Raw genomic sequence first — 71,626 nt, 5'->3', positions numbered from 1 at the left:
CGAATTGCTTTAGTTGGGCTTTCAGATTTCGTCAAGGCCTTTGACTGCATTAGTCATGATATTCTTTCTAGAAGCTCGAAATTTATGGCATTCGTGGTCAGGCACTGATACTTCTACAGACCTACCTACGTTACCGCCAACAATATGTACACCTGTGAGCGATATGAAGGTGAACAGCCCTCTTCTTGTTCTTAACGCTCCTGCAAGTTTTGGAACAAGCTCTGTTCCAGAAGAGGGCTAGAACGCAAAGTTTCGACCCCAAGCCACGTACCATTTGAGACGTTGAGAGTTAATAGGGAGTTTTCGTAGACCGCGCTGCCCTTTCCGCTAAGCGTTCCGCAACGAAGAAGTTGCTACTGCGCCTGCGCGCCGATAGCCTTGACTGTGGAGTTCCCGCTATCGTAGCGGGTTGCGGAGGGCCTTGCGGGACGGCGAAAACGATCTACGAAAACTCCCTAATATAGCTTTCGGGAGCCGTAAAACAGGCAAGAAACCAGGTAAGGTGTTCAACTTCATATTGCCGGCGGGTGTACACATTAATGGTTATTCCTCTACTACGAAACCGATCACCTCAGGTGTTGCACAAGGTAGTATATTAATACCATATCTTTTTAACTCGTAAATAAATGATATTGTAAACGTTAACGTCGACGCTAAATTCGTCATTTACGCTGACGATGCGACCGTATTTTTTTCTTCTGAAAACTGTGATGAAGTCATTGATATGGCCAACCAGACATTAAACATAATAAAATCAGGGAGCGCTAGTAACTCATTAAAAAGCGACTACAGTAAAACCAAAGCTATAAATTTTTCGTAAAAAAAAAAGCTAATTGTATGATCTAAAACGTTAAGTATATATATTCGTCTCCGATTGAAATAGTTAGTTCTTCTAAAACTCTTGGAGCGTCTTCTCTTTTTTTTTTTTTTCTTTTTTTTTTTTCGTGAGAACATGTTGTGGGATAATCATATAAACAATCTCATTCCGAAACTAGCTCGTGTGGTAGGGCTTATAAATCGATGCCGTTCTGTTTTGCCGCCGAATGTTCAATTGTTGATTTATGATGCTTTATTTTTGTCGCAATTAACGTATTGCCACTTTGTTTGGGGTACGTCAACATTAAAGAACACTAAAAAAACTATTCCTTTTACAAAAAAAAAAAAAATCTTCAGGGCTATTTTTGATATGACTTATGATTCCCACACTGAACTATTTAAAACCCTCGATGTCATTAGTGCTTACAAATTTTATGACTATATCCTGTGCACCAGTTTTAAGAAGAAGAAAAAGATCAGGGGTGCATGCTTTTTAGAATACTTAGCATTGTTGAGAAGACATTTGCCGTCTTATTTCGTTCGTCACATGGAGAAATGGAGGATGATCACTTCCACGTCCGTTAAATCATTTTTGTGTAAATAATATTAACTTTGACAGTGTAACTTCCGAAAATTTGCGTTCACATTTTTGTGCCTGATGTAGTTTCGTTCTTTTTTGTTTGACATAATGATCGTGCGTGACAAAGTGTGTGGTACGAATGTGGCATAGTGATTTTGGTCATTTTCAATTTGTGTTACTCTTTGTAGAGTGAGTTGCAACAGTTCATTAAGGCGTTTCTTTCTTTTCCCTTTTTATGTATGTGTTGATATTTTTTTATGTATTTTGTGCACGTCCGCACGCACCTGACCATTGGCGTGAGGGCTAGTCAAGCTGTGCAATGCAGCTTTTTTCCTCCCCCCCCCCCCTCCATCTAACTGGATAGAAATAAGGTTATTATATTATTTATGGGTCAGGTTGCGGGTGTGGGGAGGTCAGGGCTTCAAGAGAGGTCTGACGTCACGGACGTATGTGACGTCACGAGCAAAGCGTTGTTAGATTCATTTTGGTCACCTAACAGCTGCCATTTCAACCACTAAACATATATCTTTCTAAAAACCTGGCTGTATACCGTTTTCCTTCTTTTTTTTTCACCAAGAAGTTGTTTTTGATACGAGGGCAGGGGGGTGGGGGGGGGAGGGGGGAACAGTCCGCCTCTCCCCCCCCCCCCCCTCCTTTTCCCGGCCCCCTTTTTTTTGATATTTCACTTTGGCTTGGTGCTTGTCTTGAGTTGTGCAAAGAGTATTTTTAGCAGGCAAGCTCGAATGTCGATAAACTGAACACAGGTTCCTGCTTCTTGTTTATTGGTCCCCCAAGTCAGTCTGACTGTACCAACGTCTGGTGGAGAGGACTCGGTTCAGGTGCACCCCATCCCGATTACCAGGCCGACGGCGACAGTCTCTGCACCCTGGGGCAAGTTCAAAGGGCATTCTTCGGGACCGAGCGTTGACCGAACGCATCTGCCGCTGTAGAGGTATCATGCCGCTCGTTGCTGCATCGCTAGATATAAACCAAGAAAGAAAAAAAAAAGGGGGGGGGGGGGATGCGCAGGTTCTACGCTCAAGGTCACGTTCCCATCCAGTAGCCCAAACAACCATTTCATTGGACGAACAAGAACTCGCACGAGTGGCACTGAACGGGGCACGATCCCGATCGGCGACCGCCCGGATCCAAGCAATGATCCACGCATACTCGCTCTTTTAATCCGTGAGTCGCCCGCCGGAAACGAAATTTAAAAAAAACAGAACACACACACAAAAAAAGCTGAAAGTGGAGGAGGAAGGAGGGGTGAGCGAGAAGGAAGGGGGGCGGAGAGCAGCGGCTGAGCAGCGGAGATCAAAGAAACCGCCCTGTCAGCGCCGACACAGTGCGTTGTCTACGACTCAACCAGGCGGCCGCTGGTCTCCGGGCCTAATGGCCCGCCCCGGCCACCGGCTAATCAAAAGCCGCTCACGGCAAGGCGGGAGCCGCCCGCAGGTGCGCCCTGTAATCAGCGGCCGTCCCCGCCGCCGACGCGGGAACGCGCTTGGGGACGCCGGGACCGCGCTACTACCACGGCCGCAACATCTTCCCCGACGTGTCGTGCATCCGACCGGAGAGGACCGATACCACCTGGAACACTAGGCCTGCGCATGACGTCATCGCCGGTGGATCCCCGACCTGCCCCGAGCGACAAACACGCTGCAGCTGGACGAGGCTCCGCCGCAAAACGGCAAACGCGTCCGTCTTGGCGTCGCCACGTGCTAGCGTCACGATCCTTGCGAGACGCTGCAAGACGCGCTGTCTGTGATGCTGACGCAAGGTGGCTGGTGCTGCGAGGATCCACTGGTGATGACGTCTGAGCGGGGCAAGGCCTCGTCGTCTAGCTGGTATGGAGAAGACACCTCTCGGCCGCCGCCCCGTGGTACTCGGGCGCGAACCCCGCACGCTATCCTCTCATCGGCGTCTTGCACCTGCGTGGCCCGTGGACGGCGCTCGAAGAAATGGCCCTGGCGTCTGCACTTTCCCGCGAAGCACGCGGGGCTCCAATCACCGCGATCTACGGAGCGCGTCCTACGAGTGCCGGAGCCCCCGAAAAGACTCTCTGGAAGCGTGCGGGGACAAGGAGAGTGACCTTATTGCCTGCGACATTTTTCCTGCGCAGACGGCTCGTCATTGGTCGTCCGCAAGTGCGATCCTGTTGACCTGACCAACGCTTGCGCTGTAGGAGCGTGCGTTAACGCTATAGGCAGGCTCAAAGCGAGGAGTTCCCTCAAGCTGCAGCTCCGCTGCCAACGTGGTGGCCCTGCTGCTAAGGGCGTAGCTTGAGCACGATACATTTGGCGCCATAGAATTTGTTTTTCGCAACAAGAACAAGTAGAAATGACCATCAGCATGCCGGCACGGCGCAGACGCAAAGGCTTCCCGTCTGGCCGGTGTCTGAGCACGCCAAATGCCCACATGGGCGAAATCGGGCTTGTTTGTAAACAACGCATTGACGTATAGGGAGCGAAGCGGTCGTCTAATAATTTTGTTCCCCAGGCAGAATATATCACTCGCTGTATTTCCTTCGACGTAGTTGTGAGACAAAAACCGTCCCTGAGCGTAAAGGCAGAGGTGAAGTTCACTTTACAACCAATGCCAACGTCTGTGTGTCTAAAACAAGTTCATATAGGGTCTCTTATGCTATCACTAAGACGACTTGAAGGCGAAAAAGCCCAAGCGCCGATGCATTAGACAGACACATGACTTACTTTATTTCCCATTCTCTGCTTTCACACTTTCTTTTTTGAGATTCTCCTTATTTATTTCATGTTAATTCCGGATTTCACGCACACAATTCCTTACTCCACGCGGTCGACCTTCTTAAATTGCTTTGTCATCCATACCGATTAGCCACACTAATTAGCCAGCTTAATTCGCTGAGTCATCCCTCTTAATGTGCTGAGTCATCATCGTAATTCGTTAAATCACCCACTTAATTCGCTTAGTCATCGACTTAATTCGCTTTACTTCCTCTTAATTCACTTTAATTCCTCTTAATCAGCTTTGTAGTCCGACTTAATTGGCTTTGATTTCTTTTACTTCTCTTTAATTCCTCCCAATTAGCTTTAATTTCTCGTAATTAGCTTTGTCGTCCTTCTTAAATCCCATCGATTACACTTACTCCTCTTTAATTCCTCTTAATTCACTTTAATTCCTCTTAATTCACTTTGATTCCTCTTAATTCGCTTTGCCAACCTTCTTAATTTCGTTCCCTCTAATTCGCCCGAGTGGTCACGTAAGCGTTTTGGTACCTTTCGGGTCGCCGACGTGTTTTCGCTCAAGGACTTTGAAGGTCGACTGGACGATGAGACACATAGGGCTTTCGACTTGATAAAAGCGCCGCAGTTTTCTGTATCCTGCGTCCCCGCCCAGAACCTCAACGGCCCGCCTGTGGCCAGGACGAGAGGACAGGGTCACGCCATTGACTGGCGGTCGGAGATCGCAGGCGTCGTTCGTGAGTTGGCCTCCGATGAGGAGGCTGTTCGCGGAAAAAGTGTTCGTCACTCCTGGATCCCCGAAGGGCAGACGCTGGCTCTTTGATCCTTGCCGACGGCGCTCGCTCGCACATTACCTCGAAGGAAGAAGATAGCGAGTGTTGCTACATCTGCGACGATGCTGAACAAGAAGGTAAAGCGAAGCGGGATATCTGTGACCACCATCTGTTGTCACGAAAGCAGCTCTTTCTGGGTTAGATGGACCGAAGAGCTGAGCTGAGGTCAGAGGGGCCTCTATATGAGCGCTGAGTTGAGTTGAGAAAACGCATTCTTTAATGCCGTGCAGGACTGCTGTTGATCTAGTAGGACATCCGCAGTTATCACTTCTTTAAGAGACCGTGAACGTCGTTTTGTAATGGACATGGTGGAATTTTCACGTCGTTCCGCATTTTTGTCGTTCTCGAGTAATCGTGGTTATATTAAATAGGCGTTAAAGAACCTCAGCAGTTCTCGCCCTCCCTTTTTTCTGTGGTGTTTTTCTTTTTAGTTCCTTCACAAAATTTCAGATTCTTGCCCAGAGTCGTCGCACTCCAAAGCAAGATAAGCAGCGAACTGTTCCGCACTCCTTCCTCGATATTTCAATTTTTAATCGACTCACGTTTCCTGAACAATGTGACGTTTCAGGGGAAATTCGTTTTGCAAACTCTTGCCACGTTTCATCGACAAAACTATTTTTTTTTGTGTGTGTGTTTTTACTAGGTGGTCTAAAGATACCTTTGGCGGGTCATACGAACCGCCAAATGTAAGAACGAATGGCACGATGGAAGTGGGCTAGGCAATAAAAAAAAAATAACGAGAAGCAAGTAGGAGGTGCAGGGGTCAGGAGGGATGGGTGCATTGAGGTGAGCAGAGCACGCAAGGTCTTCAGGAAACGTAAGTAATGGGCAGAGGCCATCCACACACGTGAGAAACCGTTTATTGAGAGACTCCGAAGAGCCGCAGAACAGGAGCCCCGCACTGCCTTTGGGGGAGATAGCGGGCGAGACCAAAGCAATAGTCGATCTGCACTTCATTGAGTAACAAAAGGGTAAATGGTGGCAGCACAGTGCAGTCCATTTATTGAACAACCTTTTAAAAGCCTGCTTAGGTTCAAAGAGCCAGGATGGAGGAGGGAGGAGGGACCAGCGTGGAGGAGAGATGGAAAAGGTCCTGAAAGAAAAGCCAGCAAGGATCCAGCTGCGACTGACTTCCAAGCAAGATCGCTAGACAAAGAACGAACAAGAGCAGCGCGCAAGGTAGATTTAAAAACATTAGTTGTCTTTTAGGCATTTCCGAAATTTCGGAGCACCTTGGAGCACATAAAAATGGTTTTTAGATCCCTTTGGAGCACAAAAACCTAAAATTTTGAGCTTTTCTGAACACCAAAATATCGTTTTCCACAGTACTTTCGAACATGCAGTTATGAAATATTATGATCCCGTAAATTTAGTTAGGAAAGTTTTCGTATTTGCAAATCACCTTCTGTTGTCACATCTACCAGTTCGTGGCCCCTTGGCGCTCGGGCCGAACGGCGAAGGCAAAACAGGTAGGCCGACTATACCAGGGTAAGGACGCTTTAATCGGGCACGCGTTCGCGACTCCAGCGAACTATTGGGGGCGCGCTGGTCAGGCAAAATGGCGGACGAGAGGAAGTCGCTTTCGTCGTTCAGCACACGGACAACCATACATTTCTGGCACTGCAGCGTAAAATCGGTGTTACATATGAAAGCAAAGAGATGTTTCGACGGCAGGAACCTTCCTCTAGCCAGTGCGTAGGTATGACACGACGGAAGCACACAAATAATTACCGGGAACGATGTTTGTTTCTAGGCTGCCTACGAATACCAAGCAGCGATAGAAGACGACATAGTCGAGAAGACCTCCTCTCGTGAGCTTCTCAGCGTTGCCGCTACGCGGCGTCGATGTCGCTGGAGTCGCGAATAGCTACCACGGGCCAATGGATAACTTTCTTTTTTTTTCTTTTGGGGCGGGGGACAAGCTGGTGACAGGGGTCACAAGTAGTTTGTACCCTAATATAACTTGTAGCAACCTATTGAAGACTTCGCTGGTTCCTTCAAACGTGAACCCGATGGCGACGTTCGATGCGCACTGGACAAAGCCAAGGCGAACGGCTCCCTTTGACGACCCCCCGGAGGGCGATACGTTTTTTTACAGTAGCTTGTCCCCCTTCGAAGGGGCTCGGGATATTTTCAATATAGTCCAGGGGACAGCGGGAAGCAGGGCCAGGAGACTGGGTGTACGCATGCGCAGAAGCTTACTGCAAAGAGGTCCATTTCGCGTATACACTGCGGAGTGTAGACGTTTAAATTTAATATCGAAATGCTGCGCGTCACGCCGGCGCAACGCCGGCGCGACCGCTTAGTTATTTCACTTAGTGATCCCTTAAATGCCCAGGTGGGGCCTTACATAAGGGGCCAGGCGGCAGAACAGGCTACTCGCGTGTGAAATGTGAGCGGAAAGCGTCAATATTCATCATTCCAAAGGACAGAGCCGCTAAAGGAATCTAAAAAAAAAAAAAAATCTGCCGGGCAAGCGTTTTGAAGAAACGAGCGCAGTCTGAGAATTTCATTTTTGAGTCCCGCGAGATCCTTTGGGACTACGTTCATAAAGTTAACGAGAAAAAGAAATATGAGAAATCAAACAAGTCAGGAAAATTAACACTGTGTACCAGAGCGACACGAACATTTCGTACTCCCCGCCTATGGCAGCCCACGGGCCCTTCCGGTGCAGGCGCCGGTGACGCCATCTGGAAAGATCGATTCGATGCGTTTCACGGGGCCGCGCCGGTCCCAAAACAACCCCCTACTTCTAGTACACTGTAGTTGAATCGTAGTCCGGGACGTACGCGCGAAGAGCCGCGCTAATCCGAGATATCACTCCGCGGTGGCACCGGTCGGAGGCGCCAGGATCGCGTTTCGCCCTCCGCCTCCGCAACGAAGAAGCCGCTAATGCGCTTGAGCGCCGATGGCCTTGACTGTAGAGTTCGGGGTATCGTAGCGGGTTGCGGTGACAGTGGTCCTGGTTTCGGAACATGCTCCTCCCATCGCCGGAGGTGACCTCGGTGTGCTCGATTAAATCGGCCGCGTATCATCATGATGTAGGAATTTCTATGCTTATAGCCAGCAAAGTGAGTTAGTGCCATAATCAGGCGATCTCAGAAACCTCCTAGGCCACCTTCGAGAAGCGCACGGTGTGTCCTCAGGCATCCATTAGTCGATAAGAACACCGGCTGCAAGGAGCACGCAGTACACCAAGGAGCACTTTTGGGATATTAATTGGGGTTGTGTTGATATTTATACAGCGTGCAGTTGGTCAGCCATTTCAAAGTTGCGACGAGTCACTCGCTGTACATGAGCAATTAAGTCAGTGCAGTATGACCGCTAGCCTGGGGTCTTTAACGTGCACCACGCAGTTGTGATACACGACCGCATGGCGGTACGATGCTCATCCAGATCGAAACGGACAGGGGTATGGATTGAACCCAGGACCCCTGGGTTCTGCAGCGCGAGCTTTCGCTCCAGGTGCTCCGAGCTTGGTACACGTGAGTGCGCTTCCCCGCAGTTAAGATACGCACCCTGCACTGCCAAGAAGCGTAATAATGCCATGTGGGAAAGCGGACCACGTCAACTCTCTCTCTCTTGACAGCCACACCAATTAAGCAAACAAACAAACAAAAAAAAAACGTGCTTGAACAAAAAAGAAACACGTTTTCGGATGTGTTGGCACCTTGTCATAAGATGGGATCCGGTGCGATCCCGAAAGATGCGGAGAAGAAGCCTATCCAGGAGTCAAAACTAATGGCGTGCTCGTTTAAACAGCGGGAAGTTATACTCCGTTCCCCCCTAAGCTGACAACGCGGGGAAAGCAATGCGTGCTGGAAGCATCAGTCATCCGTCTGTCTTTCGCCACGTGATCACGCTATGCTGCAGGCACAGAGAGTGGGGTTGGCTGATGAAAGGAAGGCAGATGATTGTTCACCAAGAGGATTTTAACCCACAACTCAAGCAGACAAAATACTTTTTTCTTTACAGCGGAAGAGCATTTAGGTTTTATCGCACTGTCAGCTTAGGGGCGAACGGAGGATAGTCAGCCCCAATGAGTGGTGTCCTCGCTGTAGATGAGGAATTCAGCCAGCGCAGTAGTACTTCTAGACTGGGGTCTTTAACCTGCATCACGCAGAAGTGAAACACTATCGCACGCCAGTAGGATACTCGCCCGTTCCTCTCAAATAACCAGTCGATTGACCGTTCTATGTTCCTTAATTTTAACCAAGTTCTTCCGCTCCAAGGTTGCTACACGAGCCCTCATAATCCAAAAACGATCTGCCGCCTGAGGACTATCAAGGAATTTGCTCTGCCGGCAAACCGTCCCCCAGAAACTTAGCGTCCCCCAGAAACTTAGCCCCAGAAACTTAGGCACGTCCAGGAGATCCGCGCGGCCCCACGGCGGATATGTGTTGCTGACCACCTGCCCAATCTCCGCCTTTGTTCTCCGTCAAAGCGTGCGATCAATCCGCCGTCTGCGCGTCAGTCGGCAGCTGATTCCAAACAGTCCAGATCCGAACCAGCTTCACGTGGAAAGCCTGACGACAAAGATGGCGAGTCGTCGGAGGGCGTCGCCTGCCGAGTCGCAACCGCGAGAAAGTGTGCCGCCGCTGCGATGGGAACCATTGCGGCCAACTTGACAGACAAAACAACCGCGTCGCCGGCAGCGACAAAGGTCGGTCACTCCGGCAGCGTCGGCGTCCGTAAGCCCGTACAATCGGGAAGGATTGTCCCTCGCCGCGTTTTTCCCCCGCCGCTCCCCGACAATGCGCCTTTGTGACGCCCGAGTTGCGGGCAATCGCTGCGCCCGTGCACCTGAAGGCCGCTTCATCGCTTCCAGCTTAGGGCAGAACGTCTGAATGGAATCTGCTCTTTTGCCGCCCGGCTTCGGGGCTACGGGCAATCTTTTATTCCTTCCTTTACGACGCCGATCCGCGGCACGTGCGACGAACCAAACGACGAGGACAGTTCTGAGCGATTTAGAAGTTCTCTTGTGAGTTGCAAAGTGCCACTAAAACGACGGAAACGTCACCCGAGGCGCCGCCCGTTTCAGAACGCGGCACCTGGAACGAACGACCAAGTCGACCTCGCGGATAATTTGTCACCGAGCCGATGTGGTGCCGGAGCACCGGGCGAGCGAGGGTTGGATTAAAGTTCCTGCGCGGCCGATGATGGACTTCGTAGTCGAAACGTGAGTCGTCTCCCCCGAATGCCTCCTTCAACGTGGCAATATCCGTCGGAGTGCAAAGCGTTCAACCGGCGCGGTCCTGCAAGAAAGTTCACACCTGTTTACGGATATTAAATTATATTAGCGCTCGTGTCGTTGCAGGCGGAACGAACATGCGTACGTATCATTGCCGCGGCAGCCAAGTTAAAATATAAAATAAATAAGTTCATGGCACTTATTAGCAGTGAGTGTCCGAACTCTTACTGCGGGCAGTTAAAGCTCTTACTATATCTCACGGCCTAAGGGCGATTCTCTCGCTCCTGCATAGCGGGAGGCACACAAAGCTCACTACTCATATTTCCAATGGCACCTAATGACGTATGAATGATAAAATCAAAATAAACAAAACGGCGCAAAAAAAAAAAAAAACGACGCAACGACAAGTAGAGCTAGAAGGCACCCACAAACGCAGCGCTGGTACTTGTCACGTAACTCTCGCCAAGAACACATTGTAAGTTTGATGTGATAGCGAGCTTCGAGGGAAAACCATCACCAGGCATGTAGTGCTCGGCGTTGTCGAAAATACGTTTACCAAACACACCGTTCTTGGCCCTTTGTTTACAACCACGTACAAATCACACGTGCTCGCCCACGCGAACTTGGCAGGGGTCAGAAAGCTTCCTCGCTCGCAATTTCATGCAAATCATCGTATACTGCTAAAGGTCTTTTCACACTCAGAAAACACGTTGGCGTCATCAACACAACATCTTGACCAACTGTCGGGCAACATATGTAGCTAGGTGGCCAAGTTCCTGACCTGTCACATAGCGGAAACATCAGCACAACGTAGACAACATTCGGCAACATAAAAAAACATCAACCTGTCTTGGACAACGGGTGTTGCCCGGTTCGGTGGATGAGGGAATTTTGTACCGACAGCGCGACGTGTAGATGGCTTCGAGTGCGGAGCGCCCGATTTGTAGTGTGTTTCTTTCGAAAAAGTTATTCAGAGAGCTGCTGAGATAATTTGATAAATGAACATGCAATTACGAAAAGTGGATGTCAAAAATGCTACAGCTACTGTCTTACATTGAAAATGTCACTTGAAGTCAGAACTGACGGCAATAAACAGTTCACATATCGCTAAAATATTTAAAATCAAAATAGCGTGCCTCCTTCGCTGAAAATATGTTAAAATACGTCCACGAAAGGGAGCGATACGACATTTGGAGCTTGAAACGGCAGCTGGAGAGACACGTAAAATGGCTTTAAACCCGTGGAAGTATAGGCGAATGACGCGATGACAGAAAAGACAAGTAGTTCATCGTTGAAAAAATACTTCTCATACAGATTGTTCTGCCAATAATAAATATTTTAGGAAATAATTATTTAAAGTCCGACTGAGGCTTCATCAGTTGCACTTTTTAAATAATTACAGGTGAGCGCCAGGCTCCGCAAAATGATCTGAGGATGTAGTGTGGTCTCAAGCTTTATTAAGAATATGACGGTCTGTCCGGGGCTAAGAAGAGACCTGGTGGTGAAGTTGACAGTAACGTCCTCTATACAGTACAAATGGGAATTTCATGAAACACAGAACGACTTCATACAGTGAAAAAACGGTTAAAGTGCAGGCGAGCTGGTGGATATTTACCATGATGGAACTTAACCCGAGACTGGGGTCGAAACAGAAACTTAAAAGTAGAAGGGACAGAAACAAGTGAAGAAGAGAACGTCTCAAGTTGAGACGTTCTCTTGAGACGTTCTCTATTGAGACGTTCTCTTCTTCACTTGTCTCTGTCCCTTCTACTTTTAAGTTTCTGTTTCTACCCCAGTCTCGGGTTAAGTTCCATCATGGGACTTCATACGCTATAGAGTAAACCATGAAAATGGCAACGATCTCGTCTTCTCGGGTTAGGGCTAACTAGCTCGCTTTGCAAGCGAATGAGGAGCGTTTTGGGAAAATAAGGGGCGGAGAATACTTACCCTGTCTATTTATCCAATAGCTCTCGCTGCTGCATGTCGTTCCGTGGTACCTTTTGATCCTTCGAATGCACGCTGGCACTTTGTGGAGGTACATTTCCAACGACGCCGCAGCGCACACGGAAGAAGGTAAATAAACAAAACTGCGGAATGTTCCCCGTGCTGGCAGCGCCGTCAGCTCGCTGTGACAGGCTCCGACCGACGGAGAACGAATTGGCCAACATTGCTGCCGAGTGACCAAAACATGTTTCCCAACTGTTGATGTTGTCTCAATCCGACAGGGATGGTGAAAACAATTTTGCCTCGTGTTGACGGTCGAAGTAGTCCAACTGTTTCCTCAACGTGACAACGCCTATCCGAGAATCGCAGTTCGCTCGTGCGAAACCACACGTCGACGAGTGCTTGCCACCCTGAGGACAAAAAGCTAAGAAAGTGCACTCCAAACTCGCCAACATAGTAATGAACGCCCTGATAGAACGTCCTTCGGGAAATCGGGAAAGTGCACAAGCTCGAGCTACCACTACTATACCCGTTACACCTCGATGTACAGCAACGGACGTTACGAGCCGTGTTAACCAAACAGGGGTGATCAGATGGCGTGACGCGACACAGCATCGGCATATGCCGTGAAACTTGCTGTGCGCGATTCCGTCTTCAGTTTGGACATCAACCCCGCAAATAGCACTGCTTGTCTCTTCGCCTCCTCGCTGTCGTCTTTTCCCCTTTCTTGTTTTCGGGTGACTGGGCGACAGCCAGCATGCGGAACTGTGGTTGTCCGCACCCACGTGATGACCACACTCTATTCAACACTCTGAAAAATAGGGGGTGCACAGGGGTACTCCCCTTGTCCCATATCTAACTCCCCAAAACTACATTTCGTTGTTCTGTCCGCTGACGTCGAGCTGGCGATTTCTAATTTTACGAGCGGCTTAGCAGCTGTTCGATATAACCTAATAAATAGCTAATGTAAGTATCAAAGACTACAAAACAAAATTACTGAGGTTTTGCAGCAGGGCAAAAAACAACCTTGATTGTCTTAATGTAGCTTTTAATGAGTACATTAGCTATTTTAATAAGTTGTATCGGTCGACTATCAAGCCGCTCATAGAAGTTGGTATCGCCTGCAGCTCGACGTCAGTGGACAGAACGACGAAATGTAGTTTTAGGGAGTTAGGGATAGGACAAGGGGGAGTCCCCCTGTACACCCCCTATTTCTTAAAGTGAATGGCGCAGCAAAAGAAAGCTTTCCCAGAGAAAGGACGAAAGTGGACCGGAGTACGGCATATGCCGTAAATTTCGAGAACACGCCATCTGCTGTGAGGAAACACGCCATCTGCCGTGTCCTGCTTGGACACCTCTGTAGCCCATCCGCGCTTCACGCCTCCTCGCGACTTCAAACTCTGCGAGTCGCTCCTCTCAACCGCAGGTCACGGCCGCGAGCTATGAATTGGCTCTAATGGCTTGTAGCGTCCGTTGCGGTATATCGAAATGTGAAAAGTTACACTAGCGCTCTTAACTGTGCTTAAGCCCAGGACGGTTAACTCAATCGCGATCGGCCGGAGTTACATGGCGGCGCCAACTGTCATTGAGCCGCTAACGATCATTTAGATCAACTGAGCTGGGCAGTCAGGGTTCACCCCAATAGAGCTCAAGATGGCGGCGTCCGCCAGATCGGCGCCCATAGTCAGCGTCAGCGAAGTAGTAATTACTACTGCCGAAGATTGGGGGAGGTATTTAGAAAGTATCGTAGCAGCAAATATTGTCTGAAGAGGTATGATTCGGGGCCAGAGCTGCCGCTACAACAATCACGGCACGTCGCGGAGGCCAAAGTTCGGTGAGGGCGGTCATTGTGATGTTGGTGCGGATAAGACTTTCTATTTCTCTTGCTTGAATTCGTGTGAAACGTTCTGATTTTCGTTTCTTGACACCGAAAAAAAAAATGTTCATTGCTTTGTTGTTTTGTTTTTCAACGTTTATATCGAATGAAAAGTGCGCGTATAAATCATTTGCATCACTTTAAAAAAAAATGGTAATGTGCCACCAGTTTTGGCTTCGTTTCGGTTTCAACTGTGTGTCCCGTGACGCTCGTCTCAACGGGGTTTGTTAGGCCTATTTCGGAGAGCTCCTCCTCTCTCCAGCGTTCCGTCTGCTTCCTCTTCCCCAGCCTTACTTTCCCTCGAAAACTTTTCTTAACCTGTAACTGACTCTAGTGTAACTAGGGAGTTACTAGGGCACTTTCCGAAGAGCTCCCAGCAGGCTCAGCTGCAGCTCGCGGCGAAACCGAGAAAGGCTCCTTTGTGAAACACAAGCGACCGCAAAACCACGCCATATCAGGTCCTTTAACGTCAGTTTAAAAGCGAGCGGACGATGGCGATCAAGATTAACAATAAAAATAAAAAATACAATCAAAAACAAGCGATAAAAAAAGAAAATCGGATGAGACGGCATTCGCTATGTATTCTCCGATCTCGTCGTCGCACAAAGCTCCGAATAAGGTACAAACAGAAACATAAAAAGAATAACTTCCCGAACTCAACCGCGAGGAGTACATTTGAGTTTGGGCCTGGCAAAGGCAAGGCGCAGTGAGAGAGAGCGAGAGAAAGAGAGCGAGAGAGAGAGAGAGGAGGCAATGAGGGGCACGCGCCCTCCGTCGGCAGTGGACGGCTCTTCAAAGCGGCCATTTGTAAATAGCGCGGCATCCTTTGAAGTCGGATCCTCCCTTTTAACTGCCCCTTTGCCTCTTTCAGACCTGTTTATCTCTAAAAGGTATACAATCTCCTCCCCCGAGACCATCAAGACCAGCGGCCGCGGTGTCAGAGTACGCGGAGTCGGCGTGGGGGTCACATAAACCGGGGCACCAGGATGTCGGCTGGAACATCGGACAGACTGTGTTTGGGCGGCCTCGAAGGGAGATCGGATTCCGTTCGACAACAAACGCTCGAGCTCATTGGCAGTCCGTACAGGCGACGCGGGTTCGCTGCTGCTGGCTGCGTCCGACGCAGAGTTGTACGAGACGGACATTGCGTCAATGACTGAAACGCCCGAGGAGCAGTTTGGGAGCTTTTTACCCAGTAGAGAGTTTTAGCAGATCGTTTTTTCGCCCCGATAACGACATCCGATAACAATAAGATGCATGCCCAAGGCCACCGGAAGGGAGAGGAGGTATCGTTATCGTTAAAACTCTCTAATATTCCACTTACGCATTTGGATATGCATCGTATCGTTACGGGGTATCGTCATCGGAGCTATCGAAACGCCCTACTAAAATTCCTTAATATGCGAGAGGTACATCAAAACGTACTTTATATCACTTTATTTGCAGGCTGTTTCAATGTTGTAATCATGACGCAAGTTGAATACAGCGTCGTTGTCAAAGCACGCGGGAGCGGCCGTGAACTGTTTTTATTTGCAAGGGCGCTCGCGCGTGGAAAGCGCTCTGCATTAAAGTCAGGCGCGTTTGACCGAACGTGCACGATTTCTTTACCGATAGTTTGTGCTATGATTTCTATAAATATATAACTCGAACATTCTAGAAACAACTCCGGTGTTTTCTTCATAGTCACCGATTTGCCTGAAAATTTGGTAAACGCACCAACAAACATCGCTAAAATAGTAACCAAAATGATGGGCCGAGAAAACATTTTTTTTTTTGCGAAGTTATTGAATTTACAGTTTCGGTCCCCATCGTATTTTTCATAGTGAAAATCTCTACTGGCAACAATGAAAAAGTGACGTCCCCGGAAGGCAGGGGTTCACTCTTTGCACTGTGGACTTTGTTCCCAACTGATTAGAAGAAGTTTCATGGTGTCAAAGGAATGCTTTGGAAGCTCCTTCCAGCTGCCGCGCAGCATCACGAAACGAATGCTCGACACAGTCCGTTTTTAGACTGTCCGCTCGACCTGCAAGCCTGCCTTGAACTGACGTCACGGCACTATAAAAGTGGGAGTAGATTTGAATGCTGGTTTGCGGCATCATTTTCACTTGCCTATTTCACAATAGCTATTTCAAATTTCGCGATAGGAAATAGAATACCGGAAAGGGTAAAGGTCGGTGATTCCGAAAATACAGTTAGTTAGGGTAGCTAGAAAAATCGCCGGAGTAAGCTGCCTCCTGCGATTTCTAACACGCAGTGCCCTTATCCATTAGTTTTCTGTCTGAACGATTGAAGGCTGGTGATCTGTAATCCTAATTATGTCATTTTTATGTTTTATATAGTAGTTGCAGCTATCTTATTTTGATGGAGGCTTAAGCTGAATTCTATATTGTCCATTTTATATCATACACGATCGCTTTGCGGCGTGGTACACAGTAAACTTCAAAACACCTATAAAGGTGTAATCGGCAATTTATGCAATGTCTATAACTTCCACCTTTCGATAGGTGTTCTTACACCTGTCAAACACAGCCAAAGTTAGAGGGAAAACCGCTCACCTGGAAACAACGTTTGTGACACACAATTGCTTTACTAGTTCATGAACAAGACGGCAGTATACTTTAGCTTCGTTATATTAAGTCTGAAAAACAACCTTTCAAAGGCTCTATTGAGGCACCCTTTAGCATACTTGATATTTAATATCTAGAACGCTGTCATCCGAGTTGCCTTTGGTGATGTTAATCGCTCTAAAGAGTTTCGTCAACTCTGCATGGACAAACAGCTATAGGTGCTCGGAAAGTTACATCCGTCTCCCTGGAGCGCAAGGCAGGCCGTATGAAGTGCGTCTTCACTCTGTAGTACGGGCAGAAAGCAGTCATAAATCACAAGAAAAGGTGCTGGAACGTCAGAAATGCAATGCAGTTTTAAAATTTGCCTTGCAGAAAGCCAAACATAATTCATAAGCTGATGCATCGGTATACAATTCCCTTCAAAATGCATGAGTGGTTTTGAATCTCAACTGCCGAGAAGTTGTTCCACTATACACAACTTGCCTTCTTTCAGATACAATATTAACTCACTAAGTCATTAGAAAAAGGTCTCCTACTTATATGTGGGCGACCTAGTCTTTTACGTGTGTAGCAGCATTTAGAACTAAAACATTGGCACAAATGAACTACAAACAAATATGTACCGGGTGTCTACGAAAATTTGAGATTTTTCTTCAGCGCAAAAAAACAAACATTGTATCGCCAAACGTTCTGGTCATCGGCAATTTGGACCGAATGCCAAAGTGTCAGAGCTTGCCAGTACCTAATCCAAAAGTTTTAAGTGCTTTTCATAAATTTACAATGAGAAAATGGGGCGCGTGTCCTGCAGCCAACACCATTTATCTCAATGCATTCACATGCTAAGACTGAATAAGCCTTTACTGGAAATGTTCGCTCTCTTAGCATTTCTTCGTGACGCCCATTTTTGCTGCTGCTTTTATAACGTCACTTTTCCCCACATCCCTAGTAGGGAGTTCCTATCGTCTCTCCTTGACCAAAACGGCGTTCGGGGCACGCCCCTTCCCTCTCCCTCACACACTGCCACACGCATCACGCACACCGAGGGCCAGACGTCCTTGGTCGGTCACCGGCGCCGTCGAAGTCCGGATGGGGAAAACATATACTTACCCCCAGGTGCAAATTCTCGGTTTCCGCGTGCTAAGGAGATAACCCCTTCAGAGCTTTACGCCGGGATTAGGGCGCGAAGAACCCTTCTTTCAACATTGTAAAACCCGAGACGTAGGACAAAAGGAGAAGAAAAAAGGCGACAACACAGACTTTCTTCTCCTTTTGTCCTACGTCTCGGGTTTTACAATGTTGAAAGTTCACCAGCTCGCTTGCATCTTCTCTGTAATTTCCACACTTCTTTGTCATGGGGCGTTCCGAGACTGTCGATGGCGCCGTGCATCGAGACGAGACAGACGCACCCGAAGGAGGGGCCGGAAGTAAAGACGCGTCGGCCAACTCGAAGATCCTTCGAAGAAGGTCGCGTCGTCCCTCGCTTTGTCTCCGGGTGCAGCTGACCCTAACCACCCGGCGACGATGCTCCAGGGCGTTCCCCCGAGCCGGTCGGTTAGGAAGGGCGAAGTCGACTTCTGGGGCCTTTCGCAACACCACGCGGGAGGCAGTCCCCATTTTCCTCTGTCCCGCCTGTCCCCAGCTATGCTAGTTAGTTGTGCAACGCTCAATTTTCCGTACATAGTTTCCACCAATCTTCTAATGGCCTCTTTGTGACTGTAATTCTATTTGCTTCCGCCCTTCCCATCGTTGTTAGCAAAACCTATAAAGCACCGGCCAAATCTCTTACCCCTTGAGGGAGGGCAGGGCGAAGCCCCGTGCACTTCAAAACCAAGTGCTCTAGTGTCTCACTCTCATTATGGCAGGCAGCACATAATGTGTCTGTCTCCTGAAATTTAGCCCTATACGTCCTCGTCCTCACAACTCCCGTTATCGCCTCGAACAACAAATAACTTCGCAGTGAACTGTCGAACACATTTCCCTTTCTTATGTCCTGTTTCATCGGTTATCGACGGCGGAGTTTGGCGGGGTTTAGATTTTCAAACCGAAACTACGAAAAATTGTACTTTTGCACATATTCCTCTCCTGTTTTCTGATTGGATTAGCCGATTAGCACCCCCTCCCCCCCTCTCCTCCAACGTTCCCAAAAACGTGTCTCTTAGGCAGAGTCCAGTGTGACACCGGCCTGTTAGTTCAACAGTTTGTCCCGGCAAACGTAAAAAAGAAAAGGTGTTTTCAGGCGGAAACACCTTCTCCTCCGTAATAGGTGTCACTTCCTAAACACCTTTCGAAAGCCGCCAAAAGGTGTAACGACACGTCTCTCACGCTCAGTAGGTGAATCAAAAACATTACACCTCTTCTAAAAACATATATAGCGCTCTGAAAAAGTGCATTCGGTATGAAACACCCTCCAAACATAGGTGTTTTGAAGTTTACTGTGCGCCAACGTCTCTCCTCCCTTCCAAGCTGAGAACGCCAGGGCGTGGCTTTCAGACAACACGTGTTTGCCCACTTGCGTCGTGGATGCGCACGGCTCACAAGACGCCCAAGCGAAGGCACGAAGGCGTTCTCGGCCAGTGACGGGGACGCGCATTGCGGAAACGTAACCTTTCATCGAACGTCACGGACAGTCGATGTAGATCTTAGTTTGACCGCATCAACCTGATCACCGGCCACCGTAGGCCATTAGAGCTTTTGTCCACACACCTGCCTACCGGTAGACGTCGTGCAGGCGACGCGTGTGACAAAATATAGCAGGAGTGCTTCGGAGATCAGTGGTTGGCCGAGGCGCTCGCGTCGCGGACGTGTTCCGACAGAACTTCAGTGACGCCTTCTTTCCGCGTCTGCCCGCAAGCAGGCATTCGCTCGGTGACATGTCAGAAATTAGCGCACAGGGATGGGAACTTTGTCCGCTATGTATTCGTAAATTGTCACGCTCAACAAGACAGACGTACACGAGGAACACGAAGAGTCAACACACGGCCAACAAGAGTCCCGTGCGAACGCCGACGCGCTCCCGTATCCATTCGCATATCTTCTCCGTTCACCGCTAAGAGGGCGCTGGCAGCTGATTGGCCCGTTGGACCAATCAATGACCTGCATGCCTGTCATCACCTGATCCCGCTTTCTGCCTGACAGTGTGCCAAGAAAGCGCTATCGCGTGGACAGGAGGCTGACTGGTTCAACGGGCACCTATATATATCTACCATTGTCACACTAGCGCCGAACAGAGTGTAGCTGATGGTTCGAACAGACGTGTTTTTAGGGAGTTTTGGTCGATCGTTTCGATAACGATACCCCGTACTCTGCTGCCGATCCCTTCGCGCACGCGTCGTGTCGTCATTGAGCAACGGTATCGGTTATTTCAAAACGATCATCTACTAAAACTCCCTTTTATTTGCTTATTCGGTATGTCGAAAACGTCACCGACACAGTAACTATATTAACACATTCATTCAAAGCGACGACAGCCACGCTATGTTTTTTTTTTTTTTTTCCAGTTTTTCCTCGTGCACACACACGACTGCACGGCCTCTCAAATCTGGCTTCAGTCGCAGCAGTCCGCCATCCTTGCGTGCTTGTTTATTGGGCCAGGCGCGTAAACAACCTTCGTCTCACGCAGGTGCTCGAGGATAGGAAGCACGAAGGGCGACACGGAGACGCTGTCTTCTTCCGCCATGAGCCTTACTTCCACCAACGTCGCCACTCGTGGATCAACGCAGCGCTGCCTCGCTTGCGTCAGTATCGTCGTGCAGCGCCTCACGCACGTGTCTTCGCAGCGTCCCTCGCCGAGGTTCGGCGTCTTTGTAGCTTCGAGGGGAGGTCAGGATCCACCAACGATGACGTCATACGCAGGCCTTTGAGTTGTATTGCTGCGCTCCTCCCGAAGCTCAGGTGACACTCGGATGGCATTGGATTGGATTGGCTTGGACGGTTCGCGGCGTCTTGCGCAGTCTATTGCAACGCGAGACGGGGTATCGCCGACCTTGCCCGTGGAGTCCGTGGCGAGGAATCCCGATTCTCCGTAGGGGCTCTCCCTGGGGGGGTGTCGGCTTACCTGGGCATTCCTCCGAATCACTCGCTCGTCCTTCGGGGAGCACTCCGCTCGAATTCTTCTTCAGCGGGATTCCCTCGCTAAGCACGCGTCCCCGCGGAATGCAGCATTGAAGCACAGCCGCGCACTCGCGCGCGGTACTCCCGGCAACGGAAACGCGATCGGGGCGCTACTTGGGCTGCAGTTCGAGCGCGGTGTCCGAAACAACCCCGAGCCGCACTCGCGCTGCCCCTACTTGGTACGAAAGGCACGGGATATTCCCTGCGGATACGCCCGAAGCAGGCTCAAAGCACCTCCTCGTCATGTGCATCCAACATGTCTGGAGAAACGTTTTGGATGAGCCATGTATAAAACACGCCTCTCCACAAACTCTTGTGTACGATGTGTTAGAAGTGGGACTGTGGCCTAAAGGAAGACTTTGAAGGAGTTATTGAAATTTCAGCATGTTTAACTTTTTTTTTTTGCATTCTTAAATTGTAAAAAAAAAACGAAAAAAAAAAAAACGGGTAAGATTGAAAGTCAATGGAAAACGGAATCACGCGAGGATATTACCAGCTTGCTAAAATTCGAAAAAAAAAAACATAAATAAAAGGCGCTGACAACACAAAAGATATCTCGTCCCGTGTTCGTTCTGTTTGACTTTTTGTGTCGCTTTTATTTGATCTCTGCAACTTATCAGCACGCTCCAATTCGTCCAGAGTAGAATTCAAGTTTGGACAATCATTATCGAACACGCACGGGAGGCCATGGCCGAGTTAGAGGAAAACAACGGGGTGCCTCGATAATTGAAGTGCGAAAAGCGTCACGGGATTAAGATATACCATAGGCGTCGTAAAATTTCATCGCTGACACGATAGAAAATGTGCTCATACAAATCGGCTGTACCGAAGTTGTGGGCACCCTGGCGGCTCCCCAGCCCAGTTGCCCGACTGCGAGGCAGGAGTGCCGAACTTTTCCCGCGTGGCGGCGACGTTACGCCAGCCACGCGCACATCGCGTGCGCCGCCTTGATACAGTGTACTAGAATAGCCTTGATAAGGCGGCGCACGCGATCGGTCGGGTGTGCCACCCCTCTAAAGACACCTAGACGGGCAACTTCCAACAACTTGCTCGCATTGCACGAGCACGCCGACACGCACGGATGGATATAATAGGGGCGGGGGCGACCGCTCTTCTTAAGCCCCCCGAGCCCAACTTTCCCCCCCCCCCCCTCAAAAAAAAAAAAAAAAAGCTAACGTACATTTTTTTTTTTTTTTTGAAAGAAATATGTAGTTTGTGAAGACATAGCAAATATTATGTCAACAAAATAGATATGGGCAACGTTTTGCCCGTGACGTGATCCCCCTCTGAGACAAAGACAACGTCCCAAACTCCAGAAACCTTCGCTTCGCTTTGCTTCCTGGAAGCTGGAACTCGCTCATTTTCTCATCGGTTATCGACGGCGGATTGCACCAGTCTCCGAAAGTAGCCCCGCAAGCGTCCTTCACACCTCGCTCGCACCTCAGCAGAGTGACCCTGACAGTGCCGGAGCATGTCACAAACCGGAACGGCAACAGGACACGTCCGAACAAGCTTGACACTTGACCTCGCCTCGACACGCGATTTGGACGTAGCTTCCACTGTATTACCTCTACAATCATGGGACGCTTGTCGGTGCCTGCCAGCGTAGCTTTGTCTACATCGACGGGACGCTTCTGGCTTCAATGCGGAGGGCGGATGTGCATCATGTGCGGATATTGCTTATGAAGGTGCAGATCAGGAGAAGGATGATTCTTGGAGCACTTCGTTGTGGTGTCCGAATATGATCGAACGTGTTGGCTTCATCGAGCTGCGGTAACCTAGATTGAGCGAAACTAAATGTTTTTTTTGTGGCCACCGTGGATTCTCTTTTGTCCAAGTTCGTACAAAGAGTCTTCTTTCCTCTCCTCTTGACCAGGGCAAAAAAAAGAAGTAGAATATGAACATTTGCTCAAAAACGGCTGCAAAAAAAATAAAAAAGAAAAAAAAAAAAACCGGTGCACACATTGAAATCAAAGCGTTCCATTATGATGGTTGTAACAGTCCTCGACACCTGACACAGCAATGATTACTTGCGTCCCATAAAGCTCGATCGCCCCAATGTTCGCCGTTTAGACTCCTCGTTTTTTTTGTTTGTTTTTTGTCTTCACCGTTCTTTGTTGTAAGAAGTGTGTTTTTCTTAGTAGTGACAGTTAGACTTACCTGAGGCGTTCTTTTGGATGTTGCATGCATTTTCTTGTAACATCCTGCTCACTCAGAACCGTAGAAACACGAATATGGTCTCTGCGTGCATGACGAGAATTCAAAAGCAGTGTTATTCAGAGCATAGATGTGCACGAATATCCTCTTTTTATTTCGTCTTGTTATATAATTTTAATTAAGAGGTAAATGTTCATTTAATATTGAAGCAGTGGTGCTATAAAAGATTTTCCCCTCCTTTTCTTTTTTGTCTTCTTTTGTTTTAAGTTAGCCCAATCTCCTAAGTTACCCCAATCTCGGAATGCTCCCCTATCAAGTTTCCAATGCGGTTATCTAATAGGGACGCCTTGTGACGGAATGCCATTGAATTGAGCTAGGCAAATTTGCCCCCCACCAGAAGCCACCCCTGCCGTTTAAGAGCCGAAGCACAAGGCAGCGCATAGCGTCGGCGCGCGTAGTACTCACTGCCGCAGCAACAGAAACGCACTGACAAATCAAGCGGCTTCCAGCGTCCCGTGCAAGCCGAGTCCATCCCGTCCCGAAAGCCGAAACAAGCGCTTGCCACTCGAGCGGGCAAAGGGAAAGAGGACGGACGAGAAGGAGAAAATCCGCGCACTTTGTCACACAAAGCGGCCTTTCACATTACTCGGACAAAGCGACGTGGGGGCGAGGAGGTACAGGCAACAACAGAGCAAAACACAAACCGGCAAGAGAAACATCGGCTCGCTACTCCGCACCGGACGGCCCAGGCAGACCAGCGGCAACAGACCACGCCACGATGCTCCTCCGTGCGGCCGCGCTCCTGCTCAGCCTCGTCGCGGGCTCCTCGGTGTCCGGAGGACCCGTCCACGTCCCCGGTGCGCCCCGGGCCGTCGCCCTGGCCAGGTGGTCGCAGGCGGCCTATGACCAGATGGCGAACGTTTCGTGCGCGTTCTTCGCCAACGACCGGGAGTGCGGGGATCTGCGGAGGCTGCGCAAGGGAGACGTCAACCTGTACGCCGCGTCCAGGAGGGCGGAGGACGGTCATCGCAGGCTGTCCGCAGTGCTCCCAGACGAGCCGCTCAACGGCGCCGGAAGCCACGACGCGGTCCTGGTGCTTGACCCGTTCCCGGAGGCGGGCTTCGGACACCTCGTGGCCGTCTTCTTCGTGGACTTGGGTTGGACGCAGCTCCAGTGCCAGGTCAACGGCGGCTACCGCCTGGGTGAGTTCTACCTCCTTCGGAGCGTCTGGGTCACGCTTGTACCATAGTCGAGAAGGCCCTCTGGTCTCGGTCATCGAAAGCATCGTCGCTCTGGTTATTGCCGAAAGACACGGTCACACTGCTCGCACTACATCGTACAAAAGACAGTCGACAGGCACCATCCGAGGCGTATTTTTTTCTTATATGTCGGCCACCTTGGTCATACGTAAACTGTCTGCAGACATGGTCGAAGCACACATATGTAAGAGGCAAACGTGTCCGAACATGCTTCAGCCGCATCCGCCAATAATTCCCTAATCACGTCTGCAGCAAACATCCTGTCTTTGGTATGATCTGTAAAGCAGTAAAACTGGGTTATATATATATTTTTGTTATTTTTACTTCAGAGTTTTAAACGCTGTTTTCCTTTCTCTGGACTTGAAAACAAGACACGTCAAACGACACGGGTCACGCTCGCCAAGGCGTTTTAATTACTGCCTCTGTTGCGCCGCAAGTTGGGACCCAGTGCAGACACAGCATCGATGATACGGACAGATTACTGGCTCACCTTTACGATTTCTTTTTAATAGAGTGCATATTAACGCGCTCGAGCGGCCTCTCTCCCATCCGCTACGTTATTTATAGAAGCAATTATTTTCGGGTTCCATTACGCTACAGTGCCAAACACTGCTTTATTTTTCTTTTTTTTTTTCAAGGCTAGTTTTTATATTTATTTTTGTTTGTTGAGACATGCGATATAGTCCGGAGCATCGCGGCAAACGACCAGAAGGTTTGACGAGGACTCAATGGAGGCGAGTTTCTTTCGCGTCCCATTGTTGACCCACGAGACGATGAAGGGCACTTCCTATCGAGTCGAACGATACGGCGTGGAGTGGAAGATGAGATGGAAGGTGTGCGTCACACCCCCGCAACACGCGCATCTCTCCGACCGGACGATGATGCAATCTCACGTGTCCCGCTCATTTCGCTCACGCCATCCTCCCGGGACGAAGGGCGTCCTTCGCCGCTACGCTGCGCGCAATACGCGAAATAAAGCATGGAGATTTTTGGCTTTTGTGTGCGTGGTACTAATCTCATTAGGAGTGGCCGGTCGTATACATCGGGTGCCGACACTTCCTGTACCACCAAACAGAGTACAACGACTTCATTATACACCTAATTCTTTATTTGTTTTATTTCTTGGCGCGGATGTGACAAGCCGGCAGCAGTTAACTCCGCAACTCGTAACCTGACCTACGTCAGTTTTCTTTTTATACAGTTAAGGATTTCTGATAAATGCCAAAATTTTGCTTCCAAACAACCAGATTCGCGCGAGATGAACCATTTGCGCATGCGCTGTGCCGACAGCAGCGCCGCCGCAGCGACGGCAGAGCGTTCAGTTGGAATACACAATTTTCAAAACCATCTTCGGGAACCTCGAATGCAGTTGATAATAGGATAAGGTGGGGCAAAATAAGAAAGGAAGCAGTTTCATTTCAATGGTAATTTTTATTTATGCTTCAATATTTAAGAAGAAAAAAAAAACAGTATGGGGTGTTCTAGATGTCATGACTCTATGCTCAGCAAATACTGGTTAACTGGAGCGAGCGAAACATTAAACAAAACTACAATATCTGAACGTCGCATGTCGCATTTTCCCCCACCCTGTGAGGAAAAATGAGACAACGTAGTGGGGTACAATCAGATGCACTCAAAAAACCTCATATGCGTTCAGTTTTCGCAATAAGATTCCTCGAACCACACTGTGTGAGCTCCAAGGCCACTCCTTGCATTTCACGCACTTGATCCACACTGAATGCGGGGCTGCTTGGATCCGAAGTTCTTTGCATATCAGGAACTGCTAGTCTTGTGGATCTGCAGAACACGTCGGTCTGCAGAACGAACACGTCGGCCTCAACTCTGCTTTTGGTTTTCTCCGGAACACTCTCGCCGACAGCTCTAATTTTTGAAACACCCAAAGTGTACAGGTCACGGCACCTCTTGGTGAAGTTTGAACTTACTCCGATTGCTTGTCTAGAAAATTGGTGGCGCTAAACACAAACTGGCGCCGTTTGCCCCGCGTCTTCTTTTGCCCCCCCTTACTCTGACCAAGAATGCAATCGTTTACAGAATTGTTCTAAATAAGAATTTTTTTTTGTTTGTTTGTTCTAGTTTGAGTGGAACAAGATACGGGGGATTTGTGGTTTCATTCTACAGCCGCGTGGTTCGGAACATTCGTGTGTATGATGAGCTCGGTCTACGTACCCGCCCAGCTCCTCAAGGGTCGGGTAAACTCATCCCGGTTTGGAACGGAGTCGCATCCTCGACCCACGAAGCAGTGGTGTGAGGCCCCAACGCAAAGGAAAATAAAACGGAGTAACTCCGTTCCACTTGAGGTGGGAGCGTGGCGGAGGCTACAAGAGCGAGCTCCGGGCTTTCAGCGTCCCTGCCGAGCAGGCGCTCCCGTGCAGTGCGGGTGATGTTCAGGGCCACATGCTCGCGCTTGTAGCATTGGCTGCCTCTGGACTTAATAAGGTGAAACAAAGTATAGTAGTCTGTCTTTTCCAGACTGACTGGAAACTGCCCTTACATTGTACTTAATGTATAAAGTATAAAATATATAAATGAAAAGTAATTAAAAGAAACTAGAGAAAGGATCAATATTAGTAGTCGGTCTTATCCAGAATGGTTGAAAACTGGCATTACTTGTAACAAGCCTGGACGGTACTAAATTTAGCTCGTTGTGCGGACGTTCTAACGTATCAGTTCATATTTGGCGCGACGCGGCAAGCTATTTCTCTTCAGGATAAAAGGAAAGTGGCATAAATGGACCGAAGATAGGACAAACGTATTTCTATGTGCTTTGTTTTCCTGTCCTCGTATGTCACTTTCCTTTTATCCCCGTAACTTACCAGCGCGCTCCAATTCGTCAAGCTTCTCTTTGCTGACAAAGGAAGTAAATTTGAAACGCTAACCGAGATCTAAAGGAAGCTGCAAAAGCAAACACTGCCACTTTTGATTTTCTTGCTTCCCTCGCGTAAAAGCAAAAAAAAAAAAAAAAGTTGCAACAAACAATAAGATTGCGTCGCGCTTTGATGATGTAAGAAGGTTCACCTTGCATACTCCGTTCGTTGGGGCGACAGTGATGCGTGCGAATTCCACCCGAGTGCAAGTATGCTGTAATCCAGCATTCTTATTTGTTCGTTCCGTGCCAGTTGGCAATCCGAAGCGCGATTCAAATTTTGCAAATGTATCCTCGCTTGATGGGGGAGCGAATATTCTCTACTGAGTAGGCCCTCGGTACATTGTTATTGACGGCACAGTTACGAAACCCTAAGGCCTCATAGGAGGAATTAAAACTTGATGCAGATTCTCGAAATGTGTCATCAGACGAGAGAAAAGACCGACATATATTGGCTCTGAAGACCGGAAGCGACCAAAACGTTGTATCTGGCACGCGAAATGTGCAGTTTAACGCCTATCGTCGGACGTTCAGCGAGTCTGCGTGGGCAACCAACCTGTCACTAAAAGGGCCCCTGTGAGCCAATGAAAACCGAGGAGCGAAGTACGTGAGCTGTCCAGAAGAGGAACGCGTTCCGGCGGTGCGTAGTCACGTCCACATTGCAAACGTTCTTCTTGGATCTCCAGAAGCCTATAAGAAGTTTGTCCATTTGCCAAGTAATCCTGGAACATAGGACGCTGGCTGGGCTAGCAAGCTTGGAACGCGGGCATAGGCACCCCGCGGCAGTGAAAGCAGGGCTGCGCATGGCATCAATTGTTGGCTAAAGTGTAGATTAAGCTAGACATTCGAGCAAAGTTCATCGATGTCACCCTTTTACTCATACGCGCCCGTCCAGAAACTTTCCACAACTTTCTCTCGCTACCGGGGTATTTTATGAAAAGCAGGGAACGAACATCCCAAACTTGGGCACCTTGGCGCGTCGTCTGCGAGGTATTCCAGTGCAGCCGTGACGTCAGTCTCGGTCAAACCACGGGCGGCGCTGCACGTGTTGTTCGCACCCTCGAAGGCAAGCGAGGCATCCCCCAGACGACGGTGTACGTCCCGGGAAGCTCGCTGCTCGTCGCTCGCGTTCCCGTGTTCGACCTCACATGAGCCACGCGTGGAGTCGAGGCAAGTCTTTTCGCCTCCCCAAGACGGACTGCAACTTCGCGGTGACTCTCGTCGACCGTTAGCCTGCTTGGAACGGGATGACGTCGCGGTCAACGTGTTGCAACTGCCGCACGCCAGTCGTATCGTACGCGAACGTGCGCGATCCGTCAGGGAAGTGATCAAAACCGACCGGGTGCCGGTCCATGACGGCGCCACTCCAGTTCAACTCTGTCGTGCTGTGACTTACCACACGAACTGACGAAACGAACAGCTACGCCATTCACACTAGGCCCCAATGGAAATGCTAATCGATGTTCTTCAAGGTTTTCTGCACGCAGAGCCGGTAGTAGAAGGAGCTTGGAGAGAATAACGTCTTTTTCGTTACAAGAATCAAAAATGTAAAACTTTCGGCAAAATTTTTTTTTTTTTTTAATTTTAAGGTTTGCGTGTGATTCGATCGCCACGTTGCTATTTGTCCGCTTTTTCCGTAGTCAGAGAACACCAAATGCGACCCCTGCCCTTTGCAGTTTCTCCGCACAGCAGCTACCCTCTGGGGCAAACGCTCCTACCCGCGCCTGCAGCTGCGCAGCGCGTTAAATGTCCACAATAGGCACCTGTAAATTAAATTGAGAGCCATGTGAAGATCCGTCGTCTTGCATCGAATTTTTTTCTCAAATGGCGGACAAAGCATGAGACAGTGGAAATGAGAGGTACAAGCGAGGCTGCTTGATGACCGGGATAGAGGGCCGCGGAAAGCCTGGACGCCTGGACGCCTGGACGCCTTATGTTTCGACTGGTTTCACAGACAAATATGATTTTATCAATTCTATCCCGCAGCTCCTGCAGCCCTCTGCCACTGCACCTCTGCACTACTGGCACGAGTTTCTCTTTCGTTTGGTCGCATTCAGGTTTCCCTAAACGCCCCCAGGTGACACTCGTCGCATCGCTTCGACAATCACCGAGCCAGCCAAGTCACAAAACACAACAATGCGCCATTTTTGTTGTAATCGTCCGAAAAAAAAAAAAAGATTCGGAAGAGACACTTAAGGCTGCTTACGTGCAGGAATGCGAAAGCACTTCTACACGCAGCGCATTCCTACAAGCAGTGCGCCACGTCTTCCTTTATCCCACGGCACTCCGGCGGTGACATCTCACGCTCATCCACTGCGCAGACGCGGCGAACCCCGCCGGCTTCACGACGGCTTCGATGACAAAGCATCTGCGTCGCTGTGCTTCTGTTTGTGTTTCATTTCTGAGGCGCGTGCTTGATAACGTATTGGTGTGACCATCTTTCGAGCACAACATCGCCGCTTTTTCGCGTAATGGGACAAGTAAGGCTTTCGCCTTTCAAGGAAGAAAACATATTAGGCCGTTGCCAGACTCAATGCTTTTCAAGTCAACCTTCCGCTCAATATCCGCAAGTGAAAAGGCGCTCCACTTTATCAGCCCGCGGACGAGGCGCTGATCGCAGGAATCGGTGACGTGACGATTACGTGGTACGCGGTCCGCGGGCGAAAATCACGATTCGGTCCGTCGTATGGATCGGCTATTATGAAGAAAGCGGGCCCGGATACTAGCATTAATAAAATATAATTATTAGAGATGGCACGAACCAAAGATGGCTATAATTTGAAGCTATCCTTCCTTGGCTCGTGTGTTTCGACCACGAGGTAGACCGAATCACAGCACGTCACATTCTACGTGAGCCTGTATGGAGGCACCAAAGGTCCAGCGAAAATAACATTAAAATACGTAAACGAACAGCACTAATTCACAATTTATTGAGCACATCCGCATCTTTAAAATAAGAGTAGTGAGCCAGTTCCAGATACGCGCTGGTTGTGGTCATGCAGGTGTCTAAGAAGACCGTGAGGGAGAGAGAGAGAAAGAGAGAGAAATCTTGCAAAAGAGGAAAATACAAATGTGGGAGTAATAGCCAAAGGCCAGGCGGTCATCATTAGATAGGGAAGGGGGAGGGGGTGATGGGAGATGGAAGAGAAAAGTGAAGGGAGGGGAAGCTTCGCCAGTGTCGAAAAGGTGGCGACGGATGGGAGCCACACTGGGAACGAGTCAAGACACCGTGGCAGAAACTAATAGACAAACAGGTAGACCACGTGGTATCCGAATTGCTCAAGAAACGTCACCGAGCACACCAGTCGCAAGCAAGCGACCATACGACCCTTAGTGTAATGGGCGGTGCCGAGGTCCACATGAAGCCTCGAGTGGAGTTTGGGGAATGGGACCTCCCTGGTGGTTAGCCGGACGAGCCTAGCAGATGTTCCATAGAACAATGGACTTCTTCTAAAACCGACGCGCCCCATCGCGGCGAAATACCATGCAGTGCACTCTGGGAACTAGTTGGCCACTCAGTTTCGGTTTCGTCTGAGCAGCTTCATCTCATGCTATCACGCCGCGACCGAACGCGCTGCTTGCGTTTTCGATTATCTGACTTTTCACGAACGTGCAATACACTTATTCTCGAGCGATACAAAACGAAGACCGGGGCACTTTCCTTGGTTCCCGAAACACCGGATACTGTAAAACCCTTTATTTTCGCGGCCCCTATTTTTCGCGAATCGGTCACAGATGACATAATCGCGACCACTAAATTTCGCGAATTCCAGACGCCTGCATTGAAAATCTTAAGGACCGAAATTTTCGCGCGCCCTTAAATTTCGCGAATTCTTCAATTCGTGAAATTTGCGAAAATTGAGGGCTCGCGAACATTAAGGGTTTTACAGTATTATGAGTGCGTGTGCAAACGTAGTAAGACGTGGCTTAGTCACCTCACACCACGAGTGCATCTTTGAGTTCAATTTCAATGATCCCGTCTAGTACCAGTGAACTAGAACTGAAATTTGGTCATCTGGAGCTTTACAGGTATTTTGTTTGGCAATCGTCCGCTTCTTGTTACTTCATTTAGCGAAAAGCAAGCCGCATCCTCACAGGAGAATCGAAGTTGAGCCCAGCGTTGACGTATGAACTTTTAAGGAAACGCAATAAATTCGACCTCACTACTGCACAAAAGTTACTTTAATGTCTTCCTCGTGTCATCATATATCTCCCACTCAAATATTATGCTGATAGAAGATGAAGTTTCGCAAACGCTGAGATCGGCTAGCAACGACGGAGGCCCTAACAAGCGTCCCCTACTCCTCGCTAAGCCTTTTTGGACGAGCATTACTGACGCCCAAGGTCTGTGCCTGAACGGTGTGTCCGAAATGATCTCGGCATACTCAGGCAGGAAGAAAGCAAACGCATAATAAATATTATGGCCATTAGCAACCGTCAACCGCGCTTTGAATAGTTTCGTTCGTTTGGTTCATGCCCGTCCGGCGCACTTCCGGCAAACGGTGTGACATTTTTCGCACAAGTGCTCGACTTTTTCTTTCTTAAAACGGTCTGTATGTGCGAATGTGCCTATATGATTGGCAGGATAACTTTATGCGCATACGCGATGTTGAATATTAGTGGAATGCAAGCGGGTGGGGACTTCACTTCGTGCAGTGCTGCGGGTCAGTACAGATAAGAGATAAGAAGTTAGTTAAAATTGAGCTTTTCAATGGCGCCTCCGAGTTTTACCTTGCGTACTCGGGCTTATTAAGAAAACAGTAATTGCAAAAAGTAATATTTCGTCTATGGACGCACGAAACAAACAAACTTCCTGATCAACAACACCAATGTAAAGGCGCGAGCTCAATGTATGCATACTTATTGGTTGCTACAGCTTGTTGATTCGTACACAAGCAAGATCCCCGAGCTTCGCAGCGTCGAAATTCCAAGCACTGGCTAGTCCACATACCTCGATTGGAACGCTAACGGAAAGGCTCTAGTACAAAAATACAACAAGCATGTGTTAAGACAAGCTATACGTCTCGGGCTTGTGCTAAATCTTCGAGGTCTAGCCATTTAGGTTAGTTTAGAGGCCACAAATGACGCTCTCGGGACCAGAAAACATAAGATAAAGACCGTTAATAGTCCACGCTCTGTGTATATAATCTCTTGTCGACGTGTCGATCGAAACCGAAACCATGCCACCCTCCTCCCTGGCCAACTAGTTCCCAGAGTGCAACGCACGCCGTGTTGCATGCAGGGCTTTATGGAAGTAGTCTATTGGTGGAGGCCATTCGTTCGTTACACGTGGCTGGCCCGTGATGTAGTCGCACTATGCATGGCGGGGGTCATTCCCACTTGTTCTTGACGGGAAAAAAGCGAATTCGGTGGTGCGAAATGTGCGCTGCAGAAGGTAGCCGCTCAGCAGCGAGGCCACCGCGATGATAGCAAGTGTGAAGTCATTGCAGGCTCTGTATTGCGCGCCCGCAGCGACTCCCTGCGGTGAGACCTCAATGGCAGCACGTCTTCTCTTATACTATATGCCACTAATCCGCAGTCAAACTGCTAATACATCACACAAAAGACCGTCTGCGTACACTGTCTGAGGTCTTCCTCGTGTGGCGGTCCCCTTGGTTATCCAAAAACTGTTCGCCAACATGTTCAAAGTAGACATAAATAAGAATCTTTCGAAGACGCTCGAGGCGTGCCCGCTGATGTCATCATGTCCGCAGAGTCTTTCGTACGATACACTAGCAGCGCGATTGCCGCTTTCCAGAGGAGGGAGAGTGCCTGTCCATCGCGCTCAAGGACCGCTGCCAGAACCTGCTGGGCGGCCACAGCGGGTACCGGGGCCGCAGCCTGGTGCGCCGCTGCGAGATCCACTTCCTGCCCCTGGTGCACCTGGAGGACGAGGAGCCACACCAGTCCAAGCAGCGGCTGCGCTGCCGCCCGGACGTCGCCGGTGAGTGCCCTCGGGACGACTCCGTCCGCGTCGACTGAACCCCCGAAGCCAATCAGACGCCTTTTGGATCCACCCAATACAACCTAGAAGACTGCGCCTTTCCCCCCAGACGTCATCACTCAGACGGCGCCTTGCGGAGCGCAAGTTCGTCTGCTTCTTTTGCAGGGGTTCAGGTGAAGTAAGAACGCCGAGGTCTGATTCGTTCTGATTGAAGGACAGTGGGTAGACCTCGAGCAGGGTGTAAGATAGACAGGTGGTGAAACGAGAGCCAAATGAGCGACCGGATTGTGTCCCCCACTGTTTTCTCTTTTTCTGTGGCGCCATCTATGTGGAGCACCGCGAACTTTCACTCCGGGTGGGCGAACGCTGGCGACCGGTGAAACTGACGGAGAAGGTTTCTCGTGGATTTTCAATGGAGGACTGTCGTGCTCTCGGTTTATTCTGCGCACTCTCCCATAAAGTTCCATGCAAATTCGATTCCAATTTTTTTTCTTCTCGCCGCAGCGCCATCTGTCGCAAGTCGGGGGTACCCGCAAGCAGACGAGTACACAATCGGGTCACGGCGCTGCGGTAGGTTTCTATGGGCCGTTTCCCCACCTGTCTATCTTACACCCTGGCCTCGAGGCAGCTTGCTTTGAGGTCTACGCACTACCCTTCGATCAGAGCCAATCATAGCTCGGCGTCTTTCTGACGTCATCGCACCTCCTGCAGGAGAAGCAGACGACTTGCTCTCCGCACAACTCGCGTCAGCACCGCCGCCAGAGCGTCTGGTAGCGTCTCGCAACGAGCGCGAAGCTAGCCCGCGGCAAAGACAAGAATTGGACGCGCGTCTGTAGCTTTGACGCGGCTCTGGTCCAGCTTCAGCGTGTTTGCCGCTTGCGCGGGTTGGGGATCCAATAAGGATGACGTCATGTCTTGTCTTCTGAGCAGACTTGTACGTAACGCGTTGTAATCGATTACATTATACTGTAAGTTTGTAACGCTTCAATTAATTGTAATTGAATTACTTTTTCGTGGTATTCGATTACAAAATTAGCCACTAGAACCTTTCTCAATTTTTTTTTTTTTTTTTAGAAAAAAAGAAAGGGGGGGGGGGGGGGGTAGATGTGCTGGAGTCATTCAGCTCTAAACAACGGTCGAATATTTTTTTTTTCTTTTTCGAAACCACTAAGCACGGGACCTCGAGGTGTAGTAGGCCACTTCACTTTGCTTCGTTTCCTAGGTAAATTTTTGGAGGGGGTACACCGGAGACTACGTCCTGGTATGGCCTTACCCAGCCTCTTGTGAGTAATGTATTTAAATGACACTCTTTTTATTTATTTATTTGTTTTTCACGAGAGGGATTGGGTATGTGGGCGTCACTCACTCAGCTTTAAACAAACAGTCAAGGTTTTTTTTTTTTTTTTTTGAACAATTGAGTTTGAGGCCCCAAGGGTTATGCTACCATAATAAAAAAGTTGGATGGAAAGTAACGTGGGAAGTAATCGATTACTTCAGAGTATTTTTTCGATTACTTTTTTGAGGCTGTAATTGTAATCGTAATCGGTTACTTTTTACAGTGAAGTAATTGTAATTGTAATCGGCTACTTTTTTAGCAACGTGTAAAGGTCTGCTTCTAGGTGGTATTAGGGAGTTTTAGTACACCGTGTTTCGCCCTCCGCTAGCCGGAACTCTACAGCCAAGGCCATCGGCACGCAGGCGCAGTGGCTGTTTCTTCGTTGCGGAGAGTTAGCGGAGTGGGAAACACGGTCTACAAAAAGCTTCCCATTGACTGAACACCCCGAAGGCCTCTACAGATGCTGCCAATATCCATCTCACTAACATCTGCGCTGCTGACTGAGCCGCGGCCTCGAGAAAGTGGCTTTGGAAAGTGCCTTCTATGCGCGGGTTCTCGTGCAGCCAAAGCTTTCTGCTGAGCGAAACTGCAAAGGTTACATTAGTCAGCTTCTTGCGTTTGGTCGATCTGGGGCTCTAATCTGGACACTTGGCGAAAAAGTCGACGAGAAATTCGAGCTCCGTGATTGGCCGGCGCCAAGCTCAAGCGCGGCGCCGGCCAATCACGGCAGCCAAAATCCTCGCCGATTTTTTCGCTTAGTGCCCAAATTAGAGCTCCAGGTCCCTGGATGAGCATCGTACCGGCGTGCGGTCGTGTACCAGTACTGCGTGATTGATGCACGTTAGACCCCAGGATACCGTTCCATTGGTACTGCACTGGCTAAGCTTCTCATCTACAGTGTAAACCAGTGTCGCCGCACCTCAAAGGTAGACCGATGTCCTTACTCTGTGCTCGCCACCACACAAACGTAAAAAAATTGCGGTGGCTTAGCTTGGCTATGCCAGGATATATGTAGTGTGAGCTTATGCGCACAAAATGAGAGGCGCTATCAAGCGGCTCCGGTGCAGCGTCAGACTTGGCTACTGCGCAACGGAGGCGCACAGCTGGGCACGCAGCGGCGCCAGTGCGTCTGCCGCGGCTATGACGTCACTCCTCTGGAATGCGCAGACCGGCGAGGTGGGCGCGGCGACGGCGGCTCCGGCGCGCCAGCTGTGCACCGTGTGACGTCACTGCTTTTCGCGCATGCGCAGCACGGAGCACGGCTGCGCCGCGCTCCGTGCTGCGAGCCACGTGAAACTGCTCAACCTCGGCCAGTGTAGCTCACGCTACAAAAAAAAAGACGAAAAATTGCGTTTGGTTGCGCTTTGGCTATGCCTCAGCTGCATGCGCGACCGGTCGTGCAACGAGAGTAGCAGTCAAAGCTACCCGCTTCTAGCCTTTGCGGTTGGTGGGACGTAGTAAAAAAAAAAAAAAATTGGGGTGTGCGTACGTTCTAGCCTTTGCGGTTGATGGGACGTAGTACAGGCTCACGTGTCTGTGTCTTTGTATGTGCCGTAGATATTTGAGAAATGGAGCATAACAGGTGGTTTATGCCTGTGACGCCTACAAGGATCTTCCAAGCTCTTAACTCTATACACAACTGGAAGCATGACGTCCATGACTAGCCCTGGCTGATGTCTCGTGTGCGCAATCACATGCATTGTGAACGTAAAAATAGCTTTGGTAAGGTTGCTTGTAACTGTCTGCGTTTTTCCCTCCGAGTCATAGTATACTCGTATGGCGCCTCGTGCCAGGTAACACCCCGCTCGCCTCTGGCCGCTATTCACGACTCCAGCAACCTGTAGGGGTCGCCACTATCGGCAAAATATGGCGGTCTTAGACAGATCGTGCTGTGTCATGTGCCAGTTCAACACACAAGGCTCGGGTTTCAGCAGGCAAACGTTAGACTCAAAATGGTTTTCCACTATTTTTATTCGCTATGTTTCAAACCTGCGACGGTGTGTTGGCGTAAGCGAGCTTCCAGAAGCTTGACCTTCGAAGTGATGGAAGGACTACCGTGTTGATGAACGTTGATAAACGTGCGAGGTCTGGTTCACGAGGTAGCGTAAGGAGCAGCCTGTGCAACACGTTATGCGACATTAGGGAGTTTTCTAGACCGCGTTTTCCTCTCCGCCCTCCACAACGAAGAAGCCGCTACTGCGCCTGCTCGCCGATGGCGTTGACTGTGGGCTTCCGATTATCGAAGCGGGTTGCGGAGAGCGTTGCGGGACGGCGAGAACGATCTACGAAAGCTCCCTATAAAGAACAAAGTCAACGGGGCAACTGTTGCAATAACAGAAGCCACACACGGCGAGCGGAAATCGCCAAAGGACCCGTTTCGTTTCTTGTTTTCCAACTAGGTGCCATCCGTTTTGCGGGTCATTTACGACGGTCCCATTGGACATGCAAAAAACTGTTTGCAGAACATGTTCGAAGCGTGCATGAAGCTGCTTGGATCATGAGGCGCGTATGCTGCGAACGGCCTTTTTGTGCGATGTAGTGTGACTTGATTGCGGGGGGAGCGTCTTGACGAGCGTGCCCCCTTGCGGTGGCGCCCGCAGGCTTCGCCCCGTGCCCGGAGCTGCGTCCGCAGAACGAGACGGACTTCCTTCTGTGCAACCCGGTGCGCGTGAACACGCAGCGCTGCTCGACCACCCAAGAGATGGCCCTGACCCGCTGCCGCCTCTTCGAGACGTGCGACCAGGCGCTGCTCCTGTCCGGGGGCTGGGACCGGCTGTCCAGCCCCGTGGCCGGAGGACTCGCCAACCTCAGGGACGTGTACGCCATGCTCACGCGCTTCGGCTTCAAGAGCAACAACGTGCGCGCCTTCTACGCCAACGGAGCCGACGGCAGATACGGTGAGGGAAGCCTCTTCTGCGGCAGCACACTGTATACATCTTTCCGAGAAAAATGCCCAGTAGCTGGGCTGTGGACGCAGCATCTGCTATCCGGGAGGTCAGAGCTAGCGCGCGTGCTCGCAACGCGTACCACAGCCCAGTAGACAAAGATTCAAACTGTGTCGCGCGAGCCACCGCTCGATTTAAATGGTTCAGCTGTATCCATCCATCCAGAAGTCCCGAAGCGTAGGCAGCGCCGTGCTACGCTGTGGACATTAATCGCCGGTCTTCCTTTCTGTATCCTGCGAGACTGACCACGCGGTCTCGCTTAGCCGGAGCAACACCAGCTCGCCGTGATCATTAGCCGTTCCGATTAAAAGGGGACCAATGAGCGCTGTTCCCAGGTCGTCGCAGGGAAGTATGCGCACAAGATAGTCCGAGAGAGCACGATGCCATCAACGCAGCGACGCCCCAGAAGAGAGAGCAAGGTCGCTGGTTTGCACGGTAGTCGGGCTACGCCGCATCGCTCATGTGCTCGGTGTGAAGCCTCGTCGGATAAGAGAAGGAACAGCAGAATACCGTGAATATTACTAAAGAGCTAAACCATGTCGGCACGTTGCGATCTTCTTATTTCACTAGCGTTTAAGAAATAAGACACACGGGAAAAAGGGTCACTAAAGGTCTTGGTTTATTCTGGAACACATATTTCGCTAGTTCTAACATTGCGCCGCACACTCACAATTTGAACTGAAAGCACCGATATTTAATCAGTGTTTAACTATCGGTGGTATCTGCTGTTGCTCGCGCACACTCATAAGGAGCCACTTTTCGGGGACTTTCGTCTCATGCAACCCTACATTCGAAGGCTCGAAGGCAGCGCACCCTTTTTCTCTATCGGCAGCTTAGGAAACGCACGAAATTCGTGATGGCTGAGGTCTAATCAACTAGGCTCGGATGTTTTTTTTTTTTTTTTTTATTTAAAATTGTTTGAGTTTTCCTTCAAACCCTGGGCGCGCGAGCATAACGGCAACGGACACAGACTGATTGCAGGACATACTTGCGACCTCGACGAACCAAAGGTAAAATATGGCGAGTCAATTGAAGGAGACGGAACCTCCACTGCCGATTCTCCGCTTCAACATACTAAAGAGCGATGCGTAGAAGAGAAGATACATTCTCAACCTGTGGACGCTCAGTTTCAGGTGACGCGGACGACATTCTGTACCCGTCCGCCCTGAAGCTGGCCCTGCGGTACCACCTGCAGCGCCTGTGCCTGACCAGCCACTGCGCGGACTCTCTCTTCGTCTACCTGAACAGCCCGACGTTCAGCGATGGCTCTTCGCTTCTCTGGGACGTCGACGGCAACGGACAGGTGCGGCGTCCACTCACGCTCGTTCTACACAAGTGTACGGTCGCTATTATGAACTCGGATTTTGGACAGCTGCGTGCAGTAGATCGGTGTTACCGAAAACAGCTGTGTGACAGAAAATATCGAGTGACTAATCTTCGTTATACCTGTCCCTGCCTTTACCGCAAAAAATATCCACACAAAATTTCGATTAAGCTTCCACCTTTCTCGAAATTAGCCCCGAGAAGTTTGCGTGGCGCCCCCTTACGGCGAACCTGGGTGACGTCACGGCCAGGAGAGAATTTTTCCCCGGCTCGCCCCGCTCGCCCTGTGGAGGCTGCGACGACGCTAGCTGTCGGCGCGCTCGTTCCTATTTAATTTTTTTTGGCGTGTTTTTCGTAGGAAGTTTAATATTTTTTTTATGTGCCTTTATTGAGGTATGGCCTGTAGCTTCAGGTGAAACTTCAACCAACATTTTAAGCATGGTTGACAGGGCAGGCAACGCATGAATCGGAGCTGGTATATGAAAATAAAGAAATATGGCCACAATTGCAGGAGCATCACTATAGATTTACATCTCGCACAAAAAGTGCTGCTGATGGTCTGAATGAATTGGCAGGTTATGTATACTATTTTTTGTTTGGTATCTCCGTTTTTAAACAAGTTCGCCGAAGCAGAAAAGCTGCATGCCGCTCGGGTAACATGCTAAATACGGTCTGGGCCATGGGGAGAGAATCACAAGTAAGACAGCCCAAGTGCAGGGGCAAAGTAAAAAAACAAGGAACATTTATTACATACATTGATCGCATTTGACCTTTGCTGGATTCGGATAGTATTTCAATGGACTACACGGGTGATATCTGTGGACTTGTTTATATCAACCCTCAAGTAATGTATAACAAACGTAAGCGAAGGTGTCTAGCTCGTTATTAGTCAATTAAGCCCTAAAATTGAGATTTTACTTAAATCGAATTTTCCTGAAGCTAAAATACCAGAACCTTTTCTCACGCAGAATGTCGCCCTTCACGGGTTCCACATTTTGTGCTACTAATGCTGCAACTACCACTGGACAGGCGTTCGAATGCTTGCTTTTACTCCTGCATCTGTTGTCAGAGAGTACAGCTGTAGGGAGTTTGGAGGCTGAGGAAGCTTTTGGAGACCTGCAGCAGTGTCTCTTTTAGTTGGAAATGACAATTCAGACTAAACGGTGTATTTTCCGAATAACCAAAGCTGGAATAAAAGTGTCAGGAAAAAGTATAAACATTCCAAATTACGGCACATTTGCTGTGCATATTTTGGGCAGTCCAATAGATATCATACAGGCAACTGCGGGTAATTCGGCCGTTTTTGCTGCTACCATACAAACTAAATTCCAATAATTGTGCATCTTCTATGAAATATGCCTGCATACATGTATAAACTATGTAATTAATTTACGAAGAAGCTACATTTATGTAAAGCAACCCTGTTCTATGAGCACTTCAAAGATGATCAGACACAGGGCCTTTAAAACATCTGCGAACCAGCGTATGCAGAGCGGCAGCGCAAAGTCGGAGTCCCGAGCTAATTTGCCGACCACCCAAAGGCCCTTGATATGAATGCAATTTCAAATACCTGCAAAGCAGGATGTAATATTCTCCTAAATCATGAACATGCAAGGAACAGAATTCCAGCGTCCGAAACACTTGCGCCAACGCTCCACCGATCCTTCGCTAAATTGCCTTGTGTCGTGTGGACGGGCGGTGAGGTTCATCGGCGGAATTGCCTCCGCCGATAGCTTTCGGGATTTGTAACCCAATTTTTAAGGTAAAAGAGACAAGCAGGCTTATTAAATGTACGGAAGGACGTCAATATCAGCCTAACTCAACGTCCTGTACACCGGGTAAACGAAGTCCAGCGCTTCGAAGAGCTTGCGGCACACAACGCCAAACCGGGAAACCGGTGCTGGGAAGCGAGCCGATGCGAGGTCGCGGAGCGGAGTACTCCCCCTGACGTCACGGTACGCCTCACCCAATCAGGGCGCGGCGACCGCAGCGACGCTTGTGTTCGCTCTCGGGGCTAATAGGTGGTGCCACCTGGGAGCGCGAGTGCGTCCGAGATGGTGTGGCTAGAAAACAAGGCACTGGCGAGTTTCTCTGGCCACGCAATATGGGCACACTCGTACCCGTAAACGTCGCCTACATTATTCATGATGGTTCACTGACTCGCCGTGACCTAGATACGGTTCCCCGAAGGCCACTTGTGTGGATTATCGAAGCCATATTCCCTCTCTGCTCGGCTGGCGAAAAGGAAAGGGAGGGTAGTAGATAGAGCACTGCACGGGCCCGGGCCAGCCCGAAAGCCCGAGCTCGGCCCGGCCCGCGGGCCGGGCTCGGGCCGGGTAGCACGTATTTTCTCGGGCCCGGGCCGGGCTCGGGCTTGAACAAAAAAGTTCTCGGGCCGTGCCGGCCCGGGCCGGCCCGGGCCGTGCCTGGGCAATCTTCTGCCGTAAATCATAAATTGTTGTTGATAACAAGAAGTCTGCTCATTAATCTTTTAGGTCCATTGAATACAAAAAAAGCGAAGTGCAAATTCACTGCAGCGTCGTTAAAAATAATAACTAAAAGGCGTCTTGAAGCTAGAAAGCTTTCAAGCTTTTTCCGTGTGAGCGAGGGTTCAGTGTTATAAATTGTAAACAAAATAAAGTCCCAGTCATATGCTTGTCAACCTGTCTGATTCATCGCTCTCAAAAATATCTAGTTCACTATTAGGAAGATTTAGAAAAACGTACGCAAGCGCTTTGGGTACCGTAAAAATAGCGTTGCGATGTGAAACCTATGGCGATGCTAATTCTAGCTTGCCCAAAGTGCTTGAGTACGTTATTCTAAGACTCCTTTATTGCACAGAGCGCGACACTATATTAGCGCGAACAAGCGAACGTCGTGTTTTTATGTTTATCTCATAGAATCATAACGCTGTTTTCAAAACTATTAGTGTATTTAGAAGTGCTCATCTGGGCAACAGACCTAAGCGGTATACTTTGGTGCCTACTAACACCATTTCGAAGCAAAATTCGAAAAAAGAGCCAACGTCGTGTTCGCGGTATCAGTGTCGCGCAGTGTACATAGCCCGTTCCGCGCTTGCACGTTTTGGGAACCATCTTGAAAAAAACGTTTTAAGGGGTTAAGTAGGAATATATTAAACTTAAGCTTGCCTGAAAGGGTTGTATATTTTAAGAACGCGTTGACATGTAAAGCTACTTCAGGACACATTCTTAAACAGAAAAGGTGCGCAGACCAGGCTTAGAACGATGGAGACGTTTTGTGAAGAGGTTGCGATGTGCAGGGCCTTATATAAGTAGGTTGAAACGGGACGCGTTCAAGCGCAAAGGGTGTTTCGGAAACTGGTTCGAATAAGAAGGGCGTTTAGGGAATGGGTAGAAACAGAACAAGTTCAAACGAGAAGGACGTTTAGGGAACTGGTCGAAACGGGACGGGTTCATATGGGAAGGGCGTTTAAAGAATGGGTCGAAACAGGACGGGTTCAAATGGGGAGCTCGTTTCGGGAACGGGTCGAAACGGGACGGGTTCAAACGGGAATGGGCTGTTTCGGGCGACAGCCATCGGGCCGGGTCGGGCGGGGCCTAGAAATTAAAAATTCTGTCGGGCTCGGGCCGGGCCCGGGCCGTGTCTCTTCCGGGCCGGGTCGGGCCGGGCCTAGAAATTAAAAATTCTGCCGGGCTCGGGCCGGGCCCGGGCCGTGTCTCTACCGGGCCGGGTCGGGCCGGGCCTAGGAATTCCGGCCCGTGCAGTGCTCTAGTAGTAGATCCATTTACTCTCAAACCAATATTTCTGGGGGAAACAATTTCGAGGACACCTAAGCACTTCTTATGAGTTGTGAATGCGAAAGCATGGATGTCGTTCTTCCGCTCCCTTAGCTCGTCTGCGACGTACAGGCGTGGACGGCCACGTTTCACTACTGCCGGGGTAGCAGCCGACGGCCGAGCGCGCGCTGCCGTGAAGTGGCTGCGCCGCGCAGAGCTCGGCCGTGCAGCCACTCCGGAGTTTGCCCGGGCGGGCTCTGCGGTCACCGCTCCCTCTTACCGGCGGCCGGGCCGCTTCGTGCGCTGCGCCGCTTTGGAGAGGGCTTCTCTGGTAGCGTTCCTTGGAACTATGTCGCGCGAGAGCCAATGGGAGCCTCGTTCCTTGAAACTATGACGCGCACCAGCCATTGGGAGCCTATCCATCAGATTTCTGCTACAGGCGAGAGGCTTCGCTCCATTGGGACAGGGGAAGGTGCCGTCTGGCGAAGCTGCAAAATCTGATGACGTCGGTCCGCTCCATTGGACGGTTAATGTTTTCGCATTAAAAATGTCCATTCTTCCAGGCTGACGAGGAAGAGATCTACAGCATCCGGGAACTGCTATTCGACCTCAAGAACTGCTCGGCGAAGCAGGTGGTCGTCGTGGCGGACCAGAACTTCTCCGGAGAGCTGGCCAGGGCCTTCGCCCGCTCCAAGCACCACGGCAACGTGCTCTTCTTCGGCAGCTCGCAGAAGGAGGAGTACTCGTGGAGGTCGGAGCTGACACGGCACTGGACGGCCTACGACCATTCCCACGCCTGCGTACGCGACGTCCAAGAGGTGAGTAGCGCTGAAAAAAGGACGTTACGACGCCATCTTCGGGATATTCATTTATTTCACCCCAAGAGCCGCACTCACGCTGCTGATACATCATGCAAAATACATTCACTGCAGACAGAAATTAACGCGCCTCGTGCACGTTCGAAAAGTGTGTGCTCCATATGTAGGCTTCGAATATGGCTGCACACTGTACCAATGTGACATCGTAGGACACGCCTGAGACAGTGTCTGCAGATTGCTTTCTGTATGATGTATTAGCAGGCGACTTAAATGGGCCATTACGTAAAGGTTAAGGTAAAGGGGGGGAGGGGCAAATGAAATTTCGGGGTTCGACGTGCCAAAGTAACAAGGGCATCTGGCATGCCCCAGCGGAGGATTAATTTGAACCCCTGGGGATCTCGTGACGTACAACCGAAATCTCCGTTACGCAAAGCCTTCACCAGAATAAGTCCGATTGCGGGCACCTCGGCCGGGATTCGAGCCCTTTGCACGTCATCTCAACGATAGAGACCATTAATAAATAAACGAACAAAATGAAACAAAAATTAAAAAAGAGCGCTCAGAAAACATTTGAGAACAAGTTCATGAAGTACACATTCATACGCTCACACAAAGGACGAGCACGATTGCAAGAATATCAACTTTTAGGTAGACTTCCGAGAGCGAGCTTTCCTTTCAGGAAGGAGTCGTACTCGGATACGTTTCTGTGGCGGAATCTTCACGACGGCGCATTCCCTGCAGGAGGCGGCGAGCAAGGTCCCGTCGTCCAGCCCTGTGACGTACGACGGCTCGCAGAGAAGCATCCAGAAGACCATCTTCGGGGCCCCCTGCGACGTGTTCCCGCCCTACTCGCAGGAGGAGCTGGAGGAGCTGCACTTCGGCTGCCAGAACATTCCGCCGAGCGTCTGGAGAAGGAGGCCCACGACAACGTCGCGCCTCGGCAGACACTGAGAGCCCGGACCGAGAGACGTCCGCTTCGGTGTCGCGTGCTTCCTCGCGCCTGCCAGACACAGCTGTCGCCCCACACGTTTGCCCGCTCACACACTTGCTTATGACCAAGTTTCTTGTGATCTCTTATGACGAGAGACATGCTGGCGCCATCTATGGGGTGACACACTAGAGCGAGGATTGTGCAGTATTTACAAGAAATGGTCGTACTGTCAAAATATTTTTGAACCAATAAGAAACCAAAAAAGTAATGCGTGAATATAAAGAGGAATTATGCGAAAATGCAAGTGTGTTGCTACCCGAAAAATAGCGCCAGTGTGTTCTCTCGTAGAGAAGACGTATTAAGGGATCTCGGTCGTTAGCAGCCGCGAGTGCGTGAATCAGCGATCCATCTCACAAACATGTGCGGTGCTGATGAAGGCACTGCAGATGTTTGTGAGATGTGGGTGGTCCTCACAAAGCCACGACATAACTCCCAAACGAAAACAGATGAGTGCAGCGGAATTTGAGAAGTCTCATTCTCTGGTTAATAGAACCGATTCCACCAAGTGGTCGGCATCTGCGTGACACCGCCAAAACTTTAGACCGCTCCAAGTCTGCACGTGCTTCGCTCGTGCAGACCCGAAGAGAGGTTGTGGCACGTTTTATCGACGCATCGCGACAGCGGCGGCATTGTGACATCGGTCTGTTATTCTCCCCGGTTTCGTTTTCTTCTTTTTTTGTCTTTTGCGAAAATTAGGGTTGTGGATTTTTATGTTTCAGGAAATGTTTCGTAGGAGGAATTTCCGTCAACCAGTACTGCATTCTAGGAACATACGAAGGTTCGAACTGTGAACAGCCGAAGAACGGAATTTTTGAAATGTATATACTACGATGTACAGTGTATACTGTTTGATGTACAGTGATAAGCTCAGGAGTGTACGCTAATACCAAATATGTCCGAATCTTGGCTATGCTTTTCTAGTGTTGCCAGAGAAACTGCATTGCAAATCGGTACCCTATAAGCTTTGAAATTCAGGTTTTTCTAAATGTATTTTAGTGGAAGTGATGTGTATGCGTATCCATTCTCGTCTTGCAGAACCTGGGCGTATGCGAAAAGCTATTTTTGTTAATCTGATCACGCTCTTACTTAAAAGAGTATTAGCTTTATTTGTAAAAGTGACGCGCAGGGAAATATTCTTTATGTAATAGGACAACATTTGTAAATAGAGCAAGAAGTGCAAGACAAAATTTGAAGCCAATACATGTTATGCGATTGTACCTGCAAACAAAGTTATGCTGAATTGATATGGCAATTCACCCTATCACAATCAAACCTTTTTTGTCATGATGTCTATTAGTCTATCGTGGCAAACAGCGATCTGTATTTGTACTAAGGGTATGGCAGCTCATTGTCTGCGTTTTTCTACATTTTATGTGAGGGCTACACTGCATTACCAACCTATCTGTGAGCACTGAATATTTTACGGTTAAACGAGTTTAGAAAAGAACCCATAAGTACAATGTCCATTTCTGTTTTTAAATTTTGAAGGCAAAATTTCCCATACTTTCCCACATTACATTGACACGGAGAAGCTAATTTTATTCCAAGTTTACAAGTTTACAAATTACAAGTTTATACAACTTGGTTTCGCAAATCACGAATGTCATAATAATCAAATACCAACTATTTCGGCTAAATAGTTATTATTTTTTATATCCGCTATTAGTTTCGAGCCTCGTATAATTTCAGCATGTACAATTTTCGAAAAGTAACACGTCATACACTCAGGTTTTATCTTTTTCCAAGTGTAAATAAGGTGTCAGCACTTATTTAGATGAATTAATTTATATCTCCACTGATGGTGTCTACAAATATCTTCTTTTTATGAAACCAGCTTTCTCAACTTGTGTGTCCAGGTTATCATTTAATGTCTAGAAGATCATTGTGTACGCCTTGCGTTCCTGTATATAGTGTACATAATCCGCAATGCGTTTGTGTAATATATTCACGGATATGCCTACGTTCAAAGATTAAACTTTGCATCCGGTGTTGCGCTGCTTCGCGTCAGGTCATTTTGTAAATAAAGCTCTTTCTTGAATTGTTCATTCGTACAAGTTGCCTCGAAACCGAACGCACTTCAGAAGCCGCGCAATATATTAAAAAAAAAAAAAAAGTTCCCTTGTGACGTTTGTAACCAGAGGCGCGGTGTAACGTTAAAAGTACAAATGAAGAAAGAAAGAAGAGAAAACAGAGGTTGTGTCTGTCCTCTTTTTTCTCCTGTCTCGGGTTTCAGTATGTCGCAGGACAACCAGCCCGTCCGCCATGGTAACGTCTACAGATTAAGCAAGGCGACCTGTCTCGCAACTTCGGAAGAAGAATTTCCAAGAATCGCTGGAAATGTACATACGAATCATCTGACACCAGTCGTTGCGCGGCAAAGGTTCGAACGATGAGCCGCGTGTCGCACAAGAACAGCTGCATCGCCCGTTCGCTGCAGCTACCAGGCAGCTGTGGCGGCGTACAGGGCTGGAAACGCGTTTGTGCGTGGGACCCCTTTATCGAACTCAGATGCGCGCCAATTCTGTCATTATCTGCTAATCAGCGAGGTCCCGAGAACCAACATCGTCGCTGCGGACACGTGCGAACGTCTCCGGGTATGTCCGGCACTGCCTCTTCTTCGGAGTTCGGCTCACTCCTGGATAGACTCGCGAACACTACAAGTACAAAAATCACAGTGAAACAGCGTGCGTTCGTGCAACGCTACTGCGTGATGCAGTAGCGTTGCATCTCCAGCGGAGACATCAGACAGACGACTCTCTGGGCAGACGAACTTTGCGCTGGCTAAACTTCCACGCACCAAATTATTATTACAGTACCCATAACTCTGTGATGTTCCTTCCCTTCTGAGGATCTTAATTTTTAAGTTTTACGAAACGAAAAGTGTTTTTAGGGACATTTCTGGAACCAAAAAGGGGGGCGCAGATGGCAAGAGCGTAGGGGCTTTTCTTTGTTTCGTTTTTAAGTGATGATCCATTGACGCGGCAGATGCATAAACAAACGCATTGCCTGCCTGTCGTGGATCGCTGGTTTGACGTTCTTTTCGTATTTTTTGTTTGAAACGCCGCTCACCAACTTTGTTGTTTTAGACAGTCACTAAATAGGTAATATTATGCCGAATAACGCTGAAATCTTTATTAAAAGTTTGAATAGTTAAACAAAAAAAGATCAACTGTCCATTCTGTGATTTTTGACAAGATTTGGTTTGGCCAACTCAAAGAGAGGCTGAAGAGGTTTTGTGTTTGACGAAAAACACCTAACTTGTCTTCATTTGACCTCCAGTATCAGGAATATCGAGATCACTTTTGAATTCAGTGCACGAAGGCTTAAAAAATTAAGTTTTAAAGTACCGCTGAATTCCTTCTTCTCGGGGCGTGAAGTGATTATACTCCGTTTCACCTTATGTTGTACCGCAGCAAAGGCTAGAAGCCCGAGCTCATAGCATTGGGAGCTGCTCTTTAGTCACGAGAGCGTGTGCCGCCGAGATGTGCCCTAGATTGAGCAAGGAGCTCGTGCTCGTAGCCTTGCCTGCGGTACATCATAAGGTTAAACAGAGTATAGGAGTTTTCGGAATCTCGGCCCTCGCACATCTTCAGCGCCTGTCAAAGCTATGCACGCGCGCTCTTGCTAGTTTCAAAAAAGTCAGAAAGATACGTCACACCTGGTGTCAGCGCGGAAAAATATACCTCGAAGGCTTGCAACAGCACGCACCGCCTACACGAGCGACACGCGCTTGGCGGCCCAAAGATCCTAGTATGACGTCACGACAGGTCGGGAGTTTTTCGTAATTTTTCGCGTTTTGTTACATCTTTGGGGGAAACTAATGTGATATTCAGATTCACGAGATAAAAATGCGCCAAAATTCACCTCTAACTAGTTTTTCTTTTTTTTTTTTCAAGACCTGTTTTAGCTTCCCTTCAACCGTGTGACCTAATTGGGGTTTTATATTTAATGTGAATATATCTCCAAAGCTCACAATTATCTTTTCATTGATTAAAAACGCAATGTTGCACGCATTTGAATAAACGACTACTTCTAAAATCTTGGAAGTTCTGGGTTTATTCTGTAAAAAAAAAAAAAAAAAAAAAAAAAAAGATTGCACATATTTTTCTTTTTTTTTACAGTGAAAGTTGCTGCAGCAGTTTATAAGCAAACGCTACTAAGAAACATATTGTTTGTAAGGGCCCTAATAAAGTTTGAATATTGGCATGCACGCGTCCTAAACGCCAGTATTATATAAATGCGTCGCAAAAGCGCCCTATCCAAAAATTAAATGATCTTGGTGTTTTTGTAAGGAATAAAATATATTGTCACGAATGGCAAGTGATGAGGCGATAATAACTTGAGAAACCAAACGTTTAATGGGGCAAACTTGTGCCCCCCCAAAAAAAAACAAAAAAAAACAACAATAAAGCAGAGCGTCGTGGGCGTCGAAGTCGGCGTGACACCAAAGTCGAACGCTGGGGCGAAAACTGACTCCGGCTTGCCACGCGGAGCCTTTTTTGTACACGCGTGGGCTTCTAAAACAATCGGCGTAGAAGGTTCGACGTGTCGAACATTCTAACTTTGAATCAGCCAACACAGTTCTCGAATTTACCAGAACCTTACTTAGGATCAACAAAAATGCGTCTTCGCGGCCGGGAATCGAACCCTGGCTTTCTGCGAGGAAGGCACGCGCGATAACCGTTAGGCCACGAGCGCGCTGCCTGCTTTGCCACCTGCGCGCGCGGCAATATTATATTTCATGTTTTTATTCGATGCCTGACATACCTGAAATTCGTTCAGAGCTCGGTGTAGGTAGATATACATTCAAAGTCACGACCAGTCGGGCACCTATGTTATGGTGCACTCACCTGACGTAAAATATTCATTAGAAATTCGCAGAAAAAGGGGGGGGGGGGGGGGGGGGGGGGGGGGGGGCGTGCCTTTACGCGAACTGAAACCTGAACATACCTGGTGGGAGTGCCCGTGACGTCGATCCTTCCACTCTGCGCTTGCGTCGCATCTCTTCTAGTGGCCCACAGGGATAAAAAGGTCCTAACGCAACTTCTTTTTTTCTTTTTTTTTGTTAATTCTAATCTTCCTCCCCCCCCCCCCCCCCCCCCCCCCCCCCCCTAAAAAAACAAACATCAGGTCTTCACAATTAGGCTGTACAAATAAAGATAATAGAGGTGCGCGAAATACGTTTTTAAACATCGACTATGCTAACAGGCAAGCCCTAGTGCAAACATAATCGTAGCCTTCAATTTCCTAATTAACTGAATCACAGTAATAGGGCGGTTTCATTTAGATTAAACCAGTACGAAACATTCGTGTGTTTTTTTTGTGTGATTTTGTAGTTGTATATGTCGTGACGTATGCAGTATACTGCACGAAAGACAGCTCTTTATATTTGAGAGTTAGGACATGTTTTACTTTATGGAAATAAAATCCCGAATGAAGCGGAGAAGGACGGCGATGTTTTGACCAACTGTCGCCTGTGACAACTGTGATTCGCAATTGATATCAAAGTACTAGCGGCAGTTTCTTGATATATTTATGAAAATATATCAATAAGTTAGTAAGACAACATTACATTTATGTTTAACATTAATTTCTATAATTTCGTAAAAAAAAAAAAGAAAGAAATCCCAGACGTGCATTTGCCAATTATTGCGCCCAAAACTTCCGATTTTTTCCCCCGAGTACAGTTTTTAGAGTACCGTATCCAAATTTATGCCACGTACAGCATAAGTCATTGCCTTCCAAGCAATATTAAGTTCGCCTTTATGATGTCATCTTTTGTTCTGAGAAAGCACTTACGGAACATAATATGTTTTCATATATCGTTCAAGTTAAGTTCAATTCTAAAAAAATAGCATGGCCCTCGGGAAACGCCACCCACGTCGCCCTTTGGGAAACGCTAACGCTAGCAATGTTTTCTATTTTGGCTTTCTTTTTTGTTTCCTCTATTTTTGGCTTTTTTCTTCCTCTATTTTTGGCTTTCTCTTTTGCTTCTAGTTTTGGCTGCCTCTTTTTGGCTTCGCTACGGGGTCAGTGTTATGCTCGCGTCCCACTAGAGCGACAGGCAGAGACAAAAGACAGCGACAAGCCTCAAACCCATGCAGCATGCTCGCGACCAGGGTTGTAAAGTACCTAGGTACAAGTAACTGTAAATCGGTATCTAGGTACTTTTGTTGTACCTGAGGTACAAGCATAGGTACTTTCATTTCTCAGTATCTCTATCTGTATCTTAGGTACATTTTCCAGTAACTCGTAGCTAAGTGAAGTTACTTTTTACAGGTACTTTTTTATTCACTTCGTCAAAATCGTAGAAAATGCAATATAACATATAACTGAAAATAAATTATAATTACGGTCGTAAAGCAATTTAACATCACGTAGTGTTTCCACGCAATAAATCGAACTCAAATTTTGCACTTTACAAAACTGAAAATGTTTGTGAAGAAAAAAAAAACTGGGAGGACGATTAACCTTCGCCTTTAAGAGTTGAACGCGATAGAGTTATCGGGCCCCGTTCGCATGGCCTTCTCAATCGCTTCTCAAGCTCTTGAGTCACACAACGACCTAGTTCTTATGATACAACACTCCCCGCGATCGAGGTGCTTTTGCCAGTGCTTTGATGCCATTTTACCCCGCAAGGTTTATTTATGTGTTTTCTCGGCACGCGCTAACAACACTCGATGCGATAATGCCTTTACCCTGACACAGAGAGACATCGAGGCACTCCAATGACGGCAGGATCGCAGTGCCATTCCCAAGCCCTCCGTTGCCCAGTCGGTAGCATGTCTAGCTCGCAACCGAAGGGTCCTGGGTGCGATCCTGCGTAAATTCTTCAAATTTTTTTTTAAGGCAAATGAATTAGTTTATCAAGTGGCAACATTTGAAACATGCGGCGACCATTAATCCGTGAGTCTTTAACCACCTTCATTCCACGCGTGACGTCACGTTTCACATGAGCGTTGTGGGTTGTTTGAAATTCCCGCACGAAGTCATGTGGCTGTGACGTCACGACCCTATCGACCATTCAGGAATTTTCTGTCACGCCATCGACGCCACCGACATCCGACGGATTTTCTGTGACACGAGCTCCTAAACGCGCTCGCGTTAAAATATTCTCTTCCTTCCTAATAACATTGACACCAATAAAGCACGTTTATCAAACTTGTTCTTTTGTACATCCCAGTATACAAAGGATTTACTTCCAATAATAATGTAACAAATTTGAGAAAAATACTTGACGCGAAAATAAAAAGTACCATTGAAGAAACTGTACCTGTACCTAGGTACATCTTTAAGCGAATAGCTAGATACGCACCTAGGTACATTTTCGTATGAGTAACTGTAACTGTATCTTAGGTACATTTTCGAAGTAACTTTTACAACTCTGCTCGCGACGGTACGTTTGGCGGGCATTTTGTCGTTCGGTGCTCGTGAAGTATGCACGAGTGATTGCAAGTCCGACCAAAGATACCCTCGCGTGCATAATGCTCGTGTTTGAGCATAGCCTCTTTTATTCTACAAAGCCTCTCAAATAGCGAAAGACTCTGGTTTGAGGCTTGTCGTTGTCTTTTGTTTCTGTATGTCGCTCTAGTCTAGTGGGACACGGGCATTAGCGTCTCCCAAAGGGGCACGTGTCTGGCGTTTCCCGAGGTTCAGGCTCGCATTTCGGCCAGCCGAGCTAGGCGCTGGTTCCTCTGTCTCGTTCGCCCGCCTTGCACGCGTTAGGCAGCGGCATCCGCTGCCGAACGCTGCTTTCGCTGTTTATGGGTTTCCCGCGAGAGCATTGGCTTCCGCCCCGTGACGTGGCCTCCCTCTCGCCTTGGTCCTTCATGCGGCACGCTTCCCTTTCCACTGCTGTGTTCGCAGACGGACGGCGTCAGCTTTTCACTCTCATCTAGGCACTAATGCTAAAACAAAAGAGACCATTTTTTTTTTTCTGGACTCGGATTTTTTTTCTTTTATCTCTTTTATATATAGCAAATGTCTTGTATCAGAATGCGGAGCCTCTAATTATGCTATAAAACAGCAACTGTTGACGGTGGAGTTTTGGCACTTGCCGTGTCTGTGCCATGTTTGAATATGCAACGAGCTTAAACTATTTGCGGTACATGACCCACGTTTTAAAGAAGTCTAAATATAGTCTTGCCAAACATAATATTAAACTAACTTTATTGGTGGCAACCTAATTTTTAAAAAAAAGATCCAAAGACGCTTTAGCGAAAAAGTTTACACAAAACAGATATTGTTTTTTGTAATAGATCTGTATTACTATCACGTTTGAATTTAATAAAAATTCAGTGTTCATTTTTCCCATACTTTTACAATGGTGGGGACTGGGGAAAAAGCTGCATGGACAGCTTGACGGGTTTCCAGCACCACAAAAGTTTTAGCAGTAACAGCAATGCGATTACACACACAGGTCATACATATTGGAGCGAAAAAAAAGTTAAACAATATTAGCTAATGAGGAGAGCAGTGAATACAAAAGCAAACAAAATAGGAATTACCATACAAATGCAACTCTAGTGTAATTATATCACCAGGGGCTCCGGAAGTATATTTGATGTGTGGGGGCGACGTGTGGAGCCTCACGTCGCATCGTGCCGTTCACCTCTCTCACTCTCTCTCTCTCTCTACATATATATATATATATATATATATTGCGGCGAAGAACACGGCGACACTGGGGCAGTGGCGTGCCTGGCCATCACGTGACACGCTTCGCGCGCACGGCCTCCATAAAATCCTTTCTATCTCATTGAGTGAACGCGTCATTGTCATTTGCTGCCGGCCGCACATCTTCGTAACAATATCAACGACCGCGTCGCGTCGGATTAGCTTGTGGCGCCTCGTCGCCTATGACGTGCAGCTTGAACATGCAACAAACAGCCTCTCGGGAGAAGAGGGGGGGGGGGGGGGGGGGGGGGGGACCGTCGGAACAGCTTTGAGTGTGGGGGCATGCCCCCACTGGTTTAGAACCTATCGGTGCGACCGCCCCCACTGGCCCGCCTGCCAGACAGCAAGCTTGTCAAAGATACCTTTGCGTGCGTGCTTCATTTGTGTCTGTGTTTATACTGCCTGAAGTTAGTCTGCCTCAATTGGCGACTTGTCTCTCAGCTGTAGACGAGCAATGTAGCCAATACAGTACAACCGCTAGCCTGGGGTCTTTAACGTGCACCACGGTGTGGAAATACACGACCGCACGCCGGTACGACGCTCAGCCAGATCGAAACGGGCAGGGGCGGAGATTGATTGCGTCATTTGCTTAGGCTTATTGGTGTTGGGTTTTTCTATTTGTCACCCTATGCAACTAGGGCATAATAAACAACAATTATTTGTGTCTTTTTTTTTTTCTCTTTCACTCGGAGTAATCCTTGGGGTTCTCGTCACTTTATCGTGCCATCTTATTTGGGAGCGGAAGCGGACGTCCGGAGGAAGTATTCCTTCGGTGTGCGGGAGAGCAAAACATAAAACAGGAGTCGCATGTAACGCTCAAGCTACGAACAGTGCTCCTGGCAAGCTTAATGGACCCTTTCGAAACTTTGACCTCTGTTGCAAGCCGTGGGATCCCTGCACCACTACGGATACAAGCGTGAGCTCTTTGTGTTCGATTGCACGTCAGCCGCCACAGCACTCGTGCGGCGGTAGCTCAAGCCAAAGGTACAAACAAGCTTGCGCTCGCAGTACTTCTGATTATCGCTTAAATTTTCAGATTCCCACGTTCCGCAATGTCGGTTATTTCGCCATTGTGCAGTGGATCAGACGATGACCATGTAAGTCTAATATCGTCAAAGCAAATAAACTAACGTTGTGGACGTATGTGACATCTATATAAGTGATATACACTTGGCAGCAAAAAAAAAAAGAGACTATTGTTTTATTTTTTGCTGACAAGTTTTTTTTTTTTTTCAATCAAATAAATCCTAAAACTTTCCACAACGTAAGTTCTTATTTTGACAATATTAGGCTCAGGTGGACGTCGTACATAAAAAAAAAATTCTTCTCTCGTTTTTCTTTTTTTTTTTTTTTATTTATTTGACATCCTTCTCTCAAATTTTCGCGCGCTATCCCAACTGCTGGCTCTGCTGGTTCTCAGAGTTTCATTTTCCCGCGATGTCTAATTTATTTACACAAGCCAAAAAGCAAGATTTCCTCAAAAATGTTACTAAGCGCATGCACTGCAGGCGCAGAAGTAAATAATCAACATAAGATAGAACTGTTTGAAAGCAAAATAGATTTTTTGCTTTCAACAGACGCCAGCACGCGTTGCACGTGTAACTAGACTTCAGCAGACTCCTAGAGAAAGGTATGATAAAGGCTCTGAAGGCGAGAGTTCTGTTGGTTCTATTCTATGCTATGTTAGCGCGCGTAGTCAAACGCTTGCATACGCTACAAGCGTTGCTCGTATGCACCCTAAGATCGTGCGGGGTTGGACAGAGAAAGGGCATCGGTGGCCGAGTGGGCTAGCGCACACTAGTGCCACTGAATAATCTACGTTCCAGAGAAACGACACTTGGCCATATTGTGGCTGAAAATCATGGATGCCAGTTACCTGAAGCTTAATCTGAAATAACAAGAAACGCTTTTCCGTCCTCCGCAAATGTTTACACAGTTCGCGACAAAGCGAACATGCGCGTGCTGGGCTCTGACCTAACACATGTAGACTGTGATTCTCGCAAACAAGGAAATGTATGGAATAGAATGAACAGCATTCGTGTAGGCCAGATGGTTGGTTACTGTTCATGAAGGTCGTGTTAGAACAGGGTGTAAGATAGACAGGTGGGGAAACGAGAGCCAAATGAGCGATCGGATTGAGTCCCCCTCGGGTTTCTCTTTTTTTTTTTTTTTGTGGCGCCATCTATGTGGAGCACCGCGAACTCTCACTCTAGGTGGGCGACCGGCGGCGACCGGCTAAACTGACGGAGATGGTTTCTCGTGGATTTTCAATGGAGGACTGTCATGTTCTCGGTTTATTTTGCGCACTCTCCCATAAAGTTTCATGCAATTCCAATTCCGATTTTTTTTTCCTCTCGCCGCAGCGCCATCTGTCGCTAATCGGGAGTACCCGCAGGCAGACGAGTACACAATCCGGTCACGGCGCTGCGGTAGACTTCTATGGGCCGTTTCCTCACCTGTCCATCTTACACCCTGTGTTAGAATGACACTCAAAAGAACTCCGCAACCACCGAGCCAAACATCATGGTGCAGTGAAAGGCTTATGAAATACACAAATACACTGTTCATCTTCGAATAAAGAATATTTACTTGAAGATATAATAGTGCGTAAAGTACAAAAATGCACCATAAAATTTTTAATTAAAGATAAGTTATCAAAAGTTACAAAATAAAATGTTTGGACAGATATATATATATAAACGAACATATATATATGCAGATAAATGAACCGTACTTAATCCAGCGAATCAAAAGTTTGTACGAACCCGCCGAAAGCCAAAATAACGGTGGAGCCAGGAGCTTTCGGCGGGTTCGTACAAACTTTGATTCTTTGATTCATTGGATTAAGTACGGTTCATTTATCTGTACATGTTCGTTTATTTCCTCCTCGGAGACCACGTACGATGGTGTGTGCGTATATATATATATATATATATATATTGTTGGAGTAAAATGCAAAGCACTTAAACACCCATCCGCGAGTGCATGTGGGAAGAAAGTGGATATGTAGATTTTTTTTTAAGTTCTGGTTTTGCACAGCGTTTATGAGCTGTAAATTTGCGTGCCTCCCCTCAACGACATTAATATTTTCATGGTTTCAAAAAGCTTTTCAGCCCTATGTAATATTTCTCTTTTCTCCGCCATAGAAAAAAATTAAAATGTTTTTACCATTTCTTCTGCGAGAGAACATTTCACGCTAACCACTTGACAAACCAGGCACCCGCTCTTTCGTATGATTAATAATAATAATAATAACAATAATGTTTATTTCCACCATTAGATAATGATGGCGATCGGGAAAAAAAAAGCTGCGAGGTACAGCTTGACGGGTTCCTGACCCCCTACAGCAGCAGCAACAGTGTGAGGAAATAATGCAACAATCAAAAGAGAAACACAAATGTACAGAAATTGAGCTTTATCACAGTATTATGAGCGTAATACTTTACAGTATTCCAATATTTACATGTCGGGCATGACGGGCAAAAAAAAAAAATAAGCTCATAGTAATAAGAATTGAGCACGAAGTAAAGAGAGTAACTACACCAATCATCAGTGAAAAAGGATGACCTCACTTCACTCAACGATACCTTGTCCCAATTAATACCTTTAGCAAAATACAGATTAAATAATTTAGGAACAGCCTATTTCGGCGTTTGTGTGCCATAGTTTGTTCTCGGTGTGATCCCCTCCCAACATTCAGCTCCGTGGGTAGGGGAACTGTGAATGGGTTTCGAGATTTGTGCGAGATTTATAAAAAGAAGCTCGTATTTCTAAGTTGCTCCACTTTTAGGTTAGTGGCAAGCCTGTAGTCATATAATATGTGGACATTTATGACATTAAAGTTTTCAAATAAGCTGACTGCATGAAAGCCAAACGGGACATCCCCTCAAGCTCAACACCTGTTCCATAAACCTCACTAATACCAAACACGAATAGCGATATGTCGAAGACTCGAAAGTCATGTCTAAACTCAGACTTGAACTTTGTTTAGACATTTCACTTCTCGTCTTCAACAGATCGGCCACGTGAGTGAAACTCCGAGAGTGGCCCGAGCTAGGGTGCCTCAATGTCCTTCTGTTTAGGGTGATGCCACCCTTTGTAGTACCAGATGCCGACAGCACGCGCTCACGGGGAAAATATAAAGAAATCGACGAAAACAAAATGTCGCCATAGCACAGTCAGCGCCACAAGCGCGTGCAGGGACACACGCTTCTCAACAAAAAATAAAAATAAACGTGTGTGACAAAATGGCGAGATGCCACCACCCTAAGCAAAGCGCGCATGAAGGCACCCTAGCCCGAGCTAGACTCGAGGTCAAAAATAAATATAATGTTCATAAAAAGAAGAAAAAAAAAATCACTGACGCAATTGTGTACAACAAATGTGACTGCGCCAGATGTCGAATATAGAGCTACAATTTGTACTATTTGTTTTCGATATTTTAGGGGCCCTCTTTGGACGGATGTCGTAGTGGTCACAGCCGGCTTGAGTCTGCGTTTGCCGCTCTTGAGGCTGTTTCAACTTCCAGCTGCAGAACGATACTCAACTCGCAGCACGTGGCTATATTGTGTTCCGAGCGTAAGTGAGAATGTTTCACGTGACACTATTTCTCTCTCGCAAACAGCTCGCGCGAAAGCAACTTGACGTGGCTGGCCTCCATTGGTGCCAAAAAGTACTTTTTTCTTTTCCCCCACAAAAAGGAGGGTAGGAAAGAAGCTTTTCCCGGCACTGTTCCTACAATCTACCGCGGATCACAGACCGCTATCCATTGCAAAGGAACTTTCAACCTTGAAGCTGGGAAAAAATAATCTGGATCGCTGGCGCCCGGAAAGCCACTTCGCGGCCCAGACTTGTACACGTTACTGAAAAAAAGTAACCGATTACAATTACTTCACTGAAAAAAGTAACCAATTACAATAACAATTACAGCCTCAAGAAAGTAATGGAAAAAATACTCCGAAGTAATCGATTACCTCCCAGGTTACTTCCCATTCAACTTTTTTATTATGGTAGCATAATCCTTGGGGCTTCCGGCTCAGTTGTTCCGAAAAAAAAAAAAAAACTGAGCTTAAAGCTGAGTGAGTGACGCCGACATACCCAATCCCTCTTGTGAAAAACAAATAAATGAATAAAAAGAGTGCCGTTTCAATACATTACTCACAAGCACGGTGTAAGATAATACTCTTCAGGTGAGGACAGCGCGCTGCTCGCGCAGTGCAGATAAAGCTCGCTTTTCACTCTCTCTCTCACTGCGGTTTCAAGCGGCGCCGGCAGATGACTCGTCGACCCGTGGGCACGGCAAAGACGGCTCGTGCCGCCTCATGCTCCACACGCGCAGAGCTCCAGCAAGGTTGTCGCACGGGCAGGAAGACCACGCTGTACCGGGGTATCATGGCAACGAGATAATTTTTTTCGCTCTCACACAGTTTCGCCGTCTGGCCGCCGGCGACACTGTCAGCCGCGGAATGATGCAGCCTTTCGGATGCCCGTCGAACGAACACTATCTGATTCCTCGCGCCGCGCGTTCAGCCCCACCTAAAGAGTGTATCTTACACCGTGCTCACAAGAGACTGGTTAAGGTCATACCAGGACGTAGTTTCCGGTGTACTCCCTAAAAAAATTTACCCAGGAAACAAAGCATAGTGAAATGGCCTACTAAACCTCGAGGTCCTGTGCTTAGTGGCTTCGAAAAAGAAAAAAAAAAATATTTGACCTTTGCCCAGAGCTGAATGACTCCAGCGCATCTAGCCCCCACCCCCTTTTTTTTTTTTCAAAAAAAAATGTATATATATATGGGTGGTTTCATCTCAAATCGTGCAGGCAAAAAGGGTCGAATTTTTAATTTCGATGAAAAAAATATATGTTATGGCGCCGTTTCTAAAACCGCAGTCGACACAAACCGCAAGTTCGTCGGATTTTTTGTTCTCGACTTATGAATTTTTAAAGAGGCCGCGGCGAAAAGCAGTGTTTTTCACACCCGTCGTGGGTCGGATGTTTCGCTTGATCTCCCGCCATGGATTTTCAGTCCACATTATATTATCTTTTTTGAAGCACTCTTTGGACAGATTTAAAAGGCTATAATACCATGAAATAATTTTAGGCCTTTTGCTTTTGTTCTGTAAAAATGTCAAAAACGCCTCCTCGGTCAATTGTTGACGAACTTTGACAATTAATTACTGGAGATCTACTTGGGTTACACCGATATTTTTTATGTCCACGGAGAGCCCAAAACACGCTCTTTATATTTATTATAAAATGCCTTGGCTGTATAAAATATCCTTTGCGGTACGTTTACGTTAATATTATGCAAAAACCAAAAAGTACCATTTTTGAAATTGATTTTCTCAAAAAACCCATTTTTTATTTTTTTTATTTTTTGTTCAAAGGTAGATATGATAGTTTTCTACACGAAAATAAAGCCTAGAAAGTGTATATTTTGTTTGTATGTTCTACATTTAAGCATCAATATCGTACAAAGACGTGTTTTTACGGCTCGAAATGGACTTGCGAATTGCGCGTCTTCACAAGCTTGGAAATAGTTTTTTTCTTTTTTTTCAACGTTCCCACATAAAAATGAAATACAGTATTTCCACCCAGATATATTTATTGATTATTTAAATTTTATTATAGGCGGCAAGCTACATCGGAGGAGTTCCAAAAAGAGAAACCAACACTTATTAACAGACCAGCAGGTGTCGTAAATTTTAAACGTGTAGGAGTCGGCAGACGTTTTATTGATTCGGGGCCCTCATTGGCCTGCATGAACGTCCCGCCCTTTCGGAGCCAGCAGATGACCACGACCTTTCGCGCTCGTTGTGTTAGATGGAACGGCCCGTGAGAGTAAAGCGAGCAGCGCACCCTGTGTCACGAGGAGTGAAATGGTACGATTCTGTCGTTGATGCGGCGAACAGTGACAGCCACCCAGGAGGAGTCTGTAAGAGTATTGCACAAGGGAAAGCAAAGGAATCGTTGCCTGAAAGGATGAGGACACCAGGGCCTTACAATGTCGACGGTCAACAACTGTTCTGCCAGCCAAAACAACGCCGCGTGCGCGCTAAAACCGGCGGCGCGGGACAGAAATCCCGCAGAGGCACACACGAAGATGGGCCGGTTTCGTTAGGGATGTGGGGGAATTTGAAACCAGCCATCCGTGCATGCGTGAAACGATACCGCCTGTTTGCCCTAGCTTCGAGCGCCTTATCCTTACCTTAAAACGGCCGTGCTCTCTCTCTCTCTCCGGGGAGATCCGATAGCACCGAAGGGTTATCTATTAAACTTGAGGAAGAAAACGAAAAGGGAGTGTTTAAGTTTAAATATCCCCACCAACCCGCTCGTTCTGTCCTTATAAAGGGTTATCTCTTTTGGAAACAGCAAAGCCCGGAGACTGACATTAAAACGAGCGTGTTGGTAAATATACTTGTGTTTGTATTCTGCCCGGAGACTAGTTGGGTCGAAGTCAGCCTCCTTGTCAACTATAACCGTTTGTGAAGAGTGGGCTTCTCCCGAGATGAAACGTTTGCGCCGGCTGACGTGTTCTTTTGAAAAAGGGAAGGGGACAGAGAAAGTTTGAGTAACTGCAGAAACTACGAAAGCTCCTCTCCCGATATGAAGCTTGAAGCATAGTCTCGGTTACCTTCTCGCGCATCGCCTGCTCGAATCTATTCTTCACTTTCTTTCGTACAGCCACTGTTCCGCATAGCCGTCGTGGATGTGCTCAATAGAGGGAGGAACAGATTAGAGCATCTGGACGCCGTCATCCTGCCAGACTTCAATGTCGTGGGACCGACTCGTGCGTGTTTCTTCGCCCCGCTGAACTTTGTTTCTCGGGTGCGGTTTTTTCTGAAGGTTTTTTTTTTGTCAGTGTTTTCTTACTAACTGTTTGTTAGCACTGTTCGGTTGTTGGGTTTATTTCGTCATGGCGTAGCGGCCTGGCGGTGATGTAGAGAGCGTGTTCGCACGCATTTGGTTGCGTCTCGTTTAGGGAATGCCTGGGGGAGTTGGTTTTTGTTCTTGCCATGTGCGGCTGAGTTTTCCCGTCTTTATTAAATTATTGATTTTTTTGTTTGTTTTACCTTTACGTGCCGTCGACTTCTTTGTCTGACTCTCCACCAGGCGTGGACCTATCGCCTTGCCACCGCTCGAACCTAAATACTTTATTTGTTTTTGTTTTTTACGCAGTTTTCGTTAAGATCGGAGTTGGGCAATTTAATTCCTATTTATTTATTTTTATTTCCTACCCCTCTCCATGACACACTCTCTGTGTGTTTCGGACCGTTTCTGTGTCACCACTTTCGTGTATTACGGAAGTGAAAGGACATTCCCTGGTGACCTGTGTGATGTGCTGTGAACAAGCCCCAGTGTTTGGTTTCGTAAAGAATTGTATATAATATATCGACAATGTGGTGACTTTCTTTGTCTTAGTAATATGACAGCTAATAGCTAATCGTGCTAGTTTACTTTGAAAGGTTTATAAATCGAAACAATACAACGTCTGTGCCTTTTGGTTATTGAAAGTCTACTAGGCCTGCTGATTTGGTTAGATATGTATCTCATGGTTCCCGCTCTTATCAAAACATACATAAATATTCAATACCACAAAATCTGTTTATAATTGATTACAAAATGCAGAAGAAAATTCAAGAAAACTTTTTCACAATTCATAGAGACGCATGGGTCGCTATGTCTGACTTAGGTCTTGCAAAACAAAGACGTCTTTTTCCGATATTGAGGCCTAAATATAAAACATGCAAACAAAATATACACTTTCTAGGCTTGATTTTCGTGTAGACAACTATCATATCTACATTTGAACAAAAAATTAAAAAAATAAAAAATGGGTTTTTTGAGAAAATCAATTTCAAAAATGGTACTTTTTGGTTTTTGCATAATATTAACGTAAACGTACCGCAAAGGATATTTTATACAGCCAAGGAATTTTGTAATAAATATAAAGAACGTGTTTTGGGCTCTCCGTGGACATAAAAAATATCGGTGTAACCCAAGTAGATCTCCAGTAATTAATTGTCAAAGTTCGTCAACAATTGACCGAGGAGGCGTTTTTGACATTTTTACAGAAAAAAAGCAAAAGGCCTAAAATTATTTCATGGTATTGGAGCCTTTTAAATGTGTCCACAGAGTGCTTCAAAAAAGATAATATAATGTGGACTGAAAATCCATGGCGGGAGATCAAGCGAAACATCCGACCCACGACGGGTGTGAAAAACATTGCTTTTCGCCGCGGCCTCTTTAAAAATTCATAAGTCGAGAACGAAAAATCTGACGAACTTGCGGTTTGTGTCGACTGCGGTTTTAGAAACGGCGCCATAACATATATTTTTTTGATCAAAATTAAAAATTCGACCCTTTTTGCCTGCACGATTTGAGATGAAACCACCCATATATATATATATATATATATATATATATATATATATATATATATACGAGGGGGGACCCAAAAGAAACCGAACTAAATTTTTTTGCACTTATTTATTCCCATTTCAAGTACAAACGTTCAATCTCCTTCAAAGTACTGTCCACTTGCACTAATACACTTTCTAACCTTTTAATCCATGTGTCGAAACATTTTTTAAATTCATCTTTTGTGATGCTCGACAGCGCCTCCGTCGTTTTTTTCTTCACCTCAGCAACGTCAGCAAAACGCTTTCCTTTCATTTCTCTTTTCATTCTAGGAAACAAAAAAAAGTCGCACGGGGCAAGGTCGAATGAGTAGGGGGGTGAGGAACAGGGGTCATACCATTTTTGGTCAAGAATTGTCGTACAGACAAGGCAGTGTGAGCCGGGGCATTGTCATGATGGAAAAACCAGTCACCCGACTTCCACAAATCGGGCCGCTTCCGCCGCACACTGTTGCGCAATCTTTTCAAAACCTCCAAGTAGAAAGCCTGGCTAACTGTCTGACCCTGCGGAACAAACTCTGAATGGACGACTCCTTTCACACCGAGAAAACTAATCAGCATTGTTTTGATGTTTGATTTCACCTGACGAGCTTTCTTGGGGCGAGGCGAACCTGAAGTCTTCCACTGGCTTGATTGTTGCTTTGATTCAGGATCGTAACCATAGCACCGAGTTTCGTCACCTGTAATAACTTCTGAAAAAAAGTTTGGGTCACTTCGGAACTCTTCTTTCAAAGCACAGCATGCTTCCACGCGACCTTGCTTTTGTTCAGCAGTCAGCAGTCGTGGCACGAATTTGGCAGCCACCCTTTTCATTTCCAAATCTTCTGTCAGAATTCGCTGCAATGAACTCCAACTCACTCCCGACAGCTCCACAATTTTGTCAATGGTCCGTCGTCGATCTTCGTTGATGATTGCACGAATTTTTTCAACGTTTTCATGTGTTCGTGCCGTGGAAGGACGACCGGAACGAGGTTTGTCATCAATTGACATGTCGCCATTCTTGAAACGGGAAAACCACTCAAACACTTGAGTTTTCCCCATGGAATCGTCCTTGTACGCCGTTTTTAACAGTTCAATAGTTTCTGTTCCACTTTTTCCGAGCAAAAAACAAAATTTAACCGCCGCACGCTGTTCACAGAAATCAGACATTGCAAAAACGACGCCCACACGAAACACTTGTCACTATAAACCCAGCCGCAACTAGTCCTAACCTTCTTCGAGGACGGAATTAGGCCTAATGACTCAGCAATGTTCGCTCTATCAACTCCTGGCGGCAAAACGCGGTACTGCAAAAGCTCTGCTTAAAAAAGAATTAGTTCGGTTTCTTTTGGGTCCCCCCTCGTATATATATATATATATATATATATATTTGAGAAAAATTGTAATGGGTAATTTTGTAACCGATTACAACAAAAAAGTAATTCAATTACAAGGATCGTTACTCTTTAAAGGAAGTAATGGAAGCGTTACAAAAGGACAGTATAATGTAATCGATTACAAGTAATCCATTACTTGTAACGCGTTACGTACAAGTCTGTAATCGCGGCTACCTGGGTCGCTCGTCCGCCTGCCCGCCGGTGACGTACGCGGGTAGGGAGAAGTAGGGATTCTTCGTTGTCGCCAGCAGAGAGTCGCCTCCTGGAACCCTTGCGGCCGGTGTAACTTGAAAATTCAGTAACTTCACAGAATTTTTTATTATTTTTATAAAATACTTTGATTACCAGTTCAAAAAAAGGTTATTGCCGAGGTCTGTCAATTTCCTGCCAAATCGAAGAGAATGAAAAATCGGCGGAGTTTCCCTTTGACTAGAAATCGAGAATGATAGAAGGATTTATTGCGAACAAGCTGCCAACGCATTCAGAAAACACTGTTGAACCCCCCTCGACTTGCCTTGAAACAGTAAGCATGCACACTTACCGCATCCCGTATTTACTAGATAATCCACTAGACTCTGTCCCCATATCGCCTCTAGTGCCCTTCGAGATTGAACCTATCGAGATAGCAGAAGGTAAGAAGGGTCAGCACATCCATTGACGACACCGGCGACACTATCCTCAAATGATAAATGAAAAGAAGCCGCATTTATCACCCACAATGTGCGAAAAAACGAATGCGATATCACGTCGCGTACCTGAGGACTTGGGCGCGACGTGGTTAATTCTCATGGCCATCGTGGTTGGCGTCGATCAAGGATGCCACTGACGACTGCCACCAGTGATCCGTGAAGTAAGTGGGTAAGCAGGGTGGAAGTTTCTAAAACCATCCAACATTACGCGTACCAACTAGATACTGTCAAAGCGGGATTTCGCGTGACACCCGTAATGTTTGAAAATAATTAAGTCTTTCAAGCAGACGACACGATGAGTGCTGCCCTCTTCGCTCTCTGACTCTCTTGGCGCGGAACGGCGTCCAGGATTTCCCGAATTCCCTCTCCTCTCGGCAAGAGGGGAGAGAAGAAGCGTTTTTCCATTCTTTCAGCCGGCGGCGACGACAAGTGACGAGGACGAAATCTCTGCAAAGTGCTGCCCGTAAAGCTGTCGCTTTAAAAACCAAAACGACGTATACTAGCACGGCTTGCCGTTGATACTGGCGCATGCTGCAGCACAACCCACCCGAGGATTCTCTTTGTCAACTTCAAGTCCCACGATACACCACTACAATGGCGCAAACATCGAATGTGACGCACGTTTATTATGCGTACTATCAACACCAGACAACGGGACTAACGGGACGCTGTATTGGCTGGCGATGACCCGCTGCGGAGGCTAACGTTGCTTCAGGGAGGGACTTCCCTAACCGTTTTGGTTCATTGTTTCGTTATATTGGTATCCGCGCAGTATGAAATTTCCGGAAAACAGCGCGAAGAAAACCTGAGTTCTCTGAATTCGAGTAACAGCTATGGCACATTTTGATGCCGGGCAACAAATCTCGAATTTTTCGAATGGGCCCATATGATGAATATTTCAAAAGCTAATTGGGGAATCGTATACGACTAATTAGCTCATTATCAGTTTACGCCCCTAACCTGTGATCTGCCGCGGTCGATAACGTTATCCCTAAGGGATAACTTCTTTATTTAAAGTGTCCTTAAAAAGAATATATATATATATATATATATATATATATATATATATAACGGGCATGGTGGCGGGAGGCCGGAGGCGTGGGTATAAAACTGAGAAGAAAAAAACCCTTAGTGAAAACAGCAACAACGGACGATTTAATCTTCGACGTTTCGGCCGGAGTCCGGCCTTCGTCAGGAAGAACTTTTACAGGGGGGGGGGGGGGGGGGGTGTCGTGATGTGGGGAAGGCAGGGTTAGCTTTGCCAAAAGTGCAAGCGTTGTTCCGCCCTGGGATAGGAGGAGGGGAAAAGATGGGACTTAGGTGAGTAGGGGGGGAGGGGGGGGGGGAAGGCAAAATAAACCAGCAGCATTCATGTCTCAGTGAGCCAGTTAGCGAGTCCGGGCTGGGCTAGTGGCACTTAGCGGAAGAGCAGGAGGGCGTCATAGTTGCTCTGCTAGACCGGTCTCTCGTAGGAAACCCAGTAGGAGGGACTGTATGATCCGTCTTCTATGCCTGGGACCTTCAGGGAAAACTACGTCTGATGCTGTCATCGGTCGGATGTGTTGTGAGGATAGGGCGGAGAGAAACGTCCTTCGAGCTTCCTCGTGAAGAGGGCAGCCCCAGACTATGTGAACCTCGTCCTCTGTGACCGCACACCGCTGACAGAGCGGAGTGTCTCTGCGTCCAAACCGGTGGAGGAACTTCCCTGTGTATGCGCTCCCTGTTCTAAGTCGGAAGAGCAGCGTCGCGTCGGACCGTTTTAACCCCTGGGTCAGGCAAGGTGGCCGCTTTGAGCTGCTCCAGGGGGAAATATCCGAGAAGAAAGCCTGGATGGCTTGCTGGTAGCGCTTGGGATTAGGAGGCGCCCTTAGTGTAGGAGAGAGGTCGTGGGCACGTAAGGCTATGCGGTCCACAATCTCGTTTCCGCGGAGGCCCACATGGGATGGGACCCACTGGAGCGAGATGGAGTGTCCATGTTCTTCAAGCTGGCGGGCTACCCGTCTCACCTCGTTGGCAGTGGGGCATGGACCAGGTTTGCGTATGCGCTGAATTCCTTCACGTGAGTCCGTGAGGACAACGATTTGTTGTGGAGGCAGCGACTTCGTCGCAGTCAGGGCTTCTGCGATCGCCAGCAGCTCGGCGGTCGTGGACGACACCATGTGAGTAGTGCGGGCGCTCCAGTCTTTTTGTAAGTCCAGGATGTGGTAGGCTGCCGTGCTGCTTTGCCGAGACCTGTCCACCGAACCGTCCGTGTATATGTGTAGATGCCGAGGGTACCTTGCTGCTAGCTGTTCTTGTGCAGCTGCTTTGAGGACCAGAGGGGGCGTGTTGGCCTTCATGCGGACGCCGGGTAGGAGTTCGGCTAACTGCAGGCCTGCCTCCCAAGGGGGTGTCCTGCCGTGCGGGTTGATTATCTGGGGGGGTTCCCATCCAAGTGCGGCAAGGGTCTTGGTGGCGAGGCTGAGTTTGGATTGAGTTCGGGTCCTGAGCCTCTTGATCAGGGACTGGCCAGGATGAGTCTCCCCTAGACGAATGACTTGCAGCAAAAGGCGTTGGGAGGCTTGGAGGTGCAAAGGAAGCGACCGGGCCTCCTCATACACCCTCTCGTTTTTGGCGCTTCTGGGAACGCCTAGCGATGTTCGCAGGCCCGCGCGGTGTAGCCGTTCGAGTTTGTCGGCCTGACTGGGGAGGAGGTCCATGTATGGTAAGCTATACATGAGTCGGCTCACCACCAAAGAAGAATGAAGGGTCAGCATGGATCGGGGAGAGTTGCCCCAGTTCTGCCCTCCGACCCGGCGCACAGCGTTCCGGGAAGAGATGGTGGAAGCCGTGACGGCCTTTATCTGGTCTTGCCACTTGCAGCGGTTCTGAAGAGTAATGCCGAGGAAGCGGTGCTTTGATACAAGGTGCAGGGGCTGCGAGTCCAGTTGGAGCTTGACCTCCCGCAACCGGCGGTTCCTTCCTGGGAAGACCATGGCTGCTGCCTTGTGACCGGAAATTGAAAGACCTTGGTTCTCGAGGAAGGCCTGGATCTTGTTTATGGCGGATTGCATTATGGCTCTCAAGGTTGGGTGTCGGAAGCCAGAGACCCAGATGCATAAGTCGTCCGCGTACATAGAAATGCCAATCGGGATCCTTGAGTTGGGAAGAGCGGCTGGGAGGCCCGCAATGGCGATGTTAAAGAGTAGAGGCGACAGGACGCTGCCCTGGGGTAGACCGCGTTGCACCGGTCTTGACTGGCTGAGTGTGTTGCTCAGTTTGACTTGGATTGATCTGTCCGAAAGAAAACCCTCGAGGAAGCCCTGAACTCTTCCCGTGATACCCCAAGAGGTTAGTTGGGCCAGGACTGATGCCGGTTCCACATTGTCGAATGCAGCCTGAATATCGAAGAATGCCGCCACGGTAGACTTACGGCTAGCTGCTGCATGCTGCACTGCACTGACAATGTCCAGGATACTGTCTTGTGCGGAGAGACGGGACCTGAACCCAGTTATATTTGACGGGAGTAGGTTGTGTTCCTCCAGCCACCAGATCAAGCGGGCGTGTACCAGCCGCTCGAAGAGCTTGGCAACGCATGAGGTGAGGGACACCGGCCGGTAGGACGATAAGTCTCCTGCTGGTTTGCCACTCTTGAGTACAGGGACCACCCATGCCAGTCGCCAAACCGCTGGAGATTCTGATGAGGCCCAGATATCATTGAACGACGAAAGAAGTTCCTGTAAACGTGAATCTGGCAGGTTCTGTAACATTTGCGTCGTGACCCCGTCTGGTCCCGGTGCCCCTCGTCTCTTGGAGGCTCTCAGTGCGGATCTCAGTTCGGATTCCGTAAAAGGGGCATCCATGCAGAAAGGTGTTTTATCCGCATGGCAGCGCGGCTTTGGCTGGGAAACGGCCGCGGCATAGAGAGTAGCAAAGTCTTCGGCCAGGGCCGCTTGTAGCTTTCCCGTGCATAGGGCCAGAGAAGCGAATGGGAGGCTGTACATTCTTTTCCCGGACAGACTGTCCATAAGCCTCCAGATACGCCGGGCTGGTGTGGTTGCATCCACCGAAGAGCAGATCAAATCCCACTGCCGCTAGAAGCATTTTTTGGCATAGCGTCGTAGGGCAGCGTCAATCCTGTTAAAGAGGGTCTTAAAGGTCACGCCACCCTTACGTTGCAGAAGTCTCTGGGCCCTCCGTCTTGCTGCACACAGGTTTAGAAGGGTCAGGTCGGGTGCAGGGAAGGATGTAGGTACGGATGCCTTGATTGTGGCTTCTTTCGCCGCGTCGCTGATGGCCTCCAGGAGGGGTCGTGTAGAACGCCCTAGGTTGTCTCGGAACCGGTCCCAGTGAATAACGGAGATCTCGTGGACCCCAGGACGTTGTAGGCCTATGATGTCGATGAAGACTGGGAAGTGATCACTGCCCATGGTGTCGGCTGCAACCCGCCAAGACAGTGGGATCTCCGGTGAATGGGCTGTGACGTCGATGGCACTGAAAGTGCAGGGTGGCCGGAAAAATGTCGGGGAGCCGTCGTTGGCCACAACAAGGTTGTGTTCTCCAAACTGTTCTGCCAGCATCCTGCCCCTTGCATCTTCTCTGGTGTCACCCCATAGAGCATGATGAGCGTTCCAGTCCCCACAGATCACAACCGGATCGGTGATCCTGGTGCGCAGGGAATCCACCAAGCCGGAGACCTCCACAGCGCCCCCTCCTGGGCGGACATAAATTGAGATAATAGTGAGGCGCCGCCCGGCGATCTCAGCACGCACCGCAACGAGGTCCCGGTTAACAGTGCAGAGGTCAGAGACATCCACGACATGGTGAGGGATAGCTTTTTGGATATAAATTGCAGTGCTGCCGTTTGGAAAGCTTGGTATGGACGGGTTTTTATAAGCAAAATACCCAGGGATGCTGCGATTTCCTGGGAGACCAGCTTCGCAAAGAGCTAAAATGGGTATCTTCCATTGTTGAAGGTAGAGGGACAACTCTGCCAGTCTGGTCAGCAGACCTGCACAGTTCCACTGTAGAGCCACAGGGGTCTGTCGTCGCCCTCTAGCAGGGGACTGATGCACTGAGGGAGGCATCAGCGGGGCTAAGGGTACCGCTGTCAGTCGAGCTTCAGAGCAGCGCCCCTATGATGCCCTCGAGCGCTAGGACGGCTTCCAGGAACTTACGGAACGAGGATGTTGGCAGGATGTGGATTAGGTCACGCACGGCGCCAAAGATCATGGTTACAATGGACTTGAAGGGATGCGGCGAGAAGGGGGCGGCGGCTTCGGTGTGGCCTGAAGATGGCGGCACAGGTGCGCCTTGTCGAGAAGCTCGGGTGTCGCGGCCTTTGGATGGTTTCGAGCTTTTGACAGTTTCTGCCCAGGTCTGTTTTACCGTGGTGCTGTAGGCTGAGAGGCTGGTGCCGGGAGTGGCATCGGTTTCTTGGCAGGTAGGGGATGATACCGCCGGTGCATGAGTGTCAGTCGGGGAAGGACGCGCGTCTTGGGGTACATTCTTGTCTGAGGGGGTGCTACCCTGCTCACTGCGTGAATTCTTGTCTGACTTGGCTGACGAGGAGTTGCGGAGTGCTTCGCGAGCATCCCGGAACGTTGCGTTGTTTTCTGAGCGGTAACGCGAGATGGCGACCTCTCGACGTCGGGTTGGGCAGGACGAGGACGTGGCCTCATGGCTCTGACGACAGTTGATGCACTTTGGTTCGGGTGATTCGCACCCGCCGTCGTGTGAGGCGCCGCATCGTGCGCATGCCTGGGGACGATTGCAGACCGCGGATATATGGCCGTAACGGAGGCACCGCCGACACTGCAGGGCTTTTACCTTGAAAGGCAGGACCGGAGTTCGAACTAGTCCGTAGAGGAGGGAGTCGGGCCGCGTCTTCCCGAGGAAGACAATCTTCACGAGTTTAGACTTCTCCCCAAGTCGCCGCACGTCCCAGATCTTGACTGGAGCCCGTATCTGGTTCCGGATGTCAGCGTCAGAAAGGCCGAGTTCCACGTCCCTGATAAGCCCGATGCAGGTGTTCGGGGGACTGGGGAGGAATGCTCGGACAGGAGTGGTGCAGAGTACCTTGAGGTCCAGGAGTACTCCCTTGAGCTTGGGTGTCCGTGCTTCGACCGCGATTAAGTTCCTTGCCTTGTTGACGCGGACTTCTTTGACGGCACCTGGCGCAGCACATTCGACGTATTCTGTAAGCTTGGATGGACTGAGCGACGCAACCGAGTCGGAGTTGGTGGGGGCGAACAAGACGGTGAACCCCTCTTCAAGTAGCCTGTGGCTAGTAGTCCCGGACGTGCCCGAGCCGCCACTTTTCCGTCGGCGCTTTTTGCCTCGCGATTCGGTCCAGTCTTGGGACCCTTCAGAGTCGTCCATATCGGAGATGCCTTCCTTGAAGGTAGAGTCGTCCTCCGAAGATTCGGCTACCTCATGAGCTTGTCGGGGAGACGGACGAGTCCCCGACGGCACGTGCTCCGGCTCCAGGTGGTAGGTGGGCCTGTCAACTTGGGATGAAGGTTGGCCAGCAGACATTCCGTCGTCGGCAAGGGGCTGAGGTTGGCTCTGCACGAGCCCCCCGCGGCGCTTGCTTGCGGTAGACCGGGCCACCGGGCGATGTTCGGCGTCTCCCAGAAGGCCCCAGAAAAAAAGGCTGAAGTTCAACGCTCGTACTGGCGAGGTTTTCGGCGTTAGATGTGACAGCAGGAACAACACAGCGTGCTTCGAGACGACAGCGGACGCAGCTCAGCGGCAACCGTCCACTTCGGACGCCGAAGAAAGAATCTCAACTTTTACAGATGAACGCGGGTGGTATTTATACACTGCTACGGTCGAGTCCAAATTTCGGAGGGGTGACGGTTGAAGCTTTCGGGAGAGGGAAGCGGAGGGCAGTTCTTATCCGGGTGAAGAAGCTTGACGGTCGGTGCCAAGTTTCAAGGACGGCGGGATGACGGTTGTAGCTTCTTGAGAGGGGGCGCAGGGTGACTTTGTGTCCGGGCCGGGAGCGGTGACCTATATAGACGATAGCGTACAATAGACGAAAGTTACACGCGCAAACTAAAGTGCTGTCTCAAAAAAAAAAAAAAAAAAAAGGCGGCACGGTCACTTGTGTGCATGCAGGCATTCATGAGTCAAACCTGGAAGGGAACAATGTTAAACCTAGAAGTAGAAAGAAAAACAATGGATATCAGAACCTGGAAATAAAAGAAAAGTTGATGGTCCAGTTCCGGCCCCAAACACAGTACCACTGTTAACAACAAAATTAAAAAAAAAAAAAAAAAAGTTTTTTGATTGCTGTTGTTATTCGTCTGTTAGCATTTTAATCGATGCCAGAGTACCGGGGCTTTCATTTATTCCTTGTTTAATAGTGTTAAATCGGTAAATTAGGTAGGACTCACGCTGTTCACGTTCGCGATTTGATTTAAATCCAGAT

The 71,626-nt window shown here is 48.4% G+C and overlaps 2 protein-coding genes across 2 annotated transcripts; one reads left to right on the top strand and one right to left on the bottom strand.

The window, feature by feature from the left end:
• The first annotated feature begins 23,572 nt into the window (after positions 1 to 23,572).
• LOC8041137 lies at positions 23,573 to 44,012 on the top strand. Its single transcript, XM_029978270.2, has 6 exons — positions 23,573 to 23,996; positions 32,696 to 32,881; positions 36,818 to 37,114; positions 38,290 to 38,465; positions 42,807 to 43,061; positions 43,803 to 44,012. Exons 1-6 carry the CDS (start codon positions 23,573 to 23,575, stop codon positions 44,010 to 44,012), a joined length of 1,548 nt encoding a protein of 515 aa, XP_029834130.2.
• Positions 44,013 to 69,058: 25,046 nt separating this feature from the next.
• On the bottom strand, positions 69,059 to 70,961 carry LOC115319461. Its single transcript, XM_040215701.1, has one exon. It carries the CDS (start codon positions 70,726 to 70,728, stop codon positions 69,313 to 69,315), a length of 1,416 nt encoding a protein of 471 aa, XP_040071635.1. The 5' UTR covers positions 70,729 to 70,961; the 3' UTR covers positions 69,059 to 69,312.
• Between the last annotated feature and the right edge of the window lie 665 nt (positions 70,962 to 71,626).

The sequence above is a fragment of the Ixodes scapularis genome, unplaced genomic scaffold (genome assembly GCF_016920785.2).
Source record: "Ixodes scapularis isolate PalLabHiFi unplaced genomic scaffold, ASM1692078v2 PGA_scaffold5__190_contigs__length_132052651, whole genome shotgun sequence".
NCBI lineage: Eukaryota > Metazoa > Arthropoda > Arachnida > Ixodida > Ixodidae > Ixodes > Ixodes scapularis.
Note: the sequence above shows the minus strand (reverse complement) of the source record. Positions and strands in the feature narration are given on the sequence as shown.

Excerpts from the sequence above, each read along its gene's own strand:
- LOC115319461 (XM_040215701.1), bottom strand. The coding sequence starts at position 70,728 with ATGTCTGCTGGCCAACCTTCATCCCAAGTTGACAGGCCCACCTACCAC.
- LOC8041137 (XM_029978270.2), top strand. The coding sequence starts at position 23,573 with ATGCTCCTCCGTGCGGCCGCGCTCCTGCTCAGCCTCGTCGCGGGCTCC. Across the intron at positions 37,115-38,289 it reads CGGAGCCGACGGCAGATACG|TTTCAGGTGACGCGGACGAC; the intron begins GTGAGGGAAGCC and ends GTGGACGCTCAG. Across the intron at positions 43,062-43,802 it reads GCGTACGCGACGTCCAAGAG|GAGGCGGCGAGCAAGGTCCC; the intron begins GTGAGTAGCGCT and ends CATTCCCTGCAG.